The sequence below is a fragment of the Artemia franciscana genome, chromosome 10 (genome assembly GCF_032884065.1).
Source record: "Artemia franciscana chromosome 10, ASM3288406v1, whole genome shotgun sequence".
Lineage (NCBI taxonomy): Eukaryota > Metazoa > Arthropoda > Branchiopoda > Anostraca > Artemiidae > Artemia > Artemia franciscana.
In genome coordinates, this window is record NC_088872.1 from 33849261 (window position 1) to 33900635 (window position 51375).

At 37.3% G+C, this 51375-nt stretch overlaps 1 protein-coding gene across 2 annotated transcripts; it reads right to left on the bottom strand.

Annotated features, from left to right (window-relative positions):
* Window positions 1-11155: 11155 nt before the first annotated feature.
* Window positions 11156-50645, bottom strand: LOC136032108 (transmembrane protein 199-like). 2 transcript variants are annotated; one of them, XM_065712268.1, is made up of 6 exons: window positions 50548-50645; window positions 48114-48196; window positions 37388-37588; window positions 30103-30446; window positions 15527-15731; window positions 11156-11469 (listed from the first exon to the last, which is right to left on the bottom strand). In XM_065712268.1, the coding sequence occupies exons 4-6, from the start codon at window positions 30262-30264 to the stop codon at window positions 11216-11218; spliced, it is 621 nt and encodes a 206-aa protein (XP_065568340.1). In that variant the 5' UTR covers window positions 30265-30446; window positions 37388-37588; window positions 48114-48196; window positions 50548-50645; the 3' UTR covers window positions 11156-11215. The 2 variants fall into 2 exon arrangements, with proteins under 2 accessions (XP_065568340.1, XP_065568341.1); XM_065712269.1 differs by lacking the exon at window positions 50548-50645 and adding an exon at window positions 50419-50436.
* Between the last annotated feature and the right edge of the window lie 730 nt (window positions 50646-51375).

Sequence of the window (51375 nt, forward strand, 5' to 3'; positions counted from 1 at the left end):
TAGCTAGCCCTTGTTTGGGCTAATCTGAATTTTTTACAGGATTTTCTGATTGGTTGATGCCAATCAGAAAGTCACGTGAGATTCTGAAGTAAACTTTGTTTTTTAAATTGCTTTTTGCTTGGTGTTTATTTATTTATTTTCTTTAATACACGCAATAAAATTCACAAAATAATCTTTGTTTAGTTTAGGTGATGAAACTAAATAATGTGATGAAATATGATTTTTGTGTCAAAATAGGACATTAAATACAGTATAGGTTTTACTTCCTACCTTACTTGAACTTTCCCACAAGGTATGTGCAACTTTATCACATAACTAAACAGCCCGAGTGATATGTCGTCACCAGTATCTTTGAGAACTTTGCACTTTAGAAAAAAAACTAAATATTTTCATGAAAATGAAAGTACATAAATGACATTTTTTTTATGTGTCATCTAGTATATGACATATAACAAAATTAATTATATATATGGCTATATATTTGAAAATTGGGGTGGGGGTAGGGTAAAGTACAGAGGGCCTGCATGCCTAGTGTGTTAGGTACAATTGTTCTGCATATTATGTATTAAGAATTGTTTTCTAACTTCACACTGTCCAATACTTTACACCCTCCTTATTGTGCACATATATAGCAAAAATTAAATATTTTTCATCCATTCTGTCACTTCTCTTTGGCTTGTCCCGCTGAAAGATACTAACAAAAAAAAACTGATTCTGGAATGCGTTAATGAATGAACAACTAGAGCAGTAGGGCGTAGATCATACAAGTACCTTACGAACTATTTCGATGGAAATTGTCCCAAGGAACACGGCAGAGATTATTGGTGAACATGGTATCAAATGGGAAAGTAAAACTTTCATCAGATAATAGAGAAAATTTTAGTGTCTTACTACTACTACTACTAACAACACCGCAGCACCAAGCCCCCTGAGGCCAGCACAGCTACGCACGCTCCTCCTCCATCCCAATCTATTCAAATCTTTCCTTTTTACATCCTCCCAGGAATTTCCCATAAATCTTTCTTTGTGACATCCTTCAACCCCAACCGCGGATTAGCCCTAACCCTAGACGGTTGGCCGAAAAGGACAATCTCCGGCAATCTGTCTTCCTTCATTTGCCGAGCGTGCCCTATTAATCTCAACCTTTCTCTCATTATAGCCCTAGAAAACGGAATGGTACTTCTCTATTGTATAAAACACACTCGAGAAGTGAAGTTTGGTGACAATAAATATGATGAAAATAGAATACTTATTAGCAAAATTGTGAAGGTCATTTCTGAATTATTAAATTTAGAGCTTCGGCGTCGGCTGACCGCCTCAAAGACAAAGAAAATGTCATTATTAACGCGATTCTTGACCTTGTACATTTTAGTTAATTACTAACGCGATTCTTGAGGACACACCGGTTAGTTTGCTTTGACTGGTGATGGAATATAGTGTCTCACCACGGATGCTCAAATTAATGTGAAGAGTGCGTGTTTTCTATGCAACAGAAAAACTGTGGGAAAATTGGAAGAATTGGTCAAATAGTGGAAATAGATGAATCCATGTTTACAAAAAGGAAAAATAATACAGGAAGAATCTTACCGCAACGGTGAGTGCTTGGTGGAGTATGCTGGGAAACCGGTGAAAGATTTTTAGTGGAGGTCCCCGACCGAGGAGTAGAAACTTTACTCCAACAAATTAAGCTTCACATAGATCTAGGATGAAAAATCGTTTCAGATTGATGGAAGGGCTACAACACAACTGAGCTGGAACAAGCAGGTTTCACTCATTTGAAAGTGAACCACAAAAATAATTTTGTCGACCCAGAAACCGGCGCCTCTACCCAAAAGTAGAGATCCCGCCATCCATTATGTAATCATTTTCATACTAAGTAGAGTGCATGTGGCGGGCGGCAGTAAAGGCAGAAGGCTGAATTCATTTTAAAGCGATTCTAGAGAACTTAGCATTAACTAAAATTCACTTCTCGAGCGTGTTTTATGGAATAGACAAGTACCAACAGAACCAAAATTTTCGTACAGCCTACTGTTTGAAATACGGCCAGTCAGCCGGGCACCCAGAAAAATCTGTAGGCAATGCCTCTGGAAAACATCTAACAATTCTTCATCCGCCTTTCGGAGCACCCATGCTTCAGAACCACATTTGACAACTGTCATCACTGTAGCTTCCAATATTCTAATCTTTTGTTTGCAGATTTATCTATTTTTAACATCTTCACTGCTCCCACCGTCTTTAGTAATAGTACTACCAAGGTAAGTGAAGCTGTCCACCTGATCAATCTTTTCGTCATCCAGGGGCGCTTCTCCATCTTCACTCATTCCTATCCTTTGCGACAGAGTCTTCTTAACATGAAGTTTCAAACCTATTCTAGCACCCTGGACTCGTAAAACCTCTAAAAGTTCATTCATTTTGATCACACTTTCATCTAGTATGCTTAATCTAATCATCATAATCTAATTCCAGGAAAGTTTTTTCCAACCCATTTGATTCCGTGTTCTCCCATTGCCTTTCCTGTGCTCCTTACAAAAAAAACATAGTAAAATGAATGAATATTTAAAAGTTTTACCAGTTCAGGTCGGACAAATGGGCTTGAAAAGTAATATTAGAAAGACAATTACCCAGACTAGTAATAAATGAGATTGAAGAGATGATGATAAGCGACAAGAAAATCGATCAAGCGGATAGCTTCAAGTACCCTGGTAGCATTATTATTAAAGATGATGGACCCCAAGATGAAGGGTATTTTTTGAAGTTAAAAAAATTGGAAGGATAGGAAAAAAGTTTTCGAACTGAGATTATAATATTGGAAAGCACGGTGCTGAGAATGGTCAATCATGGCTCCAAATTGTGGCCACTAAAAGGCTGAGGAAGATGTGCCAGATGTTTTCCACAGGAATTGTCTAAGTATATTTTTAGGTACTCGTTTGACTGTACGTATATCGAACAATGAGCTTTAACAAGAATAAGGTTGTATTCCATTTTATAGGGTTAAAATGAAAGAAAGTTTAGGATAGTAGACCACATTTTATGCATTACGGCTGATTCATGGCCAAAAAGGTCATTCCGAATGGGCTGAGAAAAGTTCATAAAAAAGGGATCGATAGGTAATTGGATCCTCATATGGAGGGGTTAAAGAGTGAGTTTTTGAGTTTATTGTTGTAGACGATAAACTGTGATGAATCCAGGCGGTTAAGTTCTGTAATGAGTTGTCAGCAGTAGTTTCATTTTTTTTCTGTTAGCTATCAGTTATGTAAAGAGTAGACCAAATTTAATTCTTATAAGTGACTCTCTGTTAGTATTGCTCAGGTCTCCCTGGAACCATTTTAACAGTGCCAATGGCCAAAGAAAAAGAAGTTTTAACTTTTTTTTTTCATTATTTTTCACAATTTTTTAAACCGTCACCGTGAGAACTTTCAAACTTTTTCTCGTGGGAAAGAAAGAGGTTGAGGTAGGAACTTAAATTTCTTCCCTGGAGCTACTTTGACCGCTGGACTCCCTACCAATAGTCAGATTTACCCAGGATAAATAGAACAATCAGGTTAAATAGAGCTTAGTGTCATTCAATCCATAGACAATTGAAGTAAAAAAAAGGCGCTTATAAAATGGCAAAATAAGTAAAGAGAGCTTTTATTATAGTTGAACTATACAGTATAATATTATTATTATAAAGTCACTTCAAACACAAGAAACTGGTTTATTAGCCGGACACATGTGCTGTGACACAAATTCTTGGGCAAAAACCATCACCTTATTTTTCAAATACCATAAATGCCAGTATTTCAAAGATATTATGGGACTTGGTATTAACCAAGTGACATATAGCAATCGCCAATTGTGTCGGTCTGTCTGTCTGTCTGTCGGTCCCGGTTTTGCTACTTTAGGAACTTCCAGGTAAGCTAGGACGATGAAATTTGGCAAGCGTATCAGGGACCGGACCAGATTAAATTAGAAATAGTCGTTTTCCCGATTTGACTATCTGGGGGGGGGAGTAGGGGGCCGGTTAATTCGGAAAAAATAGAAAAAAATGAAGTATTTTTAACTTATGAGCGGGTGATTGGATCTTAATGAAATTTGATGTTTGGAATGATATTGTGTCTCAGAGCTCTTATTTTAAATCCCGACCGGATCTGATGAGATTGGGGGGAGTTGGAGGGGGGTGAAACCTAAAATCTTGGAAAACACTTAGAGTGGAGGGATCGGGATGAAACTTGATGGGAAAAATAAGCGCAAGTCCCAGATACATAATTGACATAATCGGAACTGATTCGCTCTCTTTGGGGTAGTTGGGGGGGGGAGTAGTTCTTAAAAATTAGAAAAAATGAGGTATTTTCAACTTACGAACGGGTGATCGGATCTCAATGAAATTTGATGTTTAGAAGGATATCGTGTCTTAGAACTCTTATTTTAAATCCCGACCGGATCTGGTGACGGGGGCGGGGAGTTGGGAGGGGGAAACCTAAAACTTGGAAAACACTTAGAGTGGAGGGATCGGGATGAAACATGGTGGGAAAAATAAACACAAGTCCTAGATAGATGATTGACATAAAAGGAACGGATCCACTCTCTTTGGGGTAGGTGGGGGGGGGGGTATTTCTGAAAAATTAAAAAAAATGAGGTATTTTTAACTTACGAACGGGTGATCGGATCTCAATGAAATTTGATATTTAGAAGGATATCGTGGCTCAGAGCTCTTATTTTAAACCCGACCGGATCTGGTGACATTGGGGGGGGGGAGTTGGGAGGGGGAAACCTAAAACTTGGAAAATACTTAGAGTGGAGGGATCGGGATGAAACTTGGTGGAAAAAAACACGAGTCCTAGATACATGATTGACATAACCAGAACGGATCCGCTCTCTTTGGGGTATTTGGGGGGGGGTTAATTCTGAAAAATTAGAAAGGTATTTTTAACTTACGAACGGGTGATTGGATCTCCATGAAATTTGATATTTAGAAGGATATCGTGTCTCAAAGCCCTTATTTTAAATCCTGACCGGATCTGGTGACATTGGGGGAAGTTTGGGGTGGGGAAACCTAGAATGATGGAAAACGCTTAGATTGGAGGGATTGGGATGAAACTTGGTTGGAAAAATAAGCAGAAGTCTTGCATACGTGATTTACATAATTGGAATGGATCCGCTCAATTGGGGGGGGAATTCTAAAAAATAAAAAAAATGACGTATTTTAACTTACGAAGGAGTGATCGGATCTTCATGACACTTCATCTTTAGAAGGACCTCGTAACTCAGATATCTTATTTTAAATCTCAACCGGATCAAGCGTAATTGGGGGGGGGGGCAGTTGGGGGGACGGGAAATCTTAGAAAATACTTAAAGCGGTGAGATCAGAATGAAACTGGATGGGAAGAATAGAAACCTGTCTAAGATACGTGACTGACATAACTGGACCGGATCTGCTTTCTTTGGTGGAATTGGGGGGGGGGGTAATTTTGAAAATTGAGGTATTTGTAACTTACGAAAGGGTGACCAGATCTTAATGAAATTTGATATTTAGAAGGATCTTGTGCTTTAAAGTTGTAATTTCAAATTCCGACCAGATCCTGTGACATACGGGGGAGTTGGAGGGGGAAACCGGAATTCTTGGAAAACATGAAAATTGGGGTATTTTTATCTTACGAATAGATGATCGGATCGTCATGAAATTTGATTTTTAGAAGGAATTCATGTCTCAGAGCTCTTATTTCAAATCCCGACCAGATCTTTTGACATTGGGGAGAGTTGGAGGGGGAAATCTTGGAAAAACACTTGGAGTGGAGGAATCGGGATGAAGCTTGGTGGATAGAATAAACAAATGTCCTTGATACGTGATTGACAGAATCGTACTGGATTCACTCTCTTTGGGGGAGTTGGGGGGGGAGGGGTTCAGTGATTTGGCGAGTTCGGTGCTTCTGGACGTGCTAGGGCGATGAAAATTGGTAGGCGTTTCAGGGAGCTGCACAATTTGACTTGATTAAGTCGTTTTCCCAGATTCGACCATCTGGGGGGCAAAAGGGAGAGGAATAATTGGAAAAAATTAAGCATTTATAACTTACGAGTGGGTGATCGGATCTTAATGATATTTGATATTTAGAAGGACTTTGTGACTCAGAGCTCTTATTTTAAATCTTGACCGGCATTAAGCCTCTTATTTTCCTTTTTAAATCAATTTATTGATTCATAGAATTTTGTTAGAGCTCATACCATATGATCTCTTGGCTCTTAGCTCTTCTCGCTTCGTCACAAGTGCCATATGAGCTCTTAGCTCTTGTTTTTCAACTGATTCACAAGTCTTCCAGCCATTTTCATCCGTTCGCTCTCTCAGATAAGAACTACTATGGTTATTTGACACCACCTGAACGATCGAATAAGTTACGACCACTCCCTTGCACGCATGTTGTATGATGTTGTCTACAAACACTGATTCAAATTTTAATGGGTCATTTTCATCAACCTCTACACTCATCACCCAGTCAAACTTACGTTTCAAGTCCCGGGGTAAAGCAAGGACAATATGTTTAATGAAGCCTGAAGTCATCTTTTCAATGTTTAAAGCCCCATCTTAACCTTCGTAATGTGATACAATGTGAGGTGTATAAAATCAGATGAGGTACTTTGCTGAAAAATACTTTTCGTCTTTATCTTTATATTTGCTTTGAAAAATTGCTTCTTTCTTTCGTAAAAAATATCGCCCATAGCTTCCTTCACCAGCACCTAGGTCTAAAACCGAACCGTTGTTGATAATATTTTCGGGCCCTTGTGTAAATTTCAGGCTTCAAACAAGATTATATCCACCTAAAATGTTCTCTTCCTCGAAGGATTCGCGAATATTATCAACACCTTTCTTTTCAGGAAATTCAGCATTGTTTTTTCTTCCATAGCTATTTGTATCCCAATTGACATCACCAGAAACAATTAGATTGTTATTAGTTTCACTTCTTAAGGCGTAGACTATTCTTCTAAACATCTTCCGTGAATTTGGATATTGAGAGCATTTGCTTCTCTGATCGTGCTGTTTGTACTATAGCTTAGCTAAATTTTGAAACATTATTTAAAGTTTATGAACCTTTATACTGATTCGAAATTTTAATTTTTTTTATTAGACACGTATTTTAAGTTATGTTTTGTTAGTCCAAGGTATATAAACATGGTCCCTACTCTCACTTTTACGCTTATCTTATCAGTCTTCAGAGGGTAGTTCCTTTACTTATTGAGACTCAGTTCCTTTCATGGCTGGAGGCGGATAAGACAGCAGGAGTAGACCCCCAGGTCGAACAATCTAGAACCAAAGTCCATTGATGGTAGGGGTACGACCACAGGACACTCGCTTTATTTTAATGGGGATGGCGAAGCATTCTCCGTTGCCTACCGCAATTCCGTAAGCCCAGAGGACTCAGCACCAATAATTGTGAGGGTGCAGCATTGTTCCATGGGAGGGTTTTGTGGTATCCTTGCGCGCCACCGCCGCAAAGGCTTCAGTGCGGTGCCGAAATTTTATAGCAAGGAATTATTTTCTGAGATTGCTGAGAGGCAAAAATAAGGCAAAACTTGCTATTCAGTAGCACATTGAATACATAATTTTGGATTTCCCTCAATTTTTTTTAAATTTACTTATCTGCAGTGGAATTTAAATTATCTTTCAACTGTTTCTGTCTTCTTCACTACACTGTAATAATCTGTAATTAGAATGATTTTTGACTAGCCCTGATATTCCTCGAATACCTTTTTTTTATAAATGTTCCTTCTTTTGGTTCCACCAATATTTATAAAATTTTCGCCAAACTTCTAAGATCAGTAGCATTCAACCTGCTGGACATCGGCTAATAGGCTAACTGGCTAAGACGCGTTTTATTTGAAAACTTTTATTTCATTACTCCTAAGTGAGAGGATTCAATCGTGAAGCAATGAGAAACAGAAGTCACAGTAGCGCAGAGAGTGAATTGTTGGGAAGTATCAACCTCCTTATTATGTAGATAAATTACTGACTACTTAAGTTCTAATGTTGTTCTATACTTTTAAACATTTCTTTTTATATTTGATTTCGATTCATTTTCACTATCATATTCAGGCGCGAATCTCCGGCATTTTTATTGGGGCGGTAAGAGGAATCCATATTCCAATAGTCAAGTGGTATGGGATATATATATTTTTTTCTCCAAGTTATCGGGGACAACTGACCCCCCCCCACCCAATGACGCCCCTGATCATATTCATTTTAATTGACCCTTAGCTTTTCCGCCGAAGCTCAACTTATCCATTTACAATGTCCTCTTGATATTTTTTAAAATGGGGCCTTAAATGCCAAAATCATCATTTCCGGTCCGGTCTGCAACCTCACTGTCCTATCGTCATCTGACCAAGTAGCCTCATTTTCTTTGACATATGATGAATCCTGAGGGAAATTAGAGTTGCTGCTCTTGAGAAAACACAAAAGCCACATTCACACAACTGGTTGGGGTAGCTGATCCACTGACAGCACCTGAGGTTACAGCCTTCTTTTCAGTCTCAGGTTGTTAAGTTTATTTTTTTAGAGGAAACTTCACTGGAAAAATATTATTCATCTCGAGTCCCCAGTACCATGTAGTGTCGGAGCCCCCTGGGCCAGGGCAAAAGTAGTAACTAATTAAAAAACAACAGATTTACATAAAAGCCATCTAATGGTACAATGTAAACATAATCGTTTACTTCACTATAAAAATACTTTACAATAATTAGGGAGGATTCCATTTTACAGCCTGATCACATGCATGGTCCAAATATATTCCTCAGCTAAAAGAGATACTTGAAGATAAATCGTTTCTCCGTATTGATAGGAAGAACCGCTCACTAGAATTTGGCCCTAAAATCTACGCCTTTCTAAAAACTACACAAACAACCTCTCTATTTTGTGTGGACTGTGTAATTTAATGTTTAGAGGCAAATTTGGCACCGTGTTGCAATTTGACCTCTGAAACTAGGATGATATTCGTTTAGCTTTTCAAAAATCATAAGTAAATAAGCTAGCTCCCAATTTTCAGTCAAAGTCTGGTCAAAATTGTTGCGTATCTGTTAGGAATTACCGTAACTAGGAGATTCTTTTGATATGATTATTGTCGCCACAATTTCATTCTTTAGAGTTTCAATTACTATTAGACAAGTCATATGTATGTAGTTTTCTTTTTGTTACCAGCATTTCTAAATGTTGAATGTGTTAAATTTATTTAAATTTGTTAAGACAAACATTTCTATTTTGGGAGAGGGAATTTAAACTCATTGGAATCATGCTTTAAAAAACCCCCCAAAAAAACAGTTAACTCACTTACGCTCTGGTCACTTGCCCCTTGTCTTAGTACTTACCGTTTTGTTATTGTCGGAGTAGTAATGATACCGAAAACAAATGTGTGGTATTATAATAGCAGCGTTACAGCATTAACTAGCAGAAGCTCTTGACAGTTTCAGAAAAATACAAGTTACTCTACTAATTGTAGAAAAAACTTTGAAAAATGAAAGTCAGCTTGACTGAGTTAATTCCGACAAAATCTTCGGTTGATAGGCTAATCGGAGCTATTAGGTCATGGACGTAGGTTAGAAATTATATTCAGCTGAAAGTATTATGCTTGGAATCTCGTGGCGGTTTTTGCTTGATTGTTATGTTTTTTTTTTCTTATTTTCACAGCTGTAGTTTTTTATTACCTCTACTGTGGGTATAATACTCGTGTTAACTGCAAAGTTTGAAGGTCTGAATACAGACTTCATATATTTTCTTGGTTTTCTGTAGAGCACACACTTCATTGTAAGACAGCAAAAAAATTTTACGGATTACATCCTGCTATTTACCTTAGGTAATTTCTCTGCGTTTTAATTTTGAATTTCTGTATTTGCTTCATTAAAAAAATATATTTTTTTTCATTAAATTTTTAACTTTTATAAGGTCTGATTATAAAATGGGACAGCTACTTTTCGTTGCTGGAAGAATTATAAATTGTACTTGTCTTTGACAATTTTCAGAGAGATCTGAAAACGAGATAATGATAATTCTTACTTCTTTTAACTGGAGCTCTGAAATACAAAAAGATGGCTTAATATAACTTTGAGCTATCTTAAACAAGTGGTGAGCACGCTAGACTTGAGATCTTTTGTCCCCGAGGACAGGCGTTCGAATCCTGGTGTTGCTGGTTATTTGGTTTGGAGTGGGGATCAGCAGCGTGATTCTGTATGCTTAGCCAGAGTCAACCTATTTCTAAATGGGTACCTGGAGAAATATGGGGAAGGTAAACACAAAGGGCGTGTGACAGCCAAGGAAGACTGGCCCCCAACCCCCCATTGTACTTCCTGACTGAAGGGTTGTGAGACGGAGATCAACACCACCAGTAGGAACTGTTAAGTCCAATGCCGTACTCTTTACCATTACCTTTATTTTTCGTCCTGATGCCACTGAAAGAAAAACAAAAGGCAAAGAGGACAAGAACATTGTTTTTTTCTGAGTATTGTAATGGAAAGAAGAGATATCAGGGAATTGAAAAATAGGCATAGTGTAGTCAAAGAAGTGGAATAAAGGTTGCAAAACAAGGAAATCCATACATGGAGTAAAATATACATCAAGTTCCCTTTAGGTTTATTGGACCAGACATGGTGCAAGTTAATTAATTTTAATTTGAAGTTTAATTGAAATTAAATTTGAGATTCTCTATTTCGCTACATTAATTCAATTTTCAGGCAGTTCATCCGATTGACTCATAAGATAGATCTTAGACTTCTTGACCCACGGCCGACCAATCCGAAAACAAAAAAGAGTGAGACGGAAGGGAAAGGGGCGATCTTGACTAACAGGTTTACTTTACTAGGAACTCGTTAATGAGAGATATCGTCTTGCCGGGTCTTTTCTTTCTTTGTTTTAGATTAGGCTTCGTTTTGAAAAAACTCCCACTGAAACTGAAGTTCGGTCTGCTCGTTTCTCTTTTAATGACAGGTCATGCCTTCTGCCTTTTGCTTTGCCCGAGTCTCAAATTGATCTCTTTAAAATTATTTATTTAATGTTCAACTCTCGTATTCTCAGCATTCCACAATTACAATAATTTTGATCACTGACTTAGATACTAACATTTTAAAAGGAAACCCAAGGTATGCCCAAGTCAAAAGTCAAGTTATGACACTAGAACTTAAAAAAAAACTCCAGGAATAAACGCGAGCATTTAATAAGACAAACTAGGAAAATAACAAAAAATGAACAATCCACACACTATTCATCTTTGGAACAAATTTTCTTATTTTTAACACCGTCTATAAAATTATCAGAAACACCAATAATTTTGATAAGAAAATATATTTCTGCAATGGCAACTATGAGTGCACAGAAGACGCCAATGAGTGAACGAGAACCAAAATCGAATGGACCTGCTGCCCAATCAACACCCCAGAAACCAAACACAAAGGCTGAACCGGTCGATAACACAAACTGGAACACTTGAATCAACTGTCTATTCACCTCACGCACTGAAAAATAAATAAGTAATAACGAGTTTTCCATCATGAATTTTACATAGGCAAGGTAATTGCGCATTATGTCGTCATGAAGTTGTTTGTCGACTGAGGTCATGTTTGTCGACTGACGAAATTACAGACCGGGACAATGGGACACAAATGACGACCGGGACACAAAGAATATAAATGACGACCGGGACACTCAAAGAGAAATTACAGACTGGGACACCGGGACACAAATGACAAGCGGGATACAGGGAATATAAATGACGACCGGGACAGAGGGACACAACTACAACGGGGACGCCGGGGGGCACAGGGGGATAAAACAAGAAAAAACCTAAAAAGAAAAAAATAAAAAAGGTAAAAAACTAAAAAGAAAAAATAGCTAAAAAAACTAAAAAAGCGGCAAAACTAAAAAAAGGAAAAACAAAAAAAAGAAAAACTAAAAAAGAATCTATATCTAAATATATAAAAATAAGTTGTATGTATGCATGTTTGTTTCTTTGTGAGTTTGTATATGACGTCATTATAAGTATATACGGCTTTGTATATGACGTCATTATAAGATGACACTACAGACCGGGAAACCGGGACACAAATGACGACCGGGACACAGGGAATATAAATGACGACCGGGACACTCAAAGATAAATTACAGACAGGGACACCAGGACACAAATGACGACCAGGCCACCGGGACACAGGGAATATAAATGACGACCGGGAAGCTCAAAGAGAAATTACAGACTGGGACACCGGCACACAAATGACGACCGGGACACAGGGATATAAATGACGACCGGTACACAGGGACACAACTACAACGGGGACACCGGGGGGCACAGGGGGATATATAAATGACGACGGGGACACACGGTATGTTTGATTAGTAATCACCATCAACAAAGCTCAAGGGCAATCATTAGAATAATAAGGTATAGACCTGAATACGGATTGTTTTTCCCATGGACAATTATATGTTGCATGTTCAAGAGTCGGTAAACCTGACAATCTATTTATATGCACAGACAATGGGACAGCGAAGAATGTTGTATATTCGCAGGTTTTATGTAGATAAAAAATATATACATCTATCTATATTCACAGGTGGGACACAGGGACACAACTACAATGGCGCGTAATTAATATGGCGCATAACGACTTACGCACGGGGGGGGGGGGGGGGCTAGGAGGGGGGCGTATATGACGTCATTATAAGATGACACTACAGACCGGGACACAAATGACGACCGGGACACAGGGAATATAAATGACGACCAGGACACTCAAAGAGACATTGTAGACCGGGACACCGGGACACAAATGACGACCGGGACACAGGGAATATAAATGACGACCGGGACACTCAAAGAGAAATTACAGACTGGGACACCGGGACACAACTACAACGGGGACGCCGGGGGGCACAGGGGGATATATAAATGACGACGGGGACACAGAGAATGTTCGATTAGCAATCACCATCAACAAAGCTCAAGGGCAATCATTAGAATAATGAGGTATAGATCTGAATACGGATTGTTTTTCCCATGGACAATTATATGTTGCATGTTCAAGAGTCGGTAAACCTGACAATCTATTTATATGCACAGACAATGGAACAGCGAAGAATGTTGTATATTCGCAAGTTTTAAGTAGTTAAAAACATATATATATCTATCTATATTCACAGGTGGGATACAGGGACACAACTACAATGGCACGTAACTAATATGGCGCGAAAAAAGATAAAACAAGAAAAAACCTAAAAAGAAAAAAAGAAAAAAGGTAAAAAACTAAAAAGAAAAAATGGCTAAAAAAAACTAAAAAAGCTGCAAAACCAAAAAAAAGGAAAAACAAAAAAAGAAAAACTAAAAAAGAAACTATATCTATATATATATAATTAAGTTGTATGTATGCATGTTTGTTTGTTTGTGGGTTTGTACATGACGTCATTATAAGTATATAAGGCTTTGTATATGACGTCATTATAATATGACACTACAGACCGGGAAACCGGGACACAAATGACGACCGGGACACAGGGAATATAAATGACGACCGGGACACTCAAAGATAAATTACAGACAGGGACACCGGGACACAAATGACGACCAGGCCACCGGGACATAGGGAATATAAATGACGACCAAAAAGCTCAAAGAGAAATTACAGACTGGGACACCGGCAAACAAATGACGACCGGGACACAGGGATATAAATGACGACCGGTACACAGGGACACAACTACAACGGGGACGCCGGGGGGCACAGGGGGATATATAAATGACGACGGGGACACACGGCATGTTTGATTAGTAATCACCATCAACAAAGCTCAAGGGCAATCATTAGAATAATAAGGTATAGATCTGAATACGGATTGTTTTTCCCATGGACAATTATATGTTGCATGTTCAAGAGTCGGTAAACCTGACAATCTATTTATATGCACAGACAATGGGAAAGCGAAGAATGTTGTATATTCGCAAGTTTTACGTAGTTAAAAAAATATATATATATCTATCTATATTCACAGGTGAGACACAGGGACACAACTACAATGGCGCGTAATTAATATAGCGCGTAACGACTTACGCACGGGGGGGGGGGCTTGGAGGGGGGCGAATCCCCCCACCAACTAGGTGTTGGGGTGCATGAAGTTGTTTGTCGACTGAGGTCATGTTTGTCGACTGACGAAATTACAGACCGGGACAATGGGACACAAATGACGACCGGGACACCGGGACACAGGGAATATAAATGCCGACCGGGACACTCAAAGAGAAATTACAGACTAGGACACCGGGACACAAATGACGACCGGGACACAGGGAATATAAATGACCACCGGGACACAGGGACACAACTACGACGGGGACGCCGGGGGGCACAGGGGGATATATAAATGACAACGGGGACACAAAACCTAAAAAGAAAAAACTTAAAAAAGAAAAAAATAAGAGCTAAAAAACTAAAAAGAAAAAAAAGCTAAAAAAACTAAAAAACTGCAAAACTAAAAAAAGAAAAACTAAAGAAGAAGCTATATCTATATATATATATATATATATATATATATATACAAATAAGTTGTATGTATGCATGTTTGTTTGCTTGTGGGTTTGGATATGACGTTATTATAAGTATACTAGCTGTTGGGGTGGCGCTTTGCGCCACCCCAACACCTAGTTGGTGGGGCGCGTCGCGCCCCCCAAGCCCCCCCTGCGCGCGTAACTCGTTACGCGCCAAATTAGTTACGCGCCATTGTAGTTGTGTCCCTGTGTCCCACCTGTGAATAGATATATATATATATATATATATATATATATATATATATATATATATATATATATATATATATATATATATATATATATATATATATATATATATATATATATATATATATATATATATGTTGCATATAAATAGATTGTCAGGTTTACTGACTCTTGAACATGCAACATTTAATTGTCCATGGGAAAAACAATCCGTATTCAGATCTATACCTCATTATTCTAATGATGTGTCACTGTGTCCCGGTCGTCATTTATATTCCCGGTGTCCCGGTCGTCATTTGTGTCCCGGTGTCCCGTTCTGTAATTTCTATTCGAACAATCCCTGTGTCCCGGTCCTGTGTGTGTGTGTGTGTGTGTACATCTTATCTCTTCAAACGAGCAACGATTGTATTTATACATAAATATTTTTTCTCGAAAACAGATTCATATTTTTGCGGAAAAATTGGCATCCTGAGATTTTCTGGCCTACAAAAAAAAAGAATCTATATTGGTCACGAGTTTGAGAAAATTCGTCATAATTTTTCGCAAGAAAAATTCGCCAAAGCCCATTCTCTGTCTGTTTTAGAACCAGGTTTCTGCCATTAATATTGCTCAACATATGCTCTTCCCTAAAGATTAAGGTGGTAAAGTTTAATCTTTTTTCAGTGACGGGGTTTCAAATCAGGAAGAAAAATGAAAAAGAAAGGAACTGCAGATATCTAGAAGGTCAGTTGACCCTGTTAATTCTCCACCTAGACAAGCACCACAAAAAAGAACGAAAAAATTACATTCTGCAGCAAGATTATCCGGCTTCCTTTCTTTGGGAGGTGCAATTCTATTAACCATGGCATCATATTCTTTTTGTTCTTGTTCTTTTCTTAAACGGAGACACCTCGCCTCAAGTTGAGGATTCCTAGGTGGCGGGGCTGGCAATGTTGGAAGCAATATATCGCAACATCTTAGCATTTTGTGCAGAGGATAGTCAGCAGGAACCTGCAAGACAATTGAAACGGTATTCAAAACTGTTTTCAGGTCTGTAGCCCAGATAGTGGATTCTTATGCAAGATAAGTTCTTTTTGCAAATGAATTTCGGGAAAATCAGTAAATTCCAATGTAAACTATGAAAAAAAAAATTTTTTGGATAAACTTAGTAACTAAACTATGAAAACAGCAATCCTAAAAAAAAATCCAATAATTCTATGGCAAAATTTAGGGATTTTCCCAGATTTTCCTTTAATATTGATGAGTAAACTTCAATTGATTTTGGTTATTTTACTAAATTTGTAGCATATGGGTTCTCGCTAAGATTTTACTACTACTACTAACAATTCACAGCAGCGCCAAATGGCCTGATGCCAAAACAGCTACACCAGCTCTTCCTCCATCCTAATCTTTTCAAAGCAAACCTCTTTACATCCGCCCAAAAAATTTCCATTTTACTTAAATCCTTCCTTAAGACCTCCTCCCACTGCATTCCGATGGGACCTACTTTATGTTTGGCCGAAAAGAACGATTTTTGACAATCCATGATTGTTCATCCAAAGAACGTGTCCTAGCCATCACAACCTTTTTGTCATTATAGCCCTAAAAAGCGGGATAGAACCACATTTCATGTAGCTTGCTGTTTGAAATACAATCAGTCAGACAGGTACCCAAAAGAATCCGTAGACAATTTTCCGGAAACATCTAGCAATACCTTGCTTGACCACTGTCATCATTGTGCCTTTGAATATTCAAATCTTGGTTCGCAGACTTATTTTCCAATTCTTTCAAACTTTTTCCCCAAATGTGAAAAAAAAACAACCTGGGTATCGACTATTCAACTTTTAACATCTTCACTGCATGCACCATCTTTACTACTAACAATAACGGGTAATTGAGGCTATCCACTTGATTGATCTTCTTGTTACCCAGCGTAACCTCTTCAACATAACTTTTCTCCAGTCTTATGTATTTAGTCTTCATAATATCAAAGCCTATTCTTGCACCCTGGACTCTCAAAACCTCCAAAATATCAATCCTTTTGCAAATATTTGCTACCAGGACCCTCAGATCCTCAGCATAATCCAGGTTTACAAGAGTTTTACTTTCATTCAAAGTTATAATTTTCATATTATTTAAATCATTGAAATTTTTATGGCCTGAGGAAAAGCAAAGGGTTCCAAACCAGTGCAGGAAAGGGACTAATACACGTTCTCAAGTCAACACGAAGCGCTTAAGCCGGCTTAGAGCCAGACAGCAAGAAGTCCCTGGAACCTCCAGTAGTTTTGTGTAGCTGAGCCCATCTTTTCACATCTTTCTATGGTTTTCCTCACTTGGCTATACTCTTCTATTAATAAGAGTGGAAATGCCGCAAAGCTAATCTCAAGCCTATTACCTCCGACTCATTGTATATTTCTGGTTGCAAATATTGTACTACTATATAGAGATAGCCCATAAAAGATAACTTAGCCAGGAAAAGGCTCTTCAGCCCACATAAATTCACCAAAAGAGACCAAATACAGAAGAATTATCCATTCATCGTAATCCACTGTAAATGCGGTTTCGTTTACCAGGCTATGATTTCCTCGACGGGCACTACTGCTCAAGGTCACCCTGCATTGTCGTTTGCAGTCCCGGTTCTGGTTAGGCAAACCCATCAAAAGCCCACCAATCTTTAGGCTCCGACATGACATTAGTTTTTTATAGTGACTTTTACTAAAAAACTACAATTTTTTTTACAGTGCCAGCTATCTTCCAGTAGAGCTGCTCGCCTTTTGTTTCTCCCGCTTGACTCGGGGTTTTTCCTAAAACTAATTTGTTTGCTTTTAATTTTTTTCTGATAAATAGTCTCTCCACTTTAAAATGAACTATCCTTTAAAGGGCCCTGCACAAAAGAGAGCCAAGCCAAGGAAAGGAGTTTCAAGTCTAAACACCTCCAAAATGAGGTGACTAAAATTGAGTTGCTAACTTATGGTAAAAATTTTTTGGCAAAGGAATTTTCAATGATACATTGTCAATGCTTTCAAGCCAACGCATACCTGTGATGACACAAACATTTCAATTTCTGATGCCTTATGCCATCATCAGATGGCATTGTTAGGAGAATTTTTACTACTAAGCATAAAGATTTAAGCACTAGCTTTCCAATACGCTCTTTGAGAATTTTGTATGATATTTCAGTGTTCCACTAGCAATGAAGGAATAAAAATAATAGAAGGAAAGGAGCATCAGCATTTGAAGCTCTTTTTCATATTTCAAAAAAATTGTTTTCGAGATTAACTTTACTGTTAAAACGAAAATAAGTAAATAACAGATCACATTCTAAAATCAAATCTGAAAAGTCTTTTTTCATTGGGCAATTTTATTCAAGACGTGTTTTTTTAGTTTTTACTTACTAAGGGCGCCCGCAAAGGAATGGAAAAGAAAGAGGTTGGTAATCCTCCAGCTAAGAGTATTCAATTATAGGTATTATAACGGTACCCTTTTTTGCTTCCTTTTATGCGTGCCTTAATTTATGGGGAAAAAATCCCGTGAGTGATATGTATGAGCATATCTGCAGAGCATACATACGTCATTTTTACCTCAGTAGTGGTTGTATCGTTTTTAGTGTCTATGATGCAGGCAAAATTACACAAGAAACATAACTAGTTATAAAATACCATGTCTTTTTGCAAAGGGCGTTTTTAGCAGTTTCATATTGCCTTGAGGACAAATGACCATGAGCTTGGTAATTAATTCTATTTTCAAAATTATTCTTGTTAATTGCAAAAGTTTTTTTAAATACATAAATTTCCTTTAAAATGTTCTCTATTAAACAGCTCATTTAAACAGCTCTCTACGATATTCCAGTGCCGTGCTAGCTGAGAAGAGAGAGAGAAAAAAAAAAGATGCCGTATACACACAATATCATAGTTCAAGCAAATTTTCTTGTTTTTCAAGCCATTAGATTTTACTCGTTATTCAAGCCAAGAGACGGTACGTTTTCTATGAGGGGGTTCGGACAAGGCGGTTCTAATAGTGTACTTCTCGTTTTGATCTGACAATATTTTGTTTCCCACCTTTTATGCTTCCCAGGCTTTCAACTGGAGAAATGGGATCAAGGCCAGCTATTTTGGGTGCTATATGGCGCTTTACGATGGTGTTATCCATATAAATTTACAAAAAGCACGTAGACATGATTAAGAGCTCTGAAATGCCCGTTAAAAATTTCTCTACGATGTTGCAGTAGCCTGCGAGTCCCACTATTTAGCCAGCGATTTATAATCGCACGCTTCAAAGCCCTTTAACTCCAGATAGGGTCAGAAGCTTTAAATGATCATTAGATATCTGTCTACGTTGTTATGATTTATAAAAAAACGCGGAATTCATTGGACCATTCAAACCTGCCTCGTTTTTGAGTTTTGGGAGGGGGAAGGGGTCAAGAGTCAAGACATTTGATGTAGGGTTTCCATCTATGGAGATTCTATTGGTACCCAATTTATGCTTCCCAGCTTCTCCAGAAATGAGACGAAAATTGCCATTTTTGGTGCAACATAGCACTTTATGATTGCGTTTGAAAAGCAAATTTACAAGAATTCCGCAGATATAATTAAGGACTTTTAAAATGGCCTTTTAACATCTCTCTACGGTGTTGTAGTAGCCTGATAATTCTGCTATTCTCTGGAACGTTTACGAATCCTACTAAGAGGTTGGGAGGGGAGTATACAAGAGACGTTAGTAAATCGCCAGTTAAGAATTGTGACCACGATAATTATAAAGATATCCTTTCTATGCTTCTCAGCCTTTTTACTCTTGAAATCACAATAAAAAAACCAGTTTCGGTGTCATATCGCACTCACAATAAAGCATTATCAGGAAAGATTTATAAAAGCAAATATACAGGATTAAGAGCTGTTGACTGGCCGCTAAAATTTTTTAAACGATCTTGCAGTAACCTGCTTGCAACTTAATAGACTAACTAACTTACTAGAAACAAAGGAGACACGTCAATCTTACCCATGCACATAGAGGATTCTCCAGAAAGGATTTCGACCAGCATGATTCCATGCTGCAATTTTCTCATCGATAAGTCGGCATGTTCGAGATGTCTCAAAGTTTTTTTTTTTTCAAATTCCCATAAATTCGTTTTCGCAAGAAAATTTCGCTATAAAGCTTAAACGAAATAATAGTTACCATTCCTGAACCAGATTAGAATGTCTATTTTTTCTCACAAGACAGTTTTTTTCAACGCTCATTTTTAAACTTTCAGTAACTATGGGTCGTGGTTCACTCTTTAAAATGCTGCAGCTATCGTTACAATAATAATTTGTTTTCTCACGTCTTAACATCGCCTGTTCACCCTCATTTATTCTTAACATTAACTTCTGAACATATTGTAGCAAAGTTAGCTGTTATGATTTTTATCTAGGAATCCCAAATCAACAGCATAATCTGAACCTAGGGTAGTTTTACTTTTCCATTCTATCAAATATTGAATGGAAACGATACTTTTACGGTGTTCTTCACGACACAAACCATCAAAATAATGTATATCCGCTGCAAACAGGGATAGGATGAGCTACGAACTACAGTCCATAATACCAAAAATTAAAAACATACTTTAATAAAACTGGTTAGTGAGAAAAAATTGCCATTTGGCTGTGGCTCAGGAATGGTAACTACTATCTCGAGTAATATCAATTGTGAAATGTTATCTTGAAAACAAGTTTATGGGAACTTCCGAAAATAGCCCGAAAATCTTAAAAAAAGACGTCTTATGGAAACAAAAGTACACTGGAGGAATCACCGTGGTCAAAACCCCTATAAAGGATACTTAGAGTTCCCTGACTAGACAAACAAGAAAAATCCCTTTTTGCATGGGTAGCACAGCACTGATGTGTTCTCTTTTTTTTCTCTTCATCACTCCTAGCAGAGCCCTAAAGCATCATAGAGAACTTGAATTATGAAAGAAAATTGCTATATGCACGTGCTTTTTAGGCAACAAAACAAAATGCTTAGAAAATAATTAAATTCTTGACAAAAAAAAACCTCATCTTCATATGCCAATGATATAATACACGTATGTTTTGGCAAGAGATGATATAACACATATATACTTAAGAAAATTACTTTTCTGGGTTATGACATAGTATTTGTGGGATTCCGCTGCCCGACTCTCTTTGATTTGTTCTTTATATTCAATATATTTACCTTATCTTTTCTAGTTTTTCCAAGCTTATCTGGAACTAATGCATCGGATTTTATATGAAGATCAAAAATGAATGAATTAACCGAAATAACAAGACCATAATCATCATCAATCATCATCAACAATAAGAACAGCAACGCAAAGAAACAAAATTACCATGATAATCAAGTTTAGTAGAAAGACTTAATGAAGAAGACTGAATGTGTAATATACAATGATATTAATTCCCGCAAGCATAATAAATTTACAATTTACTAATGATGTAAGATATAAGAGAAAGCGTCTAAAATATGTTTTGTTTTGACTAAAGATCACACAATATTTTATTCCAACGCTACAGTGTTACCGATAGTAAAGAGCGACAAGGCTTCAATATTTTATGATTTTTTCCCCAGAGGAACTTCATATGAAAGGTGTTGCAGTACAAACTTCGGAAGGAACTCATTAGAATGGAAATCGGCAGTTCTAGTGCCCTTTTTAGAGTCAAAAGTGATCAAAGGGCAACTATACCCCCCTCTTTTTACCAAATGCACCTGATCAAACTTTTGAGATAGCCATTTCGTTCAAAATAGTCAATGGGCAGTATAGCTAAGCCTCCAGGGTCAAACACCACAGCATATCGGGGTATAAGGTTTTATGGAAGGGATGGTGGTATAAACTTTGGAGGGGGCTCATTCGATTGGAAATCGAAAGTTCTTGCGCTCTTTTTAAGAGTCAAAAGTGATCGAAGGGCGATCCTTTTTCCTTTGAGCTCCCCTACCCACGTCCTTTCTCTCCCCAAATGCATTCGATCAAAATTTTTAGATAGTCATTTGTTCAATATAGCTCAGAGGTCAAAATACTTTGCCTTCAAGGTTGTCAACCCCCCCCCCACAGCTTCTGGGGCAAGGGCTGTAAGATATGAAAGTTGATTATTGTTAAAATGTAAAAATTTTATGAAAGAGGTGGTCGTACAAACTTGGAGAGGGCTCATTTGATTGGATGAAGAAATTTCTTCCGCTCTTTTTAAGAGTCAAAAGTGATCGAAGGGCAACTACCTCCCCTAAACCACGCCATTTTCCCCCCAAATGCAACCGATCAAAATTTTTAAGAGAGCTATTTTGTTCAAAATAGTCCACAGACCGAAATAATAAGCCTCCAAGGTTGACAAAACTTCCACAGCCCCTGAGGCAAGGGCTATGAGTTATGCAAGTTGATCATTGTTAAGATGCAAAGTTTTTACGGAAGGGGTGGTCGCATAAAACCTGGAGGAGGGTTATTCGATTGGAAATCAGAAGTTCGAGTTCCGTTTCTGAGAATTGAAAATAATCGGAGAGCAACTATCCCCCCACACCCTTTTTCTCATGAATGCATACGATCAAATTTTTGAGATAGCCATTTTGTGCAAAATAGTCAAAAGGTCGCATAACTACGCCTCCGGGATTGACACCCCCACAGCCCTGATGCAGGGGGTTTAAGTTGTGAAAGTTGCCCATTATTAAAATATAAGGTCTTTTATCGAGAAAAGCCCCGGGCAAGGATATGGAGCCCCAGGGCAAGAATAGTAAATTACGCAATTTTTTAAAGTGTTTACATGCAGGGGAAGTTTCGTTTCTGGTGCATCCGTTTATGAAAAGTTTTGCAGTTTATAAGGTGTGCTAAAAGTGTTTGGAGGGCTGTCAGCGCCCTTTTATGCCCTCTTTAGCTGCCCTCTCATAATCATGCCTCTGGGAATGACAAGACCCTCCACAGCTTTCGAGAAGGATGCCGAATACAATCAAAGCTGGTTGTCAATAAGGAGTATCAGCAATATCTAAGGAACGGCCCCCTCCCCTCGACACTGATCAATTTTTTTAAAGTGATTTTGTTCGAAATAGGCAGAAGATCTAGTAACTATGCCTCCGGGGATGCAATGCCCCCAAAGCCTCATTGGCAAGGATTGTAAATTATAAATTTACCTTTATTTAATTGCTGGATTTGTCGTTCGAAAAAGGGGGAATGTTTGATTCTGATGATGTTCGTAAAGGTTATGTGCGAAATTCCGAGGAATACTGAGGGGCATGTTTAACTAAATAAAAAGATGCTTCAGTTTTTAGTTTTTAATATTTGCAATATCTCGATAACGGTTGAAGGTAATTAGTTTAAAATGTCAGGGCATGTTGGGGAGGAAGGATATTGAAAAATAATGGGAGGGCAGCCAGCCCCCCTGCCTAGCTCTTTTTAGCTGCAAAGGCTCCAAAGACATTTGACCGAAATTTCGGAATTGCTTTTGTTCATATATAAGGGGACAATTTTATCCTGAGTCTCCAAAAAGGCTAAGGGTATTATGGGAAAACCTCTTAAAATAGTGAGGGGGATGTCTCACAGAATCAAAACCCACTATAGGCAAGAGGGCTGTCAAAAATTTACAATGAATGTCAAAATCATGTTGAGAGGGAAGTTGAAAAAGGAATGGAGAGCAACTAGCCCCCTCTTTTTTTCCTTTTAGATGCTCCCCTTTACAAAGATAGAAATATTAAGAAAACATTTTATTCAAAATAGTCACAAGGTTTAATAGCTTTGCCACCCCGAGATGCCATGCTCCCACAGGCCCGGGGGCAAGAATTGTAGATTATCCAATTTGTATGTTTTTAGCATATAGGAGGAGGGGGAGTCATTGGGATGGGGGGAATATTTGATCCTGGGTGCGTCCAAAAAGACTAAGGGTATTGAGGTGAAATTTTGGGAGATTTTGAGGAGTATTTTGAGAAATCAAAAGACATTATCTACAACCAAGTTATCAAAAAGTCATATCTACAATTTTTTAGGAAAGGGTAGGGGCAATATCTTAGGAACTTGAAATTATGAAGGTCACAACTAATACTACTGCAGCTGCAAATGGGACTGGTTCCAAATGCAAGAGTGGCTACTTCTGATTGCGACAACCTACGACTGTGATTAAGGCTGCTTGCAACTGGTACTACATTTACTTGTGACTACTTTCAGACAAGGTCTGGGAAAATTGAACAAAATCAAAACACACTATGTCCATGCTGATTGTCAAAAGGGCGCATCAGCAATATCTCAGTTACGACTGAGGACATTAAGTTGAAACTTTTAAGTCATGTTGAATAGTGCTTGAGCCTTAAGGGAATGAATAGAAGGATTTTAAACTAAATCAAATGATACTATGTGCATCCATGTTAAAAATAGAGTGTATCTGCAAAATCCTAAGAGCGGCTAAGGGTCAGAATATTCAATCAAAAGCTACTACGTACATCTCGTACTAGGTTTTCAGAAGGGCATATCTGAAATATCCAAGGGACAGCTAATAACATTTAGTTGAAAATTTTACAGAATGTTGAGGTGTTCTTGAAATAAATCAAATGCTATGAATTAAAACTGTTAAATTAGACTTAAATATTTTAACTCTTAAGCCATAGACATGAAAAACTGGGCAAATATTCATTATATTCACCAAAACTGGCAATAAAAAACGAACAGAAATTAATTTAAAATACTTACCGTAAAAAGAAGTTTTTCAAAAGAAAAGTTAAGAGCCATATTAAACTTAACAAGAGCTAAGAGCTCATATGACACTTGTGACGAGGCAAGAAGAGCTAAGAGCCATAAACTCATATGGTATGAACACTAACAAAATTCTAAGAACCAATAGATTGATTTAAAAGGAAAATCAGAGGCTTAATACCGGTCAGGATTTAAAATAAGAACTCTGAGTCACGATGTCCTTCTAAATATCAAAATTCATTAAGATCCGATCACCCACTCGTAAGTTATAAATACCTCCTTTTTTCTAATTTTTCCTCTCCCTTTAGCCCCCCAGATGGTCGAATCTAGGAAAACGACTTTATCAAGTCAATTTGCGCAGCTCCCTGACACGCCTACCAATTTTCATCGTCCTAGCCACTTCAAAACGTCCTCTTAGCTTAGGTAAATGCTCGTCCAATAAGATGGAGGATTTTGTTATATAGTAAAGGTTCGTGTCAACGACTATACCAAGGGATTTTAGTAGATTCTGCGTGTTTTTATCACTGTGGACGACCTTTAAATAAAGAAAAGAGCATGATACAAACTATACAGCCTAGAAGGCAAATAAATTTTTATCAACAAAGAAAATCTTCCATGCAATTCCGGAAATCTGTTCCTAATGGGACGAAAAAAGTTGGTTGGTGTACTTAAAGAGGAACAAAATAAAGAGGAAAATGTTTAGTAAAAAATGCTAAAACTGGAAAATGGCTGATAACAATCTTTTTTTTTCTGATTCCAATACCGATTTTACTCTCCCAGCAATTACAATTAGGCTACAACAACAATACAACTCCCTGTATCACAGTCTTTGTTTCAGTTTGTCATCATGAATTAATTGATTAAAAAGAACCATTGGTTCTTTCCATGACGTTATGAATGATAACGAGTCCTTTACAGATCTAGTCGTTGATTCATTTTAGTAACTTCTTGTCATTCTAATAATACTGGTTGCACTACACTAAGATGATTTTTTTTTTTTTTTTTTTATGATTAAAATGACCACCATGAAACCTTTTTCTAAATGGAATCAACAGGCCAAATCGAATGACGCAAAGGATATAGCTGCCCTCTTATCATTTTTGGTTCGGAGGTTCAACACCATAAATCGCATTTTGCGCGTCTCAGTGTCACCTGACAGTCTCAAAGACAAAGGGTCCATTAGGAAATTTTTCCCAGCACCATATTTTCGAACAATAAGGAGAGGCTAGTGTAAAACAAAAAAACGTATAATCTCTCACTAATTGTTAAACAAAACGTTGTCAAATCAATGTACACACAGAATAATTAGAGTGCATCCCAGATAGATAGATAGACATCTACTTTATTTCGTGATTAAACCAAAAACAGGTATTTCACAGAAAAAACGCAAACATTACATAAAAAGTGGAAAAGAATACACACTATCGAAAACAAAACATAAGCACTAAATAAAAGACAAGTCTCTTCGTGCGGGATAAAAATCTGTTTACAATAGTCCGGACTCTATTATTTCTAATTAACAGTGATAGAGGAATTGGCCCATTTATTTCATACTCACTTAATTTGAACTCCCCTACCCACGTCCTTTCTCTCCCCAAATGCATTCGATCAAAATTTTTAGATAGTCATTTGTTCAATATAGCTCAGAGGTCAAAATACTTTGCCTTCAAGGTTGTCAACCCCCCCCCACAGCTTCTGGGGCAAGGGCTGTAAGATATGAAAGTTGATTATTGTTAAAATGTAAAAATTTTATGAAAGAGGTGGTCGTACAAACTTGGAGAGGGCTCATTTGATTGGATGAAGAAATTTCTTCCGCTCTTTTTAAGAGTCAAAAGTGATCGAAGGGCAACTACCTCCCCTAAACCACGCCATTTTCCCCCCAAATGCAACCGATCAAAATTTTTAAGAGAGCTATTTTGTTCAAAATAGTCCACAGACCGAAATAATAAGCCTCCAAGGTTGACAAAACTTCCACAGCCCCTGAGGCAAGGGCTATGAGTTATGCAAGTTGATCATTGTTAAGATGCAAAGTTTTTACGGAAGGGGTGGTCGCATAAAACCTGGAGGAGGGTTATTCGATTGGAAATCAGAAGTTCGAGTTCCGTTTCTGAGAATTGAAAATAATCGGAGAGCAACTATCCCCCCACACCCTTTTTCTCATGAATGCATACGATCAAATTTTTGAGATAGCCATTTTGTGCAAAATAGTCAAAAGGTCGCATAACTACGCCTCCGGGATTGACACCCCCACAGCCCTGATGCAGGGGGTTTAAGTTGTGAAAGTTGCCCATTATTAAAATATAAGGTCTTTTATCGAGAAAAGCCCCGGGCAAGGATATGGAGCCCCAGGGCAAGAATAGTAAATTACGCAATTTTTTAAAGTGTTTACATGCAGGGGAAGTTTCGTTTCTGGTGCATCCGTTTATGAAAAGTTTTGCAGTTTATAAGGTGTGCTAAAAGTGTTTGGAGGGCTGTCAGCGCCCTTTTATGCCCTCTTTAGCTGCCCTCTCATAATCATGCCTCTGGGAATGACAAGACCCTCCACAGCTTTCGAGAAGGATGCCGAATACAATCAAAGCTGGTTGTCAATAAGGAGTATCAGCAATATCTAAGGAACGGCCCCCTCCCCTCGACACTGATCAATTTTTTTAAAGTGATTTTGTTCGAAATAGGCAGAAGATCTAGTAACTATGCCTCCGGGGATGCAATGCCCCCAAAGCCTCATTGGCAAGGATTGTAAATTATAAATTTACCTTTATTTAATTGCTGGATTTGTCGTTCGAAAAAGGGGGAATGTTTGATTCTGATGATGTTCGTAAAGGTTATGTGCGAAATTCCGAGGAATACTGAGGGGCATGTTTAACTAAATAAAAAGATGCTTCAGTTTTTAGTTTTTAATATTTGCAATATCTCGATAACGGTTGAAGGTAATTAGTTTAAAATGTCAGGGCATGTTGGGGAGGAAGGATATTGAAAAATAATGGGAGGGCAGCCAGCCCCCCTGCCTAGCTCTTTTTAGCTGCAAAGGCTCCAAAGACATTTGACCGAAATTTCGGAATTGCTTTTGTTCATATATAAGGGGACAATTTTATCCTGAGTCTCCAAAAAGGCTAAGGGTATTATGGGAAAACCTCTTAAAATAGTGAGGGGGATGTCTCACAGAATCAAAACCCACTATAGGCAAGAGGGCTGTCAAAAATTTACAATGAATGTCAAAATCATGTTGAGAGGGAAGTTGAAAAAGGAATGGAGAGCAACTAGCCCCCTCTTTTTTTCCTTTTAGATGCTCCCCTTTACAAAGATAGAAATATTAAGAAAACATTTTATTCAAAATAGTCACAAGGTTTAATAGCTTTGCCACCCCGAGATGCCATGCTCCCACAGGCCCGGGGGCAAGAATTGTAGATTATCCAATTTGTATGTTTTTAGCATATAGGAGGAGGGGGAGTCATTGGGATGGGGGGAATATTTGATCCTGGGTGCGTCCAAAAAGACTAAGGGTATTGAGGTGAAATTTTGGGAGATTTTGAGGAGTATTTTGAGAAATCAAAAGACATTATCTACAACCAAGTTATCAAAAAGTCATATCTACAATTTTTTAGGAAAGGGTAGGGGCAATATCTTAGGAACTTGAAATTATGAAGGTCACAACTAATACTACTGCAGCTGCAAATGGGACTGGTTCAAATTGCAAGAGTGGCTACTTCTGATTGCGACAACCTACGACTGTGATTAAGGCTGCTTGCAACTGGTACTACATTTACTTGTGACTACTTTCAGACAAGGTCTGGGAAAATTGAACAAAATCAAAACACACTATGTCCATGCTGATTGTCAAAAGGGCGCATCAGCAATATCTCAGTTACGACTGAGGACATTAAGTTGAAACTTTTAAGTCATGTTGAATAGTGCTTGAGCCTTAAGGGAATGAATAGAAGGATTTTAAACTAAATCAAATGATACTATGTGCATCCATGTTAAAAATAGAGTGTATCTGCAAAATCCTAAGAGCGGCTAAGGGTCAGAATATTCAATCAAAAGCTACTACGTACATCTCGTACTAGGTTTTCAGAAGGGCATATCTGAAATATCCAAGGGACAGCTAATAACATTTAGTTGAAAATTTTACAGAATGTTGAGGTGTTCTTGAAATAAATCAAATGCTATGAATTAAAACTGTTAAATTAGACTTAAATATTTTAACTCTTAAGCCATAGACATGAAAAACTGGGCAAATATTCATTATATTCACCAAAACTGGCAATAAAAAACGAACAGAAATTAATTTAAAATACTTACCGTAAAAAGAAGTTTTTCAAAAGAAAAGTTAAGAGCCATATTAAACTTAACAAGAGCTAAGAGCTCATATGACACTTGTGACGAGGCAAGAAGAGCTAAGAGCCATAAACTCATATGGTATGAACACTAACAAAATTCTAAGAACCAATAGATTGATTTAAAAGGAAAATCAGAGGCTTAATACCGGTCAGGATTTAAAATAAGAACTCTGAGTCACGATGTCCTTCTAAATATCAAAATTCATTAAGATCCGATCACCCACTCGTAAGTTATAAATACCTCCTTTTTTCTAATTTTTCCTCTCCCTTTAGCCCCCCAGATGGTCGAATCTAGGAAAACGACTTTATCAAGTCAATTTGCGCAGCTCCCTGACACGCCTACCAATTTTCATCGTCCTAGCACGTCCAGAAGCACCAAATTCGCCAAATCACTGAGCCCCTCCCCCCAACTCCCCGAAAGAGAGCGAATCCAGTACGGTTACGTCAATCACGCATCAAGGACATTTGCTTATTCTAAACACCAAGCTTCATCCCGATTCCTCCACTCCAAGTGTTTTCCAAGATTTCCCCCTCCAACTCCCCCCAATGTCAAAAGATCTGGTCGGAATTTGAAATAACCTCTGAGACACGAATTCCTTCTAAATATCAAATTTCATTAAGATCTGATCACCTATTCGTACGATAAAAATACCCCAATTTTCACGTTTTCCAAGAATTCCGATTTCCCCCTCCAACTCCCCCAATGTCTTTACACGTTCAGAAGCACCAAACTCGCCAAAGCACTGAACCCCTCCCCCCAACTCCCTCAAAGAGAGCGAGTACAGTACGGTTACGGCAATCACACATCTACCACATCTGCTTATTCTATCCACCAAGCTTCATCCCGATTCCTCCTATCTAAGCGTTTTCCAAGATTTCCGATTTCCCCCTCCAACTCCCCCCAATGTCAACAGATCTGGTCGGGATTTGAAATAAGAGCTCTGAGACATGAATTCCTTCTAAATATCAAATTTCATTAAGATCTGGTCACCCGTTCGTAAGCTAAAAATACCTCATTTTTCCGAATTACCCCCACCCCAACTCCACCAAAGAGAGCGGATCCCGTCCAGTTACGTCAGTCACGTATCTTAGACCTGTTTTTATTCTTCCCATTCAGTTTCGACGATTTTCAGAAATAGCCCAAATAACCTAACCCAAACTCACCATTGGGAGGACCGCATAGGTTTTTTCAAGGGACAAGGAAGAAAGGGAGGAAATAAGCTCAACAAAAGAGCATAACACGCAAATTGAATTACATTATATACAAGAAGGTCATGGAAAATGCAAAACCAAGAAAAGTAGTAAGATGGAAGGATGGCTAGGACACGTCCATCTTATACATTCGAAAAGTTTAGCCTTTAAAAAATGATACCTGTGTTATTTTCTGTTTTATCCATTCAATGTCGTTTCTTTTCAAGTTTCCATTCTCTCCTCTCTTAACACTGAGAACTCTTTCTGGAAAATCGGCAGAGTCATCTAGATTTCGAATATACTCAATGAGCATCGCACCGGGCTTGATTTCAATGTGATTCATTGGAATGACGATGACTGTTGCTCTCTATGAAGTGACCTCTCTAAATTTTCGTAATATTCCCTTAATCGAACTTCTTCTTCTTTGAATTTGTTATCGATTGCAACGGAAAGGTCAGAGATATCTGCGAAAACTTGATTCAAATGCTTTTTCCGCTCAAGACGACATTTTTCTATCTTCTCACACTAAAAAAACGAAAAAGAAAAAGGCTTGTTTTATGCGGCCAAGAAATTTTCAAAAGAAACATTTGAAATTCCATTTCAAAAGAAGCAATTATAAACAAATGTCCTGTAATCGCGCAGTGGATTTAACCTTAGCTTGGTCTTGGTAATACGGGACCCAAAGATCGAATCACGCTGCAGGAATGCACTGCAGGGCCGACGCAGGGACCATAGTAGTCAAGAAGCGTCGTTAATTCTTAAATAAAAAATAATAATAATAAACATCAGGATACATCCTCGAGTAGCTTGTCTTGGTCTAACAAGTCCAGGATAAATACGTAATAAGTCCCCCTCATATGCGTTATAAATTTTCTCTTCGTCTTAAATTTGTGTCCGGTTTTTTTTATTTAATCAAGGAGGCACACTCGTGCCTCTATAAAGAGGCGAACCACGACAATGTGGTTCCAGTGGTCGCAGAGGGATGGGGAGGGATGCATTTCGTAGCCCAGGCTCCAACTAAGAAACCTGCCAAATTTCATCCCCCTCCGACTTTTCCTTCATGGGGAAAATCTGGCCGAAAGTTTCGACCCACCAACCCTAGCCCCCCTTTAACGTTGTCCGATCGGGCCACCATGCTATGGTATCAAAGCGACAGAAACTTTCTTGCTTCAAAACGAAATAAAATATTACACGCCTTTCTCAATTTAAAACAAAGTAAATATTCAAGAAGGTTCAAAAACTGCTCTTGACGATCATAACAATTGACCACCAGTGTAGACGCTACTTCTACATAGAATACAATTAGTTTTGTCTGTCAGCGGCAATAGTTATTTCATCTTTGCATCTTAATGAAAAAAAAAATTCTGTAAATATATCATGCTAAAACTGACAGTCCAGCACCTGAATGTGTATTCTTTTAAAGAATCTCTCTGTCATATGTCCCCAATTATCATATATAAACAACTCAAGTTGAGTTTTTTAATGTATGTCACTTTCAAGGAGGCACACTCGTGCCTCTATAAAGAGGCGAACCACGACAATGTTAAGCGATCTTCGGTTCCAGTGGTCGCAGAGGGATGGGGAGGGATGCATTTCGTAGCCCGAGCTCCAACTAAGAAACCTGCCAAGTTTCATCCCCCTCCGACTTTTCCTTCATGGGGAAAATCTGGCCGAAAGTTTCGACCCACCAACCCTAGCCCCCCTTTAACGTTGTCCGATGAATTCCTTTAACGTTGAAAGTTAAGGTCCCCTAGGGCCCAGGAGCTTATCCGCGAAATTTCAGCTCGATCCGATAACTCCTTCCCTGTTTTCCAGAAACCACGCATAGCCACTTAATCTTCATATTATTTTTTTTTCTGCCACGCCTACAGGTCACAGCCGACATCGGATCTGGGTGTACGAAGACTCATTCGACGCGGAATTCTCCGAGTAAGTGCCCTTGAAAGTTTCGTAGGAAAATCTTAACCCCCCGATTTTCTAGCTTAGAAAAACCCATTTCCCCATAAGAGCCCATGTTAATTTTTGAAATTCTTAAAAGTTATTTTTAACTGTTAGCTCAAGTTAACTGTTAGCTACCCGGTTAGCTCAGTCGGTAGAGCGTGGGACTTTTAATCCTAAGGTCAAGGGTTGAAGTCCCTTATCGGGCGGTTTTTTTTCACAAAATATGAAAAAAACTTCGTTTTCTTAAAGAGTTAAAGAGGCTGCGTCCCAAAGTCGAACCTTAAACCGTACAGGAATTAGGAGAGGCAGTCCTAATTCCTGTACGAGGAGTACAGGAATTATTAAATTACGTCCACCATGGATTGTAGAAAAACGTACAGAAATAATATGAAAAATACTTCGTTTTCTTAAAGAGTTAAAGAGGCTGCGTTCCAAAGTCGAACCTTAAAACGTACAGGATTTAGGAGAGGCAGTTGGGGGGCTGCCGCCCCCCAAACCCCCCGCTTTTAAAGACTCTTTTGTACAGGTTTTTTGTTTTGTTAATTAAAAGAGGGCCTTTCCGAAGCCAAGAGCGGGGGGTTAGGGGGGCAGCAGCCCCCCACAACAAAAAACCTGTACAAAAGAGTCTTTAAAAGCGGGGGGTTTGGGGGCGGCAGCCCCCAACTGCCTCTCCTAATTCCTGTACGTTTTAAGGTTCGACTTTGGGACGCAGCCTCTTTAATCTTTAAGAAAACGAAGTTTTTTTCATATTATTACCTTCAAAGGACGGACGTAAAACTAATCTACATAAAAATATAAAGTTTAAAAAATCATCAAAGAAAAGATATAAGAAAATCCAGAGATGTGGATATTCAATGAAAGATGTGGCTCTAAACTGATATTAAATAAAAAAAACTAGTTTTTTTAACTGAAAGTAAGGAGCGACATTAAAACTTAAAACGAACAGAAATTACTCCGTATATGAAATGGGTTGTCCCTCCGCAGTCCCTCGCTCTTTACGCTAAAGTTTGACTCTTTGCCACAATTCTACTTTTTAAAACAACTAAAAACTTTAGCGTAAAGAGCGTGGGACTGGGGAGGGGACAACCCATTTCATATACGGAGTAATTTCTGTTCGTTTTAAGTTTTAATGTCGCTCCTTACTTTCAGTTAAAAAAACTAGTTTTTTTATTTAATTTCTGAACGTTTTTGAATTAATGCATGTTTGATTTTGGCTCTCCGCACATAAATTATTGAAATGAAATTAGTAAATTAATTTTTTTTTTGGCTAAATGGCTTTCTCTTAGTTTTGATCAGACGATTTTGAGAAATAAGGGGTGGGGAAGGAGGCCTAGCTGCCCTCCAATTTTTCGGTTACTTAAAAAGGCTACTAGAACTTTTAATATTCAACGAACGTTTTTATTAGTAAAAAATATACGTAACTTAAGAATTAATTTACGTAACAAACTTTTATATTCTTATATTTTTATTATGTGTACGAGGGGGTTTGTACCCTCGTTAATACCTCGCTCTTTACACTAAATCGTAAGTTTTGTTCCAATTCTTTAAGAATGACCCCTGAATCAAATAGACCGTAGAATAAATAGTTGAAATCACTAAAAATATTTTAGCATAAAGAGCGAGGTATTTATCTCCTCCTAAATACCTCGCTCTTTATGCTAAAGTATTTTTAGAACCCTTCATATGCGTAATAATCTCTGTTTGTTTTAAATTTCAATGCTATTCCTTACTTTCATTTGAAAAAACGTTTTCATGTTTATTTTTTCATTGTTTTTTTTTTATAGTAATGCTAGAAAATCCTGCGCCCTTTTCATTGAATTTTTTCCCCCATGGCATATTTCTCCAAGGAAAGATCCTCCCACATAGCCCCCTCCCTCAACCCTACCCCCAAAACCAAAAAAATCCCCCTGAAAACGTCTGTACACTTCCCAAATAACCATTATTATATGTAAACACTGGTTGAAGTTTGTAACTTGCAACCCCTCCCCCAGGGACTGTGGGGGAGTAAGTCATCCCCAAAAACATAGTTATTAAGATTTTCGACTATGCCAAACAAAATGGCTATCTCAAAATTTTGATCCGTTGACTTTGGGAAAAAAATGAGCGTGGGAGGGGGCCTAGATACCCTCCAATTTTTTTGGTCACTTAAAAAGGGCACTAGAACTTTTCATTTCCGTTAGAATGAGCCCTCTTGCGACATTCTAGGACCACTTGGTCGATACGATGACCCCTGGGAAAAAAAAACAAACAAACAAAAAAACAAACAAATAAACACGCACCCGTGATTTGTCTTCTGGCAAAAAATGCAAAATTCCACATTTTTGTAGATAGGAGCTTGAAACTTCTACAGTAGGGTTCTCTGATACGCTGAATCTGATTGTGTCATTTTCGTTAAGATCCTACGACTTTTAGGGGGTGTTTCTCCTATTTTCCTAAATAAGGCAAATTTTCTCAGGCTCGTAACTTTTGATGGCTAAGACTAAACTTGATGGAACTTATATATTTAAAATCAGCATTAAAATGCGATTCTTTTGATGTAGCTCTTTATATCAAAATTCAATTTTTTAGAGTTTTGGTTACTATTGAGCCGGATCGCTCCTTACTACAGTTCGTTACCACGAACTGTTTGATACCTCTTCGAAATATATGAGTTTAATTTCAAATTTATTTTTACAAAAAGTTGTTCTAGGATCCATTTTGAGTAAGGTGCTTCAAATTAGTTTCCTCAGTATTTATGGTGTCTAGCTAATCCAACAAAAGCTTTATTGATATTGCGGCAGCAACAGGAAGATGATAGCATTGTAAGTAATACGCAGATCCAAGCTTAAAATTAATCTCAAAACGGAATTAATTATAAAAAGTATAACAAAAATAAATCTTAAAGTTAATGGAAATAAAAAGTGAAGTTGAAACTCAAAACAAAACTCATTATTATGCCTTCGAAGCCTTCTGAACATACATCAATTAAACTAGAACAAATAAAACTACCAGTGGTATTCCCATATGCTTGGAGGATACTGAGAGACTAGCGCTTTACTGAAGACTCAAAACTCCCGCATAACAAATAAGAATGTTTCACCTTTAGGTCTACTGTGAAATTTCCTTAAAATGCTTTATATTTCCGCTAGAAGCAAAATCCCTATTTAGTTTTGCAAAATTTAGTTTCAAGTTTCCAGTTTTTGCAAACATTACATAACACCTTAGGTGCTACATAGGTGCTACATGCTACGTTTTGTATTCATGTTAAATATAAATAAATCTAATCCAAATATTTTTACTAGTATAGGTAACGGTTCAATTAGCAGCAGAGACTTTACTAAGTCTCTGCTGCTAATGTAATCATGATAAAAAAGATCCGTTCAAGATGGGGAGGGGGATAATTCCCTAGTTAAGGGTTTTCAACGATGATGATTTCAAAATAATAATTTTTTGATTAGATCTAACATTGCGTTCGAAGGGTTTCAGGGTCTCAAACTTTCAGTTACTATGAGCCGTGGTTCACTCTTTACTAGGTTGCATTTACGGCTTCAACCATGATATTTATGTAATTTTAAGAAGACTCAAGCTTGGAACGTATCGACAAGACGCAACGACGATTTATGACGGCAATATTTAGTGAGACTACGGGCGTTCCATGGGATAATGCCGGATGCACACTGCCGTAAGTAGCCTAAGTTAAGTAGCACAAGTTACGAGCTTTTACTTGGGTTTCTTCACATTGAACTTTTCCCATTCATATTGAAACATTATTATTAAAAAAAATAATGTTTAGGATTAGGCAAAGATTTTCAACTTTTATTTGAGAAAATCAATGAAAAAAAATGTCACTCCAAGATTTTGAAAAATACACTTTGTCTACCCCCCCCCCACATTTTTACCAATTGATGCCCCTGTTTACAACAATAGTCTGTAATATTGCCTGATATGACACACCTTTCACCTTCAACAATTCGAAAAAACCAAACTACAAGTTAATGTTACAATTTGACAATGTACAGATCACTAGCACCTATAAATACATTTTTGCCATTAAATAAAGGTAGGCTAGTTTCGCCTAAAGTCCATTAAAATTCAAGGAGACATTAAAGGTCAATTTCTTCTTAGTTTTGCTACTTATTCTATCCTGAAACTTGACAACACCTTACCATAAATTGTTACAAAATGTTGCATTTACTGTTTTTATACAGCCTCTACTAGCAGCCGATAATAACTTTTAGTATCTTACTTTTAGCACATACTTTGGACTTGCTAAAGAAAATTTTGAAATTTAACTATTCTATAGACCTATTCCTAAAATAGTATCCACTAAACTACAAAAATTGACACATTAAAAGGCGACAATCCTAGAATTACTTAGTAGCCACGGAAAATTCCAGATGAACTACCTATCTTGGAATGTGTCCTTGCACTATTTGTTCTTCGGGTTGAACACATATGACCTATTCCAATAAAATAAATGATCATATTTTCAACTTATGCCATTTTTCAAGTACAGTTTATAATAAAATTCTCAAGTAATTATTACTAGGTTGATAAATATTCAACTTCTTAAGTAGCCTAAGTTACGTGAACTAAATGAAAGCACAATTTGTGTACAGTAAATTAAGTCTGTCTTCCATTGAAATTTGAACGAAACGAAAAACCTATGTGCATTCTGCGTAAGACCTTGGGGCTCCAGAGGCAAGTCTCGCTCTTCATACTAAGACCTTAATCGAAATAATTTCAAAATCTCATATCCTTATCCCCACTTTCCAGAATTCTCCAGCTTTGAATCTCTAATGACAGACACAAGCTTTATCCCAACATGAAGAGATCAACGAGCAAAAAACATGCTTATTAATACATGTCAAATCTTACATAAATGAACCTTTTTGGTCTTAAATGATCATGCTCTGAGATTTAAACCCCATAACCATTCTCAAGCACCAGAATGATCCTGACATCATGACTGCCTAAAAATGGGACCTGTAAGTACAATATCTTTACTTTTTAGGCCATAAAGGATTCAACAAAATAGTTTAAAAAACATTTGTAGCTGTTAACGCAATAATACAGGTGATCAGACGAAAAAGAAAATACATATACTCCTCAGCATAGAGTAATCAAGGCTTAGAGCTAAAACCAGTTTTAGATCATCTATCAGTTGGGTTCTAAGTTGGGCGAAAGATGACGAAACACAGCTGCATATAAAGCCAAACCCCCGAAGGTCGATCCGACTGAGCTCCCCCCAAAAAGCTTTCAAAAATTCAGTTTCACAAACACATTTTAGGCATCAAATTCTACTACCCCAAAATACATTCCTAACATCAAAGATCCCCCTAAACATCCCCAGATTACCTTCCTAAACATCAAAGAACTGTAAAACAATTATTTCATATATTGAGCTTTCACACATGTGGATAAGGAACAGAAAATCGGTTCTCTCCGACCAAACAGACGGCTCTTTAACTCTGGTACGTCCTAATCCAAACCAAGAATTTTTTTTTACATAAGATACTTCGATTTTGATATGCAAATCTACTTACGTTTCTCTGGGACAAAGAGGAAAATGGACAAAAATCAACAAAGTCTTCAGCAATTTCACAAGCCACTTCAAAACGTCCTCTTAGCTTAGGTAAATGCTCGTCCAATAAGATGGAGGATTTTGTTATATAGTAAAGGTTCGTGTCAACGACTATACCAAGGGATTTTAGTAGATTCTGCGTGTTTTTATCACTGTGGACGACCTTTAAATAAAGAAAAGAGCATGATACAAACTATACAGCCTAGAAGGCAAATAAATTTTTATCAACAAAGAAAATCTTCCATGCAATTCCGGAAATCTGTTCCTAATGGGACGAAAAAAGTTGGTTGGTGTACTTAAAGAGGAACAAAATAAAGAGGAAAATGTTTAGTAAAAAATGCTAAAACTGGAAAATGGCTGATAACAATCTTTTTTTTCTGATTCCAATACCGATTTTACTCTCCCAGCAATTACAATTAGGCTACAACAACAATACAACTCCCTGTATCACAGTCTTTGTTTCAGTTTGTCATCATGAAGTAATTGATTAAAAAGAACCATTGGTTCTTTCCATGACGTTATGAATGATAACGAGTCCTTTACAGATCTAGTCGTTGATTCATTTTAGTAACTTCTTGTCATTCTAATAATACTGGTTGCACTACACTAAGATGATTTTTTTTTTTTTTTTTTATGATTAAAATGACCACCATGAAACCTTTTTCTAAATGGAATCAACAGGCCAAATCGAATGACGCAAAGGATATAGCTGCCCTCTTATCATTTTTGGTTCGGAGGTTCAACACCATAAATCGCATTTTGCGCGTCTCAGTGTCACCTGACAGTCTCAAAGACAAAGGGTCCATTAGGAAATTTTTCCCAGCACCATATTTTCGAACAATAAGGAGAGGCTAGTGTAAAACAAAAAAACGTATAATCTCTCACTAATTGTTAAACAAAACGTTGTCAAATCAATGTACACACAGAATAATTAGAGTGCATCCCAGATAGATAGATAGACATCTACTTTATTTCGTGATTAAACCAAAAACAGGTATTTCACAGAAAAAACGCAAACATTACATAAAAAGTGGAAAAGAATACACACTATCGAAAACAAAACATAAGCACTAAATAAAAGACAAGTCTCTTCGTGCGGGATAAAAATCTGTTTACAATAGTCCGGACTCTATTATTTCTAATTAACAGTGATAGAGGAATTGGCCCATTTATTTCATACTCACTTAATTTGAACTCCATTACTATACGTGCTCTACAATAAACAGGGCAATCAAATAAAAGATAATAACATGTTTCCATTAGACCGCAAAATCACACTGGAGAGTCAGCTTTCCCAACCCTATTTAAAAAATGAAGTAATCTGCTATGCCCTACAATAAGCTGTGTTAATCTGCTATTTGGGTGGATTTTAGATGCAGAGATAAGGTCATCTTTATTTTTAAAAAAGCTAGCCGGCCATGTGCTAACAGAATTTTTAAACTCATCGAAACATTTTGCATACAAAAACTCATTTAAAGATTTACGGTCTATACATAAGGGCTGAGATGCACTAAAAAGGAAGGACCCAAAAAATTTTCAATAATTTGGTCGATATAATGGCTATGATGTCCCCGAACAGCTAATTCCATTCAAGGTAGGAGTCAAAACCCTCGGCCAATCTTGAGGTCGATCATTTTTCCGTATCTTAACATACTTAATTCCAATGCTCTGAAATCCATTGGAAGCACTCCTGCGAGAGCGATTACCACATGCATTTGAGCTGTGTTAAAAGATTTAGAGATTATGATCATAGAAGATCTTTGCGCCGACCGTAACATTCATGTCATGGTCAGTCCATAATAATTTTCTATCAAAATAACACCCAAATATTTAACGTTATTTTTAACAGGTATCTTAATTTCATCATACATTAGCTATACAGTCGGAAACTGATGCTTCCTTGAGAATAAAATTGTTTCTGTCTTGGATTTGTCAAGCATAAGCTAATTATCTACTGACCAAATTTGGAAATGCAAAAATTCCCTTGATGACAAGGATTCTAAAGTTGCTATTTTACTTGATGTGATAATCGTACAAACATCATCAGCGTATGCCTCAATCTTTACATTAGGAATACTTAGTACTATAAGATCATTTATATTAATCGACCATAACAAGGAGGATAATATTCCACCTTGAGGACATGATCGCTCTACAATGAACGAATATTCACCCTTACGCGTAACAACTGTATTTGAAAAGTAACTATAAATTAAATTTAAAAGCCCATCAGGATACGATTTAAGCTTTAACTTTTTCAGTATTCCAGGGTGCCACGCGGCATCAAATGTGCCTTTAAATAAAAAAATATGCAGAACGTAAAGATTCTTTTCTGCATGTTTTTCTCCACCGTGGTAACAATACTATCAATTGCATCAATAGTTCTTTTCCAACTACAGGGGCAAAAGCCAACTATTTTCAGTGCTAACCACAATCATTCTATTCGCAAAGGCACACTCATATATTTTACCAAGATTTGAGAGTAGGCTAATCGGACGATATGAAGCTGGATTGCAGTCATTATTTTTACCATTTCTTTTAAACCATTATATTTACCTTTTTCCAACTTATCAGAAAATATGAAATTTTTAGGCAACTATTCACTAACTTTACCAAACTAGGAGCAAGGACATTGATGTTTTTAATTAGTGCAAAATTTAGAGTTCCATCTGGGCCTGGGGCCTTCGATGGCTTTGAACCTTTAATTATTTATTTTATTTTATTCGAGGAGACTTCAGTAACACCTGATGTGCTATTAATTGCAAATCTGTAAGTTCTGCTCTAACTTCGCCATGGTCATTACTATCAGCTGAATGATCATCTTTTAAAAAGAACCTATTTAGCAATACCTCCCCGGCCTCTGTCACGAAGTTGGTCTTACTGCCGTCATCTTTTGGTATGTGTAGTGGCTGAACAAAGGCATTTTTATTTTTACAAATTTTTTTGGATTGTATTCCATGGATCCAAATTCAGTTTACCTGCACAGAATTTATTCCAGTCACTCTTTGTAGCATTTAACATACCCAGTTTATGTTTCTTTTTTGTATTCTTTAAATTAACCTCATTTTCGAGAGAATTACAGGATTTAAATATTCGTAGCAATCGTCTATACCCTTTTCTAAGGTCCAACAATTACGAAGTCCACTACCGTGAATACTTTTTGGGAGAGCCATGACTCACTGGAGTTGACTCATTGGTAGCTTTTTGTATTAATACTGTTAAAGCATCTACAGATTTATCTATTTCTTCAGCATCCGTAGTAGGGAGGAAATATAAACTATCTATTTCATTTAAAATAGCCTTGCTAAAAACATTACAGATAGTTTTTCTGTAACTATACTTGACGTTATTACAATATCCGCCTCAAAAACTAGGTTAAACTTGATATACAAGTGATCAGATAAGGATGGGGGGTGGGTCATTTCTCACTTCCCAGCTGTCAAGAAATTTTAGCAAATTAAAACCAACTGCTGTGACATCGGAGCTAGAATATGAAAATTCATAAGTTGGCATATCTGGGTCATTCAGTACTACTAATGATTTCCTGGCAACAAAATCCTCAATGGATTTACCTTTCAAATCAAAAGAAATTTTATTAAGCCAGAGTAAGCTCTTGGCATTAAAATCTGCCCCAAAAACATAATTTGAATAATTTCTAAGAGTATCTATACTTGCTAAATAACTATCTACTGATCATAAGGATGGAGGGCAATACATGGATGAAACTAGAGTTTAAGATAAACAGACACTGCAACACATTCATTGGTCGAGACTTCGTAGTGTGTATCACATTTTAGGGATTTAAGGACAAGTATAGCAGCACTATCAAATCTTTTCTCAAACGATGTCTTTGAGAAGATATTAAATAAAAAAAAAAAGTTTTTTTTAGCTGCAAGTAAGGAGTGACATTAAAACTTAAAACAAACAGAAGTTATTCCGTATATCAAAGGGGTTCTCCGCAACGCCCCCGCTCTTTACGCTAAAGTTTGACTCTTTGTCACAACTCTAAGAGAGAGGCGTTGCGGAGGGGAGAGCCCCTTTCATTTACGGAATAATTTCTATTCATTTTAAGTTTTAATGTCGCTCCTTACTTGCAGTTAAAAAAAACTTGTTTTTTATTTAATTTATAATTACTTGTTTTTGAATTAATGCATGTTTTGATTTTGGCTCATCGCACATGAATAATTAAAACGAAACTGGCATATTTTTTTTTTTTTTTGGCTAAATGACTTTCTCATAGTTTTGACCGGATAATTTTGATAAAAAAAAGGGGTGGGGGAGGAGGCCTAGTTGTCCTCCAATTTTTGGTTACTTAAAAATCCAACTACATATTTTTATTTTTTGTACGAACGTTTTTGTTAGTAATAAACATATGTACCTTACCAATTAAAATGACCCCTGAATCACAAAGGCCGTAGAATAAATAGTTGAAATTACTAAAAATACTTTAGCGTAAAGATCAAGGTATTGTGGAGGAGACAAACCCCCTTATATACGTAATATTTTATATTCGTTTTAAGTTTTACTGCTACTCATTACTCCCAGGTAAAAAAAAAAGTTTATTAATTTTCTCATTTTTTTAACTAAAGCTAGAAAATCCTGCGCCCCCTTCATGGAAATTCTCTTCCCTCATTATAAATTCCTCCATAGAAAGATCCTCCTACGTAACCCCCTCTCCCAACCCACCTCCCCCCAACGCTAAAAAAATCCCCCTGAAAACGTCTATACATTTCATAATAACCATTACCATATGTAAACAATGGTCAACGTTCGTAACTTGCAGCCCCTCCCCCAGGGACTGCGGGGGATTAAGTCGTCCCCAGAGACATAATTATTAGGTTTTCGACTAGGTTGAACAGAATGGCTATCTCAAAATTTTGATCCGGTGCCTTTGGGGGGAAATGTGCGTGGGAGGGGGCCTAGGTGTCCTCCAATTTTTTGATCACTTAAAAACATGCATCCGTGATCTGTCTTCGGGCAAAAAAATACAAAATTCCACATTTTTGTAGATAGGAGTTTGAAATCTCTACAGTTGGGTTCTCTGATACGCTTAATCTGATGGTGTAATTTTCGTTAAGATACTATCACTTTTAGGGGGTGTTCCCCCTATTTTCCAAAATAAGCAAATTTTCTCAGGTTCGTAACTTTTGATGGGTAAGACTAAACTTGATGAAACTTATATATTTAAAATCAGCATTGAAATTCGAATCTTTTGATGTAGCTATTGGTATCACAATTCCGTTTTTTAGAGTTTCGGTTACTATTGAGCCGGGACGCTCCTTACTACAGCTCGTTACCACGAACTGTTTGATTGTACTTATTCGGTACACATGAAAGTTTACCAGATTTATTTTTATAAGACTCTTGGATAAGCAGGACATAAGTCGACCAGTGTTTTTTTTTAGTTGTGTCGCTGCAGCATAACGATGTTGTAGGTTAATTTGTAGAAACTATACGTATTCTTGTTCGTATTTACATGAGACCTATTCTGCATTCATGATACATAATCAATATTTTTTCAATTGTTGGGTTATTTCTCTGGCTGTTGGTTATTTTCTGTAGTCGTATGATGGATGTGGCTCACAATTACACGAATCTACACTATCGCTTATTACACGAACTTCAACATGGGCGAAAAACTGAAAGATTTGGTACATTCATTGTAGTCATCGTTGCCCATACACCAAGAGCAGGTTAAATCAACCTTACACTGATTAACACTGACTAACATTTTAGTCAGCAACATTAATTGACAATATTTTTTCATCGCTACACTCCATTAAGAATGAAGTGCTGTTTTCTGATACTTCCGACCAATTGCCAGTTTTAGCCCTGTTTCGAATCCTCTAAAATCCACAAAGATTAGTCCCCAGGATAAACCGAGATTCTGTTGCTCACCAGTGAAGCTGGATATATTGAAAGAAGATCTTGGTACATATTCATGGGAATTTTCTTTGCCAGAAAATATTAGTTTAGGCAATTATAACGACATATTTGGCCAGTTTTATGATACTGTTAAGAAGAAATTCACGCCTTATTGTCTAAAAGCTCCTTTAAAAAATCCTCGATCAAAAAGATCAAACCCTGTAGCTCACCGGTTAACATCCGGAGTCCTAAAGTCAATAAAAAAGAAGCAGAACCTTTGGAAAGTTTACAAAACAAGACCAAATACTGCTAAGTTAGATGCATTTAAGTTGTACCGCAATATGCTGAAATCAATTATTCGCAGAGCTAAATGTATATTTTACAAAAAGATTTGTAGATTGCGGTAAAAAATATAAAAAAGACGTGGAACGTGATTAAGGAAGTTAGTCGGCCGTCCATGAAACCAAAAGGTCTCCCTAAGTCTCTCATTGTAGACAATCAACTTGTCACAGAAAAAGGCCAAATACGACATCATATTAACAAATTCTTTGCGGAGATAGGGAAAAAACTGCTAATAGTGTTTCTTATTCCTCTGTGTCACGGTCTTGGAAGCAGTTCTTAGGTCCCTCGTGCTTGAAATCAATGGTTCTTAAGGAGGTTACGGTGCAGGAAATTAGAAATATTGTTTTGTCTTTAAGGAATTCTTCAGGAAGTTTTGACCAAATTTCTGCTAAAGAAATTAAAACATATCCTTCCATCGATTAGCACCCCAATTTACCATTTGATTAATAGGTCATTTCAACTAGGAGTATTTACCCCAGCGTCTTAAATTGGCACGTGTGATAGCTCTCTTTGAAGGAGGTGACCGTGAGGATCTTGGGAACTACAGGCCGATCTCTCTTTTGTCAGTGTTCTCTAAGATATTTGAAAGGGCAATGCTCAAACGTCTGTTGAGAATTCTTGAAGCTCATTTTTTTTCCATCAGCATCAGTTTGGATTTCGCGCAAAGTATTCTGCAGAGCATGCTTGTAATAGACTTCTTCAGCTTATACGACGATCTTTGGATTCTAATCTTATTCCTGCAGCCATTTTTCTTGATGTAAAGAAAGTTTTTGACAGCCTAACACACCAGATCCTCATTGGTAAACTTTCTCATCTTGGTGTGCGTGGGGAAGCATTGTCTTGGTTCTCGTCATGCCTAACTGACAGATCTATCGCCGCGGAAGTTACAGACGAAAAAATTCCAATTGAAACGGAGTACCCTAAGGTCCTATTCTTGGACCAACCCACTTCCTCATCTATGTGAACGATCTCTACCGACTTCTCAACACCCCAATTAACAATGTTTGCTGTGGATTGCGTCACAAATCTTACTCTCAGACTACGTTGGTGTTCACATCTGATAGTCGAGAAGAATTGATAGCATTTGCAGATGACACTACTTTAGGTGCTGCAGCTCTGGATGAATCATCCCTTATTCTAAAGCTTCAAGCAATGACTAAGAAGATGCTCTTTTGGTTTGACATAAATCAACTAGCTTTAAATGTCAAAAAGTCGTACCTTCTTATTTTTTCTCGTAAAGGTGTGAGCTGCCCCACAATTACTGAGCTTCCTACACCAAGAGGTTCCGTAAGTCGTCCCCCGGATTGATATGTGCGATTCCTGGGAGTTTTTTTGGATGAAAATTTATTGTTTAAGTGGCATGTTCAAAAAATAAGAGTGAAAATTTCACGTGGACTTGGGATCACCGGGAAATTAAAGCGTTTATTTCCATTCCCTATCCTCCGTCTTTTATACTTCTCTCTCATTTACACCTATATATGTTACTGTTCGTCTGGGTGGATGTCCACATTTCCCTCGGTATTTGCTCCTAATCACCATCTTTATGAGAAAGCGGCGAGAATTCTCCAGTTGGCTACACACTCCTGTTGACCTCCTTAAGATTAAAGATATTTATGTTTTATCTCTATCTTTGTTGGCATATCAATATTTCCAGGGAGATCTCCCATGTTGTTTTTCGGGACTACTCAAACTAGTAGGGAAAGTAAATTTGTATATAGTTCGAAACTGGGAGGATGTGATGATTCCAGCTACTCCCTCCGTTCGTTCAGACTTCGGTCTGGCCGTGACTGTGGGGCGTGCTTGGAACTTGGTTCCCGCTGAGATTCGGCAGTCACGAACACTTGGCTCCTTTAATAGACAGATGAAAAGTTTCTTATTGAATGCCTCTTATGCGTTATTTTTTTTTTTGGGGGGGGGGGGGGTGTTGTTTTGTTGGCGTTGGATCCTCGATGACGCAGACAATTTTAATTTGTATTTTATTGTCGGGTAATGTGAGGGCCGCTGTTTCGTGGGAACTGCCGGTGAGTTGATTTCTTTTCCTTATAGATTTATATTTAGATGTTGGTTAGTATGCTAATGCCAAGTTTTATCATTCTTTATTTATTGTATGCCGTTTCCCAAATAACGGGCCATTGAGCCCTTTGGGATATTGTTTTTGTTATTTTATGAAAATAAATAGAACTTGTATCATATAAAGGTTAGTGTAATCCTCGCAGTGTAGGCGTAAAAATCCAAAATTGAGGCCTCTTCTTTTTAAAATTTCTCCTCTGATTTTTGGGCTCATTTCTAATATAACGCAGCAACTTTTTCCTTTTTCAATAATAGTCACCACTTCCAAGGTTTTTCCAGCAATATCTGGATTACTGTGTTCTATAAATTCTTTGCACCCTGATTTATTTTTGATAATAGTAGCACCGTTCACAAGCATTCTTAGCGTGCGCTTTTTTAATTCCCTTGAATTATATTTTAGTGCTAGTGAATTTTTGTTGAAAGCAGAAAAAGCATTGTTTAAATCTTGGTTTGAGTTAAATTCAACAATGATTTTACCTTGTCGCCCTTGTTTGACATTTTTAGCAGAAAATTTGGTGGAATCGTTTCTGCTTATTTTACTAATGTCACGCACCATTTTTGCCGGAGGTCCTCTTTTTTTATGATCTTTTGCTTCATTACTGCTAGGCTCAAGAATAATACTAAGGGTTTCAGGACCTTTAACAACACTAGAGTACTATCTGCAATTTTCAAGAGAGGATGTGCATCCTGTCTCCACAAAGATTTCAGTCAAAGCAGTTAGCATAACAGAAAAGTTCAAAATCTGTCAAATTATTCAACGATACTTGTTTTGAGCAGATTTTTAATGTTTCCAAGCAGGTATACGAGAACATTTTTAAGAACTGCCCTTTTCTGAGCTTTAAAAAGAAAATTCTGCTATTTCAATAAAAGAATAATAATAACAAAAATCTAATGACGTTTCATCCAATCCGAATATCTCTGGCACAGAACAGGAGAAGTTCAATTGTTTTTATGATTGCCAGAAAAGTAGTAGTCGGCTTTTAGTTTCCTGTCGTTCATTCGGATCTCTTATCACAGCTATGCAAGTTATGGCAAGACCGCCCAATAAGCTCTTCATAGCTTGGCCGCACAAACTAAGAAAGAAAAACTTGTAACGGACGAGATAGGGTGATGATCCGTTAAGGTTTCGAAAGGCCTTAAAAAGGGCAATAGAACTAGAGATTCTCGTTCCAATGAAACTTCCCGCGAAATTGTCTGACCTCTGATTCGACTTGATCATCCTTGGTGAAAAAAAGCAATATGTAAACCTTCCAGAGCTCGATTGCACATTTTTTTCAAAATCGGTTTTTAGGGAGCGTTTCTTTCTTTTTTTTAATAATAGAAATTTGGTTATTCTAATAAATTTGAGTAGGTAGGTCAAAAAGTAATATATCTTACATATTTGGAAACTGGCAAATCTGGGGGGCCCTACCCCTAAGATATTACCTGGCACCCTCTTTCCCTGTTTTTTTTCTTTTTTCACTCTTTAAAAAAAAAAATCTGTCAGTTATTGGCAGCTTTGTCACATTGCCTCCCCCCAAGATTTTACTCATTGGCACCCTTGTCTCATTCCCCCTTCAAGCTTTTGCTCTAGATCCACCCCTGTATTTGGAGCCATTATAAAATGGAAATCCATTTGACGTTAAATTGTTTCTAAACTCTTGTTTTCTGGAGTTACGGTTACTGTTGCTGGGGGTTGTCCTTTACTGACTGTTAGTTACTACAAACTATTTGATCAGCTCATTACATTGAGCTGTTTGAATTTTTGTTCCAAACTTAGGGTCACTTTTTCACTTTCATTGGAAAAAAAAAACTTGTTTCCCATAGTTAATTGCATATTAAACACTCATACTAAATACCATATTCACAAATGGCGTTTGATTTCTAAGAAAATTCATATTATAGGGTCTTTGAGCTTTTTGGTTAAAAAAGTGATGTTAAGATTGCACTGCATAAGCCCAGAATCAAAATATACAAAGTAAATGCTTCACAAACGAACATTTTTTCCCATCAAATGTGGTATTTGAGGCTTCTGAGCTTTTTGATTGCAAATCTGGGCCTGCTGCTGCCAATACTTATCAACGTGCCCACTAACAAGTATATTCTTTTACCAATATTTCACAGCTAAATATTTAAGAAATCGTTTATGTTATCCTTACTATTCGGTCAACTGGCCCTGGGAAATATGTACCTTATACTTGGATAGAGATGGTATAATTTCAAAACAAAACGATGATGCTTTTCGAACACAAATATACATCAAATAGCCTATAAAGTTTCAGTACCTACAAACTTTAAGTAAGTGAGTTCTTGATTTATATTTGCTATTAGCTTTCCAATCAAGCATTCTCGTCTATCCAGATCACTGTTCGGAGAATAACAGTAATTGATCTGTAGAAATAAAAGTATACGTAAAAAAAATTTATACTTGCCTCCAGTTCCTTAGCAGTAGTTACTTGCAATCTTTTCAAAGAGCCTGAACGATCAATTAGCTTTAAAACAGCTTTTGTTACATCTAAAAAGGAGAAATACAGATTATTTTTCATTTCAAGGTTTTATATCTTGAATAAGTTGTATTTAGAATCTACAAAGGAAAATGAGCATAAGAAGATCTTGAAGAACCTTGACTTTTACCCAAAGGCTCAAATGTTTTCATTTCAACTTCTAAGTGCTTAAAACTTTTATAGGAACGAAATTTTAAGCATTTTCGCTTCAAAAATCATGCCAACCTCTTTTCCTTGTAGATTCAATGATTATACATTCTTGTAAAATTCCCTCAGGAGGGAATGTTTGCTCAAAAAAATTAGGATTGTTTAATTATTGAATAAACTGGAATGTTTAATTATACCAGGTACATATATGTATATTTTCAGTCTTCTTAAGAGGAGGCAGGTACCTAAAAAATGCTGAATTCAGCCTTCTCTCTCAATAAAACTAATTGACTTTTAGCACCTCAACATGGCTTTAACAAGATTCCAAGATTGCTTACACACATATCCTGCACATATGCTATGGGAAAGTTTAAGGAAGGTAGGAAACATTCAAATACTTTTTGCCCTATTTAAAAAAAAAATTCATGTTGACTTCATTAGTTTCATCACCAAATTTAGATCTTCTAGTAATACAACACTACTACTGCTACTACTACTACCACCACTACTAAGATACTAGTACTATTAAAGCCAAGGGTTGACAATGAGAAATTTGAATAAAATCAAAACACACTATGTCCATGCAGATTATCAAAGGGGTATATATCAGGAACTTTCATGGAATGCTCAAAGGGAAACATCAATTGGCCAAAAGACAATATGTGCATGCTACTACTAATACTACAGCCACAACTACTCCAAGTACTACTTCTATTGTACCTACTACCAAAGCTAAGAGTATTAAAATGAATATTTCAGGAAGTGCAGATGGGGAACCTCAACTAAATTAAAACACACTATGAACATACAGGTTATCTAAAGAGCATACTGGCAATGACATAGCAATGGCTAGTTGTATTAATTTGAAACTCCTAGGGCTTGATGAGGGGGGATATTCAAGTGAACAAAAGGCAATATGTTAATATTAGTGCTGCTACTAGCACTAGTGGTATTACTGTTAATACTTCTACTAGTCCAACAACTAGTACTCCTAGTACTACCACTGTGACTGCTATTACAACTACGGGTAAGTGTATGAAGGTGAAATTTTCAGGGAATATTGAAGGGGGAAGATGAATTGAGTCACAACATGCCATTTGCATGCAGGCTGTCAAGAGGGTGTGTCAGCATTACCCAAGGAACAGCTTGGCGTGTACAGTTGAAACTAACAGGGCTTGTTGTGGGAGGTGTGTGTGTGTGGGGGGGGGGGTTACTACTAGTGCTGCTACTAAAGCTAAGGATACTACTAGTATTTCCACTGATACTGCTAATACAACAGGTACCAGTACCACTACTGCTACTAAAGTTAAGGGTATTAAGGCAAAAATTTTGGGAAATGTTGAAAGGGTTTTGAAAACCAAAACATACCAGCTGCATAAAGTTTGTCAAGAGGCCTTATCAGGAATGCCTCAAGAACAGTTTATAGTATTAAGTTGAAATTTTCAGCATGTGTTGAGAGGGATGTTGAAAATAACTTAAGGTGCTATGTGCATATTGCTACTAATACCACTACTACTACTATAACTATTGCTACCACTGATGCTAAGTGGTAGTGGTAACAAACCAAAAGACACTGTATGGACACTACTAATACTACTACTATGATTGCTGCAACTAAGGATAATATGGGTATTAAGGTGAAAATTTTAAGGAACATTCTGGAGGACTTTAAGTTAAACAAAAAAACTATAAGCATACAGGTTTTCAAAGGGACATGAAATATTTTGGTTGTTTACAAGAGCTCAAAAAGGGCTTAAATTTGAGTTTGCAGTAGAAGCAATTATTATATTCATAAAGAGCTTAAAAAAAGGCATTGAGTGGTATGCTCACTTCATTTATAAGTCAAAAAAATGAACAACAAAAAATTTACCAACTATGTTTCCTTCCCAATAGCCACTGTTCTAGGCTTACACCTAGCCTATAGGCCTGTTTGTCTGTCAGGGGGTGGGGTGATTATAATTCAAATGATTAATATATTCGGAAAGAAAGTAATGGGACAAATCATTTAACATCTGTCTAAAACTAGCTAAGTAATGTGTAATGCTCAATAGCTTAGGCTAACCTATTTACTGCTGCAGAATCTTACCCTATTCTTAGCCATTACAGTCTTACCCCTTACTTAACTAGGAATATCTTAAGCTAAAATATATTTTCGACCATTCACTGGCCTATAGAGTTCTTTAAAAGCAGTGAAAATGGGAGTTTGTACTCTTACTATCTAAGTCCCTATCCGTGTGAGTGGACATTTAAAATTCATGCTGAAATCTAGCCAAAACTACAGAAACGAAAAATGCAATCTGTGCTCTAGTTTCGTAAAACAAGAGCTAAGAGCTCATATGGCACTTGTGATGAGGCGAGAAGAGCTAAGAGCCAAGAGATCATATGGTATGAGCTCTAACAAAAATTCTATGAATCAATAGATTGATTTAAAAAGGAAAATAAGAGGCTTAATGCCGGTCCAGATTTAAAATAAGAGCTCTGAGTCACAAAGTCCTTCTAAATATCAAAAATATTAAAATCCGATCACCCACTCGTAAGTTATAAATACCTAATTTTTTCTAATTTTTCCTCTCCCTTTTGCCCCCCAGATGGTCGAATCTGGGGAAAACGACTTTATCAAGTCAAATTGTGCAGCTCCCTGACACGCCAACCAATTTTCATCGCCCTAGCACGTCCAGAAGCACCAAACTCGCCAAATCACTGAACCCCTCCCCCCAAACTCCCCAAAGAGAGCGAATCCAGTACGATTCTGTCAATCACGTATCAAGGACATTTGTTTATTCTATCCACCAAGCTTCATCCCGATTCCTACACTCCAAGTGTTTTTCCAAGGTTTCCCCCTCCAAATCCCCACAATGTCAAAAGATCTGGTCGTGATTGAAATAGAGCTCTGAGACATGAATTCCTTCTAAAAATCAAATTCATTACGATCCGATCATCTATTCGTAAGATATAAATACTCCAATTTTCATGTTTTCCAAGAATTCCGGTTCCCCCTCCAACTCCCCCGAATGTCAAAGGATCTGGTCGGAATTTGAAATTA

Excerpts from the sequence above, each read along its gene's own strand:
- LOC136032108 (XM_065712268.1), bottom strand. The coding sequence starts at position 30,264 with ATGAATCACATTGAAATCAAGCCCGGTGCGATGCTCATTGAGTATATT. Across the intron at positions 15,732-30,102 it reads TAAAACAGAAAATAACACAG|GTTCCTGCTGACTATCCTCT; the intron begins GTATCATTTTTT and ends ATTGTCTTGCAG. Across the intron at positions 11,470-15,526 it reads GGATAATCTTGCTGCAGAAT|TGCGTGAGGTGAATAGACAG; the intron begins GTAATTTTTTCG and ends TTTATTTTTCAG.